At 38.4% G+C, this 72,089-nt stretch overlaps 1 protein-coding gene across 1 annotated transcript; it reads right to left on the bottom strand.

The window, feature by feature from the left end:
• Positions 1-14,862: 14,862 nt before the first annotated feature.
• Positions 14,863-59,288, bottom strand: LOC308686988 (periodic tryptophan protein 2 homolog). Its single transcript, XM_081359146.1, has 21 exons — positions 59,100-59,288; positions 58,769-58,881; positions 58,539-58,633; positions 55,318-55,417; positions 55,079-55,222; positions 54,669-54,804; positions 53,543-53,802; positions 51,150-51,293; positions 50,410-50,480; positions 50,184-50,320; positions 49,961-50,109; positions 47,666-47,813; positions 46,426-46,576; positions 46,138-46,318; positions 34,612-34,759; positions 20,417-20,525; positions 20,224-20,289; positions 19,833-20,051; positions 19,579-19,729; positions 19,103-19,177; positions 14,863-15,359 (listed from the first exon to the last, which is right to left on the bottom strand). The coding sequence occupies exons 1-21, from the start codon at positions 59,115-59,117 to the stop codon at positions 15,185-15,187; spliced, it is 2,790 nt and encodes a 929-aa protein (XP_081215272.1). The 5' UTR covers positions 59,118-59,288; the 3' UTR covers positions 14,863-15,184.
• Positions 59,289-72,089: the final 12,801 nt, after the last annotated feature.

Genomic DNA, 72,089 nt, shown 5'->3' with positions numbered 1-72,089 from the left:
GCCGAGGCAAGGCTGTTCTCGGCGGGGTTCATGAGCGCTGAGCTCCCGCGGTGATCGCTGGATCTCACAACTCCGAAACCGTCAGATAACATTTTTAAAAAGGCGCTATCTTTATAAATAAACCACAGATTTGAGCTTTAAACAACTACATTGTCGACTGAAAAACTCTTAAAACTACATTTCGTGACACAATAACAGTAGTATTTTTAAATTTCGCGGCCTTTCTCCTCTGAAAATAAAAATAGTAAATGAAATGCAACCAGAAACAAATTTTCAGTTTTGCTTGTGAAAGGTAATCCCTGAGACCTGTTTTGAATTGTGTGGCGATTTGTAAAGCCCCAAGCAGCACACGAAATAGGCATTTTTCTCAATTCTCGATATGAGAGGTATGGGAAAGTTGCCCTCCGCAGTATGGCGGCGCTGTTGACGTACGATCCAGCGGCCAATAGGGCGTCTATGTATATTATGTCTATGGGGGCACCCAATGAGCCGGTCGATTTGACACCTCACTCAGGGGTCTGTGACAAACGGTGCGGGGCGCATTACGCGCCAAACTTTTGTCCGGAATAATAAGAAGAATAATGCAAGAGAAGAGAACACTAATGATGCCTTGCTTTCAGCAAGCACCATTAATAATAAGTATGCAAGAGAACACTAATGATGCCTTGCTTTCAGCAAGCACCATTAATAAGTATGAGCAATAACAATAGTGATGCTTTCAAAAAAGCACCACTAATAAAAATAAGTATGCAAGAGAACACTAATGATGCCTTGCCTTTGGCAAGCACCATTAATAATAATAAGTATGAGCAATAACAATAGTGATGCCTTGCTTTCAGCAAGCACCACTAATAATAAGTATGAGCAATAACAATAGTGATGCCTTGCTTTCAGCAAGCACCACTAACAATAATAAGTATGCAAGAGAACACTAATGATGCCTTGCCTTTGGCAAGCACCATTAATAATAAGTTTAAATAGGATTTCAGTAAGTTGGCTCTCTCAAGCCAACTTAATAAGCTTAAATAGGATTTCAGTAAATTGGCTCTCTCAAGCCAACTTAATAAGTTTAAATAGGATTTCAGTAAGTTGGCTCTCTCAAGCCAACTTAATAAGTTTAAATAGGATTTCAGTAAGTTGGCTCTCTCAAGCCAACTTAACTAGAAAAAAAAAAAGTTTGTTGAGAAAAACTTTAACTTGGCTTGAGAAAGCCGGACCAGAGAGTTTGAAGAAGTTAAAAGTAGTTAGAAGTTTGAAGTAGTTTGAAGTTTAAAGTAGTTTAAATTTTGATTGATAAATGAATTAGAAAGAAAGAATAGTTAGAAAGAAAGAAAAAAGATTAGTTAGAAAGAAATAAAAAGAAAGAAAGATTAGTTAGAAAGAAAGAAAGAGAAAGAAAGAAAGATTAGGTAGAAAGAAAAAATTAAAGAAAAAGAGAGAAAGATTAGGTAGAAAGAAAGAAAGAAAGAAAGCAAGAAAGAAAGATTAGTTAGAAAGAAAGACAGATTAGTTAGAAAGAAATAAAGATTAGTTGGAAAGAAAGAAAAGTTAGAAAGAAAGAAAAAAAGAAAGAAAGAAAGATTAGGTAGAAAGAAAATGAAAGAAAAAAGAGAAAGATTAGGTAGCTAGAAAGAAAGAAAGAAGGAAAGAAAGAAAGAATTGTGGATTAGTTAATTAGAAAGAAAGAAAGATGGATTAGTTAGAAAAAGAAAGATGGATTAGTTAGAAAGAAAGAAAGATGGATTAGTTAAAAAGAAAGAAAGAAAAATAGATTAGTTAGAATGAAAGAAATAAAGACTGATTAGTTAGAAAGAAAGATAGATTAGTGAGAGAAAGAAAAAATTATTAAATTTTGAAAGAAAGAAAGAAAGAAAGAAAGAAAGAAAGAAAGAAAGAAAGAAAGAAAGGTGGATTAGATTAGTTAGAAAGAAAGAGAAAGAAAGATAGATTAGTTAGAAAGAAAGAAAGATAAGTTAAAAAGAAACATTAGTTTGATAGATTAGAAAGAAAGATTAGTTAGAAAGAAAGAAAGATAAGTTAAAAAGAAAGATTAGTTTGATAGATTAGAAAGAAAGATTAGTTAGAAAGCAAGCAAGAAAGAAAGATGGATTAGTTAGAAAGAAAGAAAGATTAGTTAGAAAAAAAGAAAGAAAGATGGATTAGTTAGAAAGAAAGATAAGATAAGTTAGTTAGAAAGATAAATAGATTAGTAAGAAAGACAGAAAGAAAGAAAGATAAGTTAGTTAGAAAGATAGATTAGTAAGAAAGAAAGAAAGATGGATTAGTTAAAAAGAAAGAAAAATAGATTAGTTAGAATGAAAGAAAGAAAGACTGACTAGTTAGAAAGAAAGATAGATTAGTAAGAGAGAAAGAAAGAAAAATGGATTAGTTAAAAAGAAAGATATATTAGTTAGAAAGAAAGAAAGAAAGAAAGAATGGTGGATTAGTTAGTTATAAAGAAAGGTGGATTAGTTAAAAAGAAAGAAAGATAGATTAGTTAGCAAGAAATATAGATGGATTAGTTAAAAAGAAAGAAAGAAAGAAAGAAAGAAAGAAAGAAAGAAAGAAAGAAAGAAAGAAAGAAAGAATGGTGGATTAGTTAGTTATAAAGAAAGGTGGATTTAGTTAAAAAGAAAGAAATATAGATTAGTTAGCAAGAAATATAGATGGATTAGTTAAAGAGAAAGAAAGAAAGAAAGAAAGAAAGAAAGAAAGAAAGAAAGAAAGAAAGAAAGAAAGAAAGAAAGAAAGAAAGAAAGAAAGAAAGAATGGTGGATTAGTTAGTTATAAAGAAAGGTGGATTAGTTAAAAAGAAAGAAAGATAGATTAGTTAGCAAGAAATATAGATGGATTAGTTAAAAAGAAAGAAAGAAAGAAAGAAAGAAAGAAAGAAAGAAAGAAAGAAAGAAAGAAAGAATGGTGGATTAGTTAGTTATAAAGAAAGGTGGATTAGTTAAAAAGAAAGAAAGATAGATTAGTTAGCAAGAAATATAGATGGATTAGTTAAAAAGAAAGAAAGAAAGAATGGTGGATTAGTTAGTTATAAAGAAATGTGGATTAGTTAAAAAGAAAGAAAGATAGATTAGTTAGCAAGAAATATAGATGGATTAGTTAAAAAGAAAGAAAGACTGATTAGTTAGAATGAAAGAAAGAAAGATAGATTAGTAAGAGAGAAAGAAAAAATATTGATTAGAAAGAAAGAAAGAGAAAGAAGGAAAGAAAGAAGGATTAGTTAGAAAGAGAAAGATAGATTAGTTAGCAAGAAATATAGATGGATTAGTTAAAAAGAAAGACTGATTAGTTAGAATGAAAGAAAGACTGATTAGTTAGAAAGAAAGATAGATTAGTGAGAGAGAAAGAAAAAGAGATTAGTGAGAGAGAAAGAAAGATGGATTAGTTAGAAAGAAAGAAAGAAAGAAAGAAAGATGGATTAGTTAGAAAGAAAGATAAGATAAGTTAGTTAGTTAGAAAGAAAGATAAGATAAATAGATTAGTAAGAAAGACAGATAGAAGGATAGATAGATAGATAGATAGATAGATAGATAGATAGATAGATAGATAGATAGATAGATAGATAGATAGATAGATAGATAGATAGATAGATAGATAGATAGATAGATAGATAGATTAGTAAGAAAGAAAGAAAAATAGATAAGTTAGTTAGAAAGATAGATAGATTAGTAAGTAAGAAAGAAAGAAAGATAGATAAGTTAGTTAGAAAGATAGATAGATTAGTAAGAAATAAAGAAAGATAGATAAGTTAGAAAGATAGATAGATTAGTAAGAAAGAAAGAAAGAAAGAAAGATAGATAAGTTAGTTAGAAAGATAGATAGATTAGTAAGAAATAAAGAAAGATTGATAGATTAGTAAGAAAGAAAGAAAGAAAGAAGGAAAGATAGATAAATTAGTTAGAAATATAGATAGATTAGTTAGAAAGAAAGAAAGAAGGAAAGAGACAAGTTAGTTAGAAAGATAGATAAGTAAGAAAAAAAAGAAAGATAAGTTAGTTAGAAAGATAAATAGATTAGTAAGAAAGAAAGATAGATAAGTTAGTTAGAAAGATAGATATATAGATTAGTAAGAAATAAAGAAAGATATATAAGTTAGAAAGATAGATAGATTAGTAAGAAAGAAAGATAGATAAGTTAGTTAGAAAGATAGAGTAGTAAGAAATAAAGAAAGATTGATAGATTAGTAAGAAAGAAAGAAAGAAAGAAAGAAAGAAAGAAAGAAAGAAAGAAAGAAAGAAGGAAAGATAGATAAATTAGTTAGAAAGATAGATAGATTAGTTAGAAAGAAAGAAAGAAAGATAGATAAGTTCGTTAGAAAGATAGATAAGTAAGAAAAAAAGAAAGAAAGACTGATTAGTTAGATAGATAGATAGATAGATAGATAGATAGATAGATAGATAGATAGATAGATAGATAGATAGATAGATAGATAGATAGATAGATAGATAGATAGATAGATAGATAGGAAAGAAAGATAAGTTAGTTAGAAAGATAGATAGATAGATTAGTAAGAAAGAAAGAAAGATAAGTTAGCTAGAACGATAGATAGATTAGTAAGAAATAAAGAAAGATAGATAAGTTAGTTAGAAAGATAGATTAGTAAGAAAGAAAGATAGATAAGTTAGTTAGAAAGATAGATAGATTAGTAAGAAAGAAAGAAAGATAAGTTAGTTAGAACGATAGATAGATTAGTAAGAAAGAAAGAAAGATTAGTAAGAAATAAAGAAAGATAGATAAGTTAGAAAGATAGATAGATTAGTAAGAAAGAAAGAGAGATAGATAGATTAGTAAGAAAGAAAGAAAGAAAGAAAGAAAGAAGGAAAGATAGATAAGTTAGTTAGAAAGATATATAGATTAGTTAGAAAGATAAGTTTGTAAGTTAGAAAAATAGATATCTTTCTTTCTTACTAATCTATTTTTCTAACTTACAAACTTATCTATCTTTCTAACTAATCTATCTTTCTTTCTAACTAACTTATCTATCTTTATTTCTTACTAATCTATCTTTCTAACTAACTTATCTTTCTTTCTTTCTTACTAATCTATCTATCTTTCTTACTAATCTATCTATCTTTCTAATTAACTTTTCTTTCTTTCTTTCTTTCTTTCTTTCTTTCTTTCTTTCTTTCTTTCTTTCTATCTTTCTTTCTTTCTTTCTTTCTTTCTTTCTTTCTAACTAACTTATCCATCTTTCTTTCTTTCTAACTTATCTATCTTTCTAACTAACTTATCTTTCTTTCTTAGATTAATAAGATAGATAGATAAGTTAGAAAGAAAGATAGATAAGTTAAAAAGAAAGAAAGATGGATAGATGGCCAGCAGCCATATCACCCTGTAGCTCAAGACTGGTTGCCCACTGAAGCTAAGCAGGGCTGAGCCTGGTCAGTACCTGGATGGGAGACCTCCTGAGAAAAACCAGGTTGCTGCTGGAAGAGGTGTTAGTGAGGCCAGCAGGGGGTGCTCACCCTGTGGTCTGTGTGGGTCCTAACGCCCCAGTATAGTGACGGGGACACTATACTGTCAAAAAGCACCGTCCTTCGGATGAGACGTTAAACCGAGGTCCTGACTCTCTGTGGTCATTAAAAATCCCATGGCATTTCTCGTAAAGAGTAGGGGTGTAACCCCGGTGTCCTGGCCACATTCCACACATTGGCCCTTACCAATCATGGCCTCCTAATAATCCCCTTACATTGAATTGGCTCTATCACTCTCTCTCCTCTCTCCACCTATAGCTGGTGTGTGGTGAGCGCACTGGCGCCGTTGTTCTGTGGCTGCCGTCGCATCATCCAAGTGGATGCTGCACACTGGTGGTGGTTGAGGAGAGACCCCTGATATGATTGTAAAGCGCTTTGGGTGTACAGTAGTACATATGAAAGCGCTATATAAATGCCTCATTTATTCATTCATTCATGGATAAGTTAGAAAGAAAGAAAGAAAGACGGATAAGTAAGAAAGAAAGAAAGAAAGAAAGAAAGAAAGAAAGAAAGAAAGAAAGATGGATAAGTTAGAAAGAAAGAAAGAAAGAAAGAAGGATAAGTTAGAAAGAAAGAAAGAAAGATGGATAAGTTAGAAAGAAAGAAAGAAAGAAAGAAAGAAAGATGGATAAGTTAGAAAAAAAGAAAGATGGATAAGTTAGAAAGAAGGATACGTTAGAAAGAAAGAAAGAAAGAAAGAAAGAAAGATGGATAAGTTAGAAAGAAAGAAAGAAGGATCAGTTAGAAAGAAAGAAGGATCAGTTAGAAAGAAAGAAAGATGGATCAGTTAGAAAGAAAGAAAGAAGGATAAGTTAGAAAGAAAGAAAGATGGATAAGTTAGAAAGAAAGAAAGATGGATAAGTTAGAAAGAAGCCTATCATGATACCATTCTTCTTGGTATTTTGTTATAATTTATTTATATCGGTTTTCATTAATCTTTTAACTATTCAGCCCGTACTGATTTGGAGGCTTCACTTAAGCAACGAGTCAAAAAGGTTTTAAAATGTGATGTCCGGTTGGAGAATCCGTTCTATCCACACACATTGGAACCAGCAGACTGCATCATTACATCTCTGTGCCTGGAAGCAGCGTGTAAAGACATTCAGACATACCGTCGCGCTTTACATGGGCTGACCAAGCTCCTGCGTCCTGGTGGACTTCTGGTCATGGTAGGTGTTCTGGGTGAGACCTTCTACAAGGTGGATGAACAGTCCTTTTCTTGTCTTAGACTGAGTCAGTATGATATTGAGGAAACGCTCAGATGTTTAGGCCTCTCTATCCACGAGTTTAATATACTGCCTGTAGAAGACCAGAAGAGCAACTCAGTGTCTGACTTTGAGGCTGTTTTTCATCTTGTGGCGAGAAAACCTTCCGACTGAATTGAGGAATTTATATAATAAAGCAAAATCGGTTGTATTTAAAACTTGAGCATGCAATCAATCCTGTTTTATAGCCTATGATTTTTCTTGTTTATTAATAAACAGCACAATATGAATATGAAATGCATAACTATACACACATATATGTTTGATCAACTAACGTTTTTTTTTTCACTTTATTATGGCTTTTATTTACTAATGAAATAAACATTGGCATACTGTGAAATCAATTTCATGACTTGCGTTCTTTACATAAACTTTAAAAGAGAGCTTTGCCTTGATGAACCATTTTAAAAACAGAAAGCCACAACATATGGGAAATAACCAACACACTTAAGCCTTGTATTATTTGAGGAGTCTTTTGGTGACAGACAGTGGGGAAGACAGTTGGTTACCTGGGTTGGTTGAAAATATGACCTACATAAAGCTTGGCCTTGGTGTATTCAGTCATCACTTAATTATTAACAAATATATTGCCATTTAATATTAATCATGTCTGCAAAGTTAATGTGTTACATTTTTACAAGGTGTAGTTGTACACATGTGGCATGCTTCTTATTAGAGTAGGCATGGAAGACTCTGAATAAAAGAAAATCTTAATGAAAACAAAACAAAGAAAGCAATAATCTTTGACTCTCAGAGACGTTTTAAAATATATTTTGTAGCTTGTTTGTCACCAAGATGCTTTGGGGGTAAGATGTCCCCTGCATATATTTTTAAATGACTGCGGTGACTCATACCAACTTACTAACTACAGTTTTTTTACGATAGCTATGACAATTTTTTCAATACTTTTAACAATTTTCCTAAACTCTTAACACAGTCAGCATAACATCCGTCTGTGTAGGTTATACAATAGGTTGTTTTCACATGACGTCACGCTGCTGCATGACGAGAGCGCGAAACTCAGATGGAGGGCAGGAAGTGAAATAGCTGAATCTGCCGCCTGAAAAAATGCCAATGTATTGTGTAGTTTGCGGCTGCTCCAGTCACTCTAATCGAGAAAAGGGAAAGGGTTTTTATAGAGTACCTAAGAGTGTCACTCATAAAGGTGAGAAAATGTAAAAAGCTCACAGAACAATGCCGTAAAAAGTGGATTTTTAACGCAAGTTACGTCTGCGGTCGGGAGGAGCAGAGTCTGTTAATGCCCAAGTCTGCAACGATCATTTCGTCGGAGGTATGTTAGCTAAACAACGTGTTTTTTGTGTCTGTGTTTATATAGCATTAGGTTGTCGTTAAATGCTCATTTACCTCGTTTACACTGTCAGTGAAACGTGATCCAATTCCGATTTTTTGCTCATGTGACACAGATCCAATGTGTTCCATGACAGTGTAAACAGGAAAAAAACGCATGCATTTGGATATTTCGAGATCGGTTTCAGGCCTCATTCATACGTGGAAATAAATTGGATATGTGCCACGTACGACTGTCATGTAAACAGGCAGATCGCATTTTCTGAGGCATTACATTAGGCAACGTCTCGGCGGTTAAAGCCAATATTTAAACACAATATGCTCCCACCAGTCCTGAGATCTCTCTCACACACAATAACTGAAGCATATGTGCAATGATGACACTTTTCATCCTCCTTCGCCTCATAATCATGGTGATGTTTGGCGAACTCCGCATATATCGCAGAGCATTAAGTATATTTCGAGTTCATCCATCTGTGCAAGAGAATTTAACCCTTTAAGCATGCGCGATGTTTCAGATAGTATGGCAAGTGTAAACACATGAATCGGATATGGGTCACAGTTTAAAGAATGTGTAAACGGACGGTCCAAAAAAATCGGATAAATGTACATTACGGACACTCCGCAACGGTTTCCTCCATAGACGTATTCTCCTTGTTTACTTCCTGCCCTCCATTTGAAATCGCCCCGCCTTCGTGCGTCATAATAATCACGTGACTGAAACCCAGCTATTAACACACTTATTGTTGCTTTGACACACAATGGTTAATACAAATTTAAAATGTATTAACACACAAGTACTTTTACACAAGCTCAACCAAGACCAAAACAAAGGATTTTTACTGCCAAATTTACAAATGCTTTCACACAATGTCAGAACAGATAACATCATGTTATAAACCTAACTTATAGGCTAAAGTAAAACTGAACAGCTGTTCATATTGTGAACTGAAACAAATATATCCCCTGTATTTTATTCCTTTGCAACTGAAAAACAGCTGATTGAAGTTATGCAAATATATATATTGAACACTTAGGTGTTGAAGTTCTTTCAATCACATGACCATATGTTATACAATAAAAGAGGACCTCTTTGGGCTGATTTTGTGTGGAAAAGGAACAATATAAAGGAACAATATAAAGCAACAAAGAAAGTAAGACAAGGGCAGGGGCAAGAGCAAGGGGGAGCAAGGGGGGAGGGCCGAGGGTCAAGGGCAAGGCAGGGGTAGGGGCAGGGGCAAGGGCAAGGGCAAGGGAGGGGCAAGGGCAAGGGAGGGGCAAGGGAGTGAAGAGGAATGCCTGGACGAGGACAAGGTAGAGGGAGAGGAGTTAGAATGCGTAATGGCGCTCAAAGAAGGGTCAGAGCTAGGGTAACTGATGAAATAAGAGCTACTCTCATAGACCATGTCATAAACCAAGGGCTACAGTATCATACAGAATGGCTGGTGAACAAGTACAGCCAAATCTCAGCCGGGACACAGTGGCATCCATTGTCATCCAACAGGTAAGATATTGTATAAGGGCATCTCCTACTGCAAAGTGTAAATCATTTTACCATGTATTACAGAGACAGTATGCCTCCGGTCTCTAATATGTAACTGTATTTTGTCTCTCTAAGGATTCAACGTCTACCTCCCTCAGGGGGCAGAGGAAAGCTCCTAAATGAAGAACAGGAACTTGCTATTGTCAACATGGTGATTTCTGACAATGAAATAAAACTGAAGGACATTCAGTCCAGAGTTGTAGAGGACAACCTTGTCTTTGGGAACATTGCAGCAATCAGCATAGTTTCCATTTCTCGGACTCTAGCTAAACACAGACTCCGAATGAAACAACTATATAAAAGTTCCTTTTGATAGGAATGGTGAGCACATCAAATAACTCCATCACAAATACGTCCAGGTAAGGTTATGTAATACAGTCATTATTGTACTATACATTAGTGTGTTTAAAGCAAACTACTATAAACCTGGAGTACAGTAGGACATACAGTAGGTATACAGCAAAGAATTTACACATGCATCTGATTACTTGCAGAGTCATGGAGTTAGATTATTAGATTACCTTTATTGTCATTATAAACATGTATAACGAAAAAATTGGAGGCCAATCAAGTCCCATATGAAATGATCTACATTAACAAGGCTGGCTTAAACTTGGCGAAAAGTTCAGTTCAGTTCAGTTTATTGAAGTTGCATCTTATATCATATGTACATACAATGCAAGAGCAAAAATCTTAGGTTTCCCCTCCTCCTGACCAACAGCAGCTTAAAGTGCCTATATCCATATTTTAAGAAGACACACACACACACACACACACACACACACACACACTCCAACAACTATAAGCACAATGATAAAAATGTATAATAAACACAATAATAGAGTCACAATAAAATACAGTATATTACATCTCCATAATAAATAATGGTCTATCTACTGTTAAGAAGCCTAATAGCTTGGTGAAAAAAAGAGTCTCTAAGTCTGCAGGTTTTTGCTCTCAGACTGCAGTAGCGCCTGCCAGAGGGAAGCTGCTGGAAAAGGTCGCTGTTAGGGTGACTGGGGTCCCTGACAATCTTTTGGGCCTTCTTCTTGCACCTCTCCTGATACAGGTCTGCTATAGGTGTAAGCTCACAGCCGCATATTTTCTGAGCAGTTTTAACCACTCTTTGTATTGCTCTGCGGCTGTTTGTAGTGCAGTTACCATACCAGGAGGTGATAGCCCCTGTGAGGACACTTTAAATTGTGCCCCGATAGAAGGCACAGAGAACATTGGTGCCCATGCCAAATTTCCTCAAACGCCTAAGGTGGAATAGGCGTTGCTGGGCCTTCCCCACTATTCCTGTAGTGTGTAGGTCCCAGGTGAGGTTATTGGTGATGTTGATCCCCAGGAACTTAAAACTGCTCACCCTTTCCACAGCATTCCCCTGAATCATCAAAGGAGTCAATTCAGCTCCCCTCCTCTTCCTGAAGTCCACCACCAGCTCTTTCGTTTTTGCCACATTTAGTGTCAAATTGTTATCCTGACACCATTGTACCAGATTCCCAACTTCCTCTTTGTACAATAACTCGTTGTCATCTCTAATCAGACCCACTACCGTGGTATCATCAGCATACTTTATGATGAGGTTTGATGAATGTAATGGTGTACAGTCATATGTGTACAGTGAGTAAAGAAGAGGACTAAGTACACAGCCTTGGGGCGCTCCGGTACTCACGGTTAGAGGAGCGGAGGTGATGGACCCCATCCTAACCACCTGACGGCGGTTACTTAGGAAGTCCAGGATGAGATTGCAGGTGTCAGGTGGAAAACCAAGGCTGCTAAGTTTTGTAACCAGTCTAGAGGGGATTATTGTATTAAATGCCGAGCTGTAGTCAATAAAAAGAATTCTGACATAAGAGTTTCCATTTTCCAGGTGCGTGAGTGTTTTGTGGAGTACTGTAGATATAGCATCCTCTGTGGATCTATTTTCTCGATAGGCAAACTGATGGTGATCCAGAGTTTTTGGGACAAGAGTGCTGATGTAATCTCTTATAAGCCGTTCAAAGCATTTGCTCACTATAGGAGTGAGAGCAACAGGCCGCCAATCATTTAGACACATGATTTTTCTCTTCTTGGGAATTGGAACTATTACAGAGGATTTAAAGCAAGAAGGAAATACAGAGAGAGACAGACAGCGGTTAAAAATGTCCGCAAACACACCTGCAAGTTGTGATGCGCAGGTTCTAATCACCCGGCCAGGAATCCCATCCGGCCCAGCAGCTTTTCGGATGTTCACCCGTTCAAACACACGTCGCACATCACCCTCTGTGATGTGGAATTTCCTTGGTGTGTTGTTGGGAGTGTTTGCACTGCTTAAGGGACTACTCTGAGGGGTCGTGTTGGTGTTTTCAAACCGGGCATAAAAAAGATTCAGCTCATCTGGCAGTGTAGGCAAGACATTAGTTGTATAACTAGGTCTTGCCTTAAAGTCCGATATAGAATGTATACCCTGCCATACCCTGCGTGTGTCGTTTTCACTCAGCTGTCTCTCAATTTTTTCCTTATATTGCCTCTTTGCCAGCTTAATTGCCTTGCGGAGGTTGTATTGAGCTATTTTCTTCTCCAAATTCCCAGAAGAATAGGCTTTGTCTCTAGCAGTGAGGGCTAATCTTACAGAGTGATCAAGCCATGCTTTTTGATTGGGAAAAACACGGACTGATTGCATAGGGACAATGTCTTCAAAGCACGTCAGTATAAAACATATCACTACGTCGGCATATTCATGAATATCAGCAGTCGCCTCCCAAAACACCTCCCAATCGACAGTCTCAAAACAGTCCTGGAGCTCAGCATCCGATTGGTCGGACCAGCGAGGGATTAACCTCATGGTGGGCGCTGTCTGCTTTAACTTATGCTTATAGGCTGGCAGCAGCAAAATAGAGGCGTGGTCTGACTTCCCGAACGGTGGCCGGAGGAGGGGCTTGTAAGCATTGCGGAAGGGAGAATAGCAAATGGCTTTGGCAAAAGGGCCAGTTACCATGCCTGGCAAGAGAGGAGCCAACATCTCCATGTGTGCCATCTCCAACAACGGTGCACTCAAGCATAAATGTGAGATTGGCCCCTTCAACACCGACCGGCTTCTCCTGGTTTTAGAAGACCTGCAAGAAAGACTGGTACCAGAGGTAGAAAGGGGACAGGTGGGAGACCACTTACCACTTATGGGACAATGTGGCATTCCACCATTCCCGTGCAGTCACAGCCTGGTTTGACGCCCATCAGAGGATGATACCTCTTTACTCCCCTTTCCTCAACCCCATTAGGGAGTTTTTATCACCCTGGAGATGGAAGGTGTTTGACCATCGTCCACAGGACCAAATGTCCCTCCTGTATGCAATGGATGCTGCATGCCAAGAAATCACAGCTGAACACTGCCACGTGTGGATAAGGAATGCCAAAAATTCTTCCCAAGATGCCTTGCCAAAGGAGATATCAGGTGTGATGTGGATGAGAACATGTGGCCAAATGCAGAAGACTGGGCAGATTAGAAGATGGCTTTTTCTGTTTGTATATTTTGTATTTTCACATAATAAATGGCTATATTGCATTATTTTTGTTATCTTGTAGAAATGTCCTGTTGCAAATAAAGCCTTTACTGCAGCAATTCTATCTTCTTTTTTCATAAACCGTACATTCTATAAAGCTACATTAATTTTTTTAAATTAAATTTCTGCAGCAAAAGAAACAAAATGCACGCATTTACCAAACCCAACAAAACAAAAATGGAGAGGCTTCAAAATTAACTGCAGACAAAAATAATGCAGTGTCTGTAATTCCATCTGATGTTAATGTTTTTTTTTATAAGAATAGTATTTTATAATAATAATATTTTTTAGGCCAGCACTCTAAAAAGTGTATTATCAAAATTGAGTGAAGCCTGCTCCTATCCTCATTAATGTTTTTTTTTATGACATTGTGCCATGATTGACTACATTTCCTGTTGGAAGAGAACATGTGTTAGTGTTTTGGAATAATTTTTTTGATTTTGAGACATGTTTGCAGTGTTTTGGTAGACCGTGTATTTTGTTAGTTTATAAATGTATTTTGAAAATTAATGTTGGAGTTTAGTTTGCAATGTGTGATTTTGAGCATGAAATTAACTGTTTCGCCAATTATGTGTTGTTGCGTTAAGAGTTTAGGAAAATTGTTAAAAGTATTGAAAAAAATTGTCATAGCGATCGTTTTTATGTTTCGTTTTTTTACTGTAACAAAAACTAGTTTGGGACTGCTATTTAGCCTTGCCCTATACTGTTTATTCATCGATATTAGTCATTCTTACAGTTTAAGTACAGTCCTAATTTACTTGACATAGATATAATTTGAATGTATGTGTATGTTAAGCAGGACTGTACCTGTGTCTCACCCATTTTTTTGAAATAATTTTGTTTTAAACATAACTAGGCTTTATATTTTGTTTTAGGAATTAGGTCATGGCTTAATGGCCATGGGAAAAATGTGGGTCCCATGGCCAAACCAGTTGAGAAACACTGGTTTATACAATTCTATGCCAAATATGTAATTCTATGAAAATATAATGGACAGCCTGCCACAAAGCCTGGCATTAGAACAGCAGAAAAAAAGAAAGAAATGAGACAAATAATTACAGGTATCCTTTGGGAGATGCCATGCTCAATGACAAAGCATTATTAGTCCATGTAGATAAGCTAAGTCTATTATTTTTATAAAATAAAATCCATTAGCTCACAAGTTCTTAAGCAGATCAATGTTGTTAAAGCGGGGCTCAGTAGTTTCGGGATTTCTTCGCTGTATTCTCGCTTTTTGCTCGCAGGTTTCTCTCTAGAGCTCCCCCCACAGCTTCGGAATAGATATTTGACAACACTGTTGTAAAAACTCGTAGGCGATTCTCGGACACCAGAGGCTAGTAGATCAACGACATCAAAGCAGATGGGACATTCTTTAAAATGTCTTCTTCATTCGGGTTCGAACAGCGTGAGGGAGCGCAATAATGACAGCATTTTAGCAGATTTCATTTGGCCGTAAAGCAATTGTTTACATCGCGAGACCTGATATCACGTGAGACTTCTTGATGCGGCGGCCGGCGGCCCGCCGGCTCAAAGTTGCAAGTGCGTATTTTCCGCTCACGGGCACCAGGGGGGTGCGAAACGACCACTATTCAACCCGAAATAAGTAATATAACAATTCCAATGACTCCGAAGCTGTTCAGTTAAGGTAAAAAAGTTACTTAGTTCACCTTTAAAGTGAAACTCTGAACACTTTCTATATTTAAATCATTTTATTTTTTACACAATACAACAAAACATCTTTCAGGATACAAGAATAATAATAATAATAATAATAATAAAATAAAAAAAAGTTATCAACAGGTTTATCAATAGTTGAGCACATTTTAGATTTTTATATATAAAAATCTAAAATGCATCATGTCCGTTCTAGCAGGTTTGTAGGTACAGAATGCCTGTTTACATTGACATAATAAACAGACCAGCACAAATAAAAAAACAGAACACATCTCCTCCTGTTCCTTGTCCTAGCCCTGACCTGCTTTCCATTTATTTGGGTGATGTGCTGGCTCTAATGTTTCATTTGAAAAGTTCATATGCATTTCAGTTTTCCACCATTATAGGCTCATTCATCATATTCCCCTCACCATCTGCAGAGTCCATTGTCTCTGATGACGACTCTTCTTCATCACTGAGGGACTCTGTTGCTGTTCTTTTCACCCCTCTCTGTTTGGACAGAGCAGCGGCATAGCGAATGTTGTAAATGTTCCAGTCACAACTGGAAAGAAAACGAAAATGTTTAATCCTGATGAATAACTGGTGTGTGTTTTAAATATACACTGAACAAAATTATAAACGCAACACTTTTGTTTTTGCCCCCTTTTCATACCTGCCAACCCTGCAAAACTTTTTTGCAAACCGATGCCGGGGGGGGAGGGGGGGGGTGGTTGGATGTATTGTATGGGTGGTTTGGACGACGACACACGCATTATATAATTGCATTGCATATTGCAAAAAATATAAAAAAATATAAAAACATAGGAACATTGTGTACAATTAAGATTTTATTTTCCAATATCAAAATATGATACTAAATACCACAGGGAAAGGGTCTTCTATTTGTGACGTGCTGTCTTTGCATTTGAACATTGCACATTTTAAACATGCATTAGCTGAATAAATGTTAGCCAATACAAACATATTTATAGAAAACAGTTGACAATGAATAGACAGGAGTCCAATAATAGCATAACGAATCACTAATTCTAAAAATAATATAAAGTATAAGTTACGAATCCGACATATGAGGGCTGTGTTAAAAGTAAAACGTCCGTCATTTAACAAATTTTAAAAGCTGGGATGGATAATACAAAATGCTTTTTGACAGAAAAAAAACAAGCAAGAACAAAATTTAAACTATAGCCCGTCAATTTTCATTTTACAATAATCTTCTCTCTGTGTGCGTGCGACGGTGTTTGTGAGAGAGCTCGTGCAGCACTGATACAACGGTACTTTTTAATCCATAAATAACTAACGCGCTAGTTTTCATACAAAATAAATAATATGTAACATAATTAGATAACGTTACTTTAATTATAATTAACACAATAACGTAACACATACGTTTCTCAACGCTGAGAATGAATGAATAAATAAATAAACGCCTGTTTCTCCAGACTCGCGCTTATCAGTAGGCTCATCCACAAATCACAGCACTTTCATAATCACTAAGCCATAGCGATTTCAAGATTTTTGGTTCAGCATTACTTGAGCATTTTATTATTTGCATGACTGAATGTCTTCCTCTTTTCTGAGTGACCATGAATAACTTAACGGAGTATTTTAAGATAACGTAATCCATGTGATGTGTGATCATCGAATCCATAAGATTAAGTTAACTCAACAATCAACTTTCCACATTCTCCCCAGGCCGTTTACCTTCAGGAGTCAGAAGTACCGTACTGTACTGTCCTCGCTTATGAAATCAGTCAGACGGCAGGAGTGGAAGGGGGATCGAGCGGGAATCTTTATTGGTGTCGATTTTCAGTCTCTTTTTAATGATAGGACTTACGCATCTGTCAATCATCCCGCTTGCTATTTGTGGAATGAACCCAGCGCTATGATTGGTCGAACTCTTCTTCTTTTGCTGTAGCTTGATTTGAGGACAGCGCGTGCACAGAGGCGTCACCAGGTTTTTGTGTAGTTTAGAGTGACAAATCGTACCAGCGTACTTTGAAGTCAAAATGCGTATCCACTACGCAAAATGCATACAGGTTGGCAGGTCTGCATTTTTCATGAGCTGAGCTCAAAGATCTAAGACTTTTTCTATGTACATAAAAGGCCTATTTCTCTCAAATATTGTTCACAAATCTGTCTAAATCTGTGTTAGTGAGCACTTCTCCTTTGCCGAGATAATCCATCCACCTCACAGGTGTGGCATTTCAAGATGCTGATTAGACAGCATGATTATTGCACAGGTGTGCCTTAGGCTGGCCACAATAAAAGGCCACTCTAAAATGTGCAGTTTTATCACACAGTACAATGCCACAGATGTCGCAATTGGCATGCTGACTGCAGGAATGAATTGAAAGTTCATTTCTCTACCATAAGCCATCTCCAAAAGGCGTTTCAGAGAATTTGGCAGTACATCCAACCGGCCTCACAACTGCAGACCACGTGTAACCACACCAGCCCAGGACCTCCACATAAAGCATCTTCACCTCCAAGATCGTCTTGAGACCAGCCACCCGGACAGCTGCTGCAACAATCGGTTTGCATAACCAAAGACAGGGCTCGAAATTAACTTTTTTACTTGGTAGCACTGGTGCTCCCAACTTCAAGTTAGGAGCACCAGCAAAAATTTAGGAGCACCCACCAAAAATTAAGGAGCACCGACCAAAAATTAAGGAGCACCACAACTACAAATTATATATTAACAGATTTTATTTCATCCTGTGGCCAAGATTTGAAATTTGGTCTTCTGGCTCTATATCATCTCACCCCGATGATATTGGCACATGATTTGTCATTTGACATAAATTTAGTGAAGGCAAGCTCTTCTTTGGCGATGGTGTATGCGGTGTTATATTCATAGACAGTATGGTTATATTTGACGTATCCTGCCGATTAAAAGCCTTAATAATTGAACCTGATTGTTTGCCACACACCTGTCCCTGCATTTTTTGCTTGGCACTCTATTGCTATTAATATGCTGTATTAATCTTTGTTAATCTTAGTTAATAAAAATACAGCTGTTCATTGTTCATTAATGTTACTTCACAGTGCATTAACTATGTTAACAAATAAAAAAAAATATTTCAATAATGTAGGCTATTAGTAGCCCAAATGTTGAAATTAACATTAACAATGGTTAACAAATTAGCAAAGTGCAGTTTATTAATAGTAAATGTTAACTGTGCTAACTAGAATTTAATAAGTGGAACATTATTGTAAAGTGTTACCGATCAGTTGTTTTAACCATTCATTAAAGTGAATCGGTTCAAATGAGTCATTAGTTCGCGAATCGGACGTGTCATTAGTGGACGTGTAGCATACGGCAAGCGTTGTGTGATTATCCTGGTAGTTTATTTTTTAGCACAATTCACACTCCACGGTAATTTAGGAGAAAAAAAATCTCAGAATGCTCCACGTGAAACTTCGGTCTTCCGCCCTTTTTCTATCATGTCAAATAATTTTGATTAATATGCGCGAGGGAGAGAGAGCAAGACAGCGCTCGTGTTGTTTGAAGACGTGAGAGTGCGCGCGCGCGGCCGGGGCTTTCTCTCGTCAAGCGCAGCAGTCACTCACGCACCGATAAAATAAGGCTTTGGCGGCCGCCAAAAAAAAAATCAATGCAGTAAAAACCCCCGGGAAGCTCATCTGCATGCTCGTCGTCCTCATCGGGGTCTCGACCTGACTGCAGTTCGTCGTCGTAACCAACTTGAGTGGGCAAATGCTCACATTCAATGCCGTTTGGCACTTTGGAGAGGTGTTCTCATCACGGATGAATCCCGGTTTTCACTGTAAGGGGCAGATGGCAGACAGCATGTATGGCGTTGTGTGGGTGAGCAGTTTGCTGATGTCAACGTTGTGGATCGAGTGGCCCATGGTGGTGGTGAAGTTATGGTATGGGCAGGCGTATGTTATGGACAAAGAACACAGGTGCATTTTATTGGCATTTTGAATGCACAGAGATACCGTGACGAGATCCTGACCCGACCCCCCCCCCCCCCTGCAAAGGAGAAGTGCTCACTAACACAGATTTAGAGAGATTTCTGAACAATATTTGAGAGAAATAGGCCTTTTGTGTACATAGAAAAAGTCTTAGATCTTTGAGTTCAGCTCATGAAAAATGGGGGCAAAAACAAAAGTGTTGCGTTTATAATTTTGTTCAGACTACATAGAGAATTGAACTATATTTAAACTTTATCCACAAAATTACTAAGAAAGGAAAACTAATAAATACATACATTTCTATTTTAGAATTTTTTAATGGGTAAATATTTGTGAAAAAAAGCTTACAGTTTGGACAGATCATCACTATGTCTTTGGATGCTCTTCAGCAGCTGCTGTACAGTAGGCAGTATGGCTCCAGATCTGAAAATGACACACGACAGTCTTACGGTGGTCACCAACAACAGAACAATATTGATACTCTGAATACAGCACTGCAAAATGGGACTAATCTATATATATTATCTAAAAAGATAATATATGTATATATATATGTATATATATATTTATATATATATAACTCTTTCCCCACCAGCATTTTTTTTAAATAAATTTGCCAGCCAAAACGTTCAACATTTAGAACATGCAGTATATCAAAATAAAGAACAGAGCATCTGTATACACACATTTACATGTTTTCAATTACTTGGGTAACAGCTGAATAGTTGAGATTGACAATTGTTTGGCACAACCCCCCCGGCACAAATAGTATAAGAATTCAATAGCCATTGTGAGCTTATTCTGAAAAGAGTTATGTTGCTGACCGATTCTTGAGCTTCTGTCCATGTAGGGTGAGCAGACACTGAGCCCAGCTGAGGTAGAACTGCAGGTGGTTGGACTTCTCTAATGTTGAGGCCACAAAGTTTAGAAGCTTATCCACATACACATCTGGAAGTGAGCTACATACCACTGTAACTAAAGCATCAAACAATAACATGTAAAGAATGACAAGAAAATTAAGCATTTTGAATATTACAAGAAATCACAACAGATGTGAGCGTTTTAAAAGGGAACGCACTTTGGTCATAAGGGACTGCCTCCAGAACTTCTCTTATGAGTGGAATTTCATTCAGACGAAAAGACAGCAAAATTGCAGATGCCCACTCTTTTTTCGTCACCTGTCGCCGTATGCTTTTTGGTGTGACATCCATGTCCAGATCATATGGGTCAAACACCAGTGAAGCGTCAAGAGAGTGAATCAGCAAACCTTCAGTGGAGGCTGCTGCCCAACTGCGTCCTGAACGGAGAAGAATGCCAAAACTTCATTCCGTTATGAATTTCATTATTTAATGAAAATGTTGGGAAGTCTTGGAATGTTGGTAATGTTTAGAAATATACTGAAAGGATTACTGATGTGCAATTTGTTATATCGCTCTTAATGTGTTGTACTGTATAGACAAAAACTATACCAGTAGGTGAGAAGCGGAGAGAGCTAACACGGATCTCTGGTTTAAAGCGTCTGGAGCTCATATCACCTGAGAGATATGGAGAGAAAGCCATTAGAGCAACATTATATTCAATTATACTTTCAATGCTCCTAAAAGCATAACCCTTAGTTAAAATTGATTGGCAGGTTTATTGATAAATGAGGAGTGGACTCACCTCTCTTGACTCCGGGAAGTCTGAGCTCTATTCCGTCTCCATCCCCTGTACCTTCATCCACTAAAGACAGATTACCAAACTCTGTCATCTTACGCCTGTCGAGGAACTCCTGAAAACACAAGAACATGACAGAATTGCTATATAAGCTAGTGTAAAATAATTCTGTAATGCTAATCTAATGATTATTGCATGAATACAATTGATTTAGAGGCATGTTAATAAAAAAAGGAAACTACTTTTTAAAGTGGTCATGAACGGCATTTTTTTATGATTCCTGAGGTGCACTTATAAATGTTAGTAGGGATTTTGCCCTTTGATTTAAACACTGTTTAAATAGGTGGGTCTCTTTTAAAGGGGACATTGGATGCAACATTAAATTTTACATGGTGTTTGCATATGAATGTGTCCTAGCAGTGTGTGGACACAACCACCCTACAATAACTCCAAAAATCTCCAAAAAACCTTAACCGTCTCAATTATCAAGCCGTTTTGATTTTCTGAGCAGTATGACCCCGCTGATGGACTGTCAGCGTATAGGCATTGTTTCCGCCCTCAGCCAGTTGTACACTGTCCACCATTTTCTCCGTTCTCGAGCAGCAACAATGTCTTGTTAGCAAAGTTGTTGGATGTAACAGTGAACATAACAGTCTTCATTTACTTCCGACATCAGAGACGCTGAAGACGCAGTGGATTACTTTAAGTTTATGGGGCCACATTCCCTTCAAAAATAAAATGTGTTTATGTCTGAGTGAATCATTTTACACCAAACTGCTTTGTGAACAAGGGTCAATACAAAGGGACAAAACACAGGTTTTGCTAAAAAGTTGTTACTCAATGATGGATCAGTACCAACTGTTCATGATCCAGCTTATAGTCCCAGGAGCGATACTAGTTACGGCAGTAATGAAAGTGAGAGTGTGCACTTTATTACAGTTCATAGGAGTTGTATTACGGATATAAATTTAAAAATAAATAATAAACAATGTTTTACTAGTTTATTAAGCACCCCCCGAAAATACACAAGCTCTGTATATATTTTTTTACTGTTAGTTGTAAGTGTTTTTGTGTAATTTGATGTGTATGTTGATGATAATGAAAGGGAGAGAGTTAGTTTATGGATAAGACTTTAATGCACACTTCTTATACCGTTTTATTCAGCTCTTACAGTGATTTTCTGGAGTGAAAACAGATGCTTCATGTTTTGTGTGATGTACAATGAACTTCATAAAACTCATCAGTAAAGTTTTGGCCATCATTCGGAAGGGGTCTGCTACAGCAGGCTTGTATTAATAGTGGATAAAAGTAAGATGACAACATAAGTTAGAACAGGCATAGTTTAGTTTAATTACAGTTACATCTCAATGCAGCATATATTCTCTGGCTCTGTAGGCATCATTGTCCGACTGACAGTTTCTAATATTTTCAGTGCGTGAGACTGTCCCATTTTGTTGCTGGTATGAGCTATTAAAGCTCTGCCCCCTCTTCTTGAAAAGGGGCCTGGATCACCAGCTCATTTGCATTTAAAGGGAGACACACAAAAATGACACGAAACATGCTACAAAAAAATTATCTTGCAAAAAGGGCATCCAATGACCCCTTTTAAGACTTCTATGTAAATGCCCACTGCTATTATTGGCAACATCTTTGAACCACACAGTATTGTTATTTCTGGTTACAAATATCCAAATTATCACAGAAGTGGAGATAAAAGTTTATAGTTTGGATATAAACACGGAAATCTACCTTAGCAGTCAAAAGAGCAAAATCACCTTTTAAAACTAACATGGCGTTTCAAATAACAGTTGTATCGATTACATCGTTACACCACTAGGTGACGTCAAGTGACTATTGAAGTATTTGACATTGAATGATTCATTCAAAAGATTTGTTCAAAAACACTGATTCATCCAGTAATGAAACAAGTGAAGTAGTTATGAGTGAGTCAATGAATCATACATTCAAAACCATTTTTTTAAAATCATTCAATTAAATTTAATATTTTTAAATAGACTGCAGCAATATTTTTTTGTCCTCTAGTAAATAATTGTTATTCCTAGGTAGTTTAGCTAAAGCTAGTTTAAACTTGTAAAGATTGCTCCATTTAGGAATAACTGGACCACACAATTTGCGCAGAGATGTGGAATAAAACATCATTCACTTATCTTGATTCCAGATGCGTTCTTTCTGACTGCTAACAGCAACACTACCGGTATTTGTTTGAATGTTGAGCCGCAGCTCATAATGATGTGATCGCTTCAAAATTATTTAAAGCAGGGTTCCCTTTCGAAAGGGAACTCTACACTACGTCAGAATGACGCTATGGGGGAACGCCTCAGGTGTGACAGGTGTCTGAAATAAATATCAACTCACGTCAATCATGTTGACCGGCGACAGCCCGTGCATCATCAGCTTGAATGATGAGCGCGCGACCTGGATGTATAAAGGGGAGCCTTGCACACATGACAACATCTTTTCGTCTTCAGGGACTGTTTGTCTGTTTTGTGAATATCGCTGAAGCGCGCGGGAGGCTCTCGAGAGAGCCTCTTGTGCAAACTGTGAGCGTTTTTTATTTAAAAATGCTCCGCTCTCGTCGGACCCTTTTCTCGAGGGAGGAGGGTTCAGCATCTGAGCCCCGTGGTGCACGCGATTTGTGAAACAATACTGTTTGGGTACAAGGCGTTCACAGCAGTTCCTGAGGGTGCTGACAGTGTTCATTAAGAAATATCTCGGCGCGCGTGAGAAAGAAAAAATCCGTGCGCTGTCGGATGTTTCAACCTTGCACCTGTTGACTTTCTTCTCGAGGGATGAAAGCCAAATATATTTTAACGACTCGTTCTCGCGCTTGCCAAGGCAGTGTGTAGATTACGAGAACGTATAATAAATATTATAACAGTATTGTCTGGTGATTATGGCTGCATTTAATTCTATGAATTAAAATTAGAGGTGGGCATAGATTAATTTTTTTAATCTAGATTAATCTAGATTAATTTTGAAATTAATCTAGATTAATCTAGATTAAAATGGCTCATTTGAATTCTGCCGAAGGCATTCAGAATATGTGTGCTACCCAAATAATGACTATAAAAGTAAGTCTTTGAGAACGGGTTTCTCAAGCCAGGTGGCGCATTAGACCAGGGGCTCATCTCCTGTTTCCAAAATGCATCACAAACTGCTTGAGAAAGCTGTTCTACTCATAGACTTTAAAAGGTTACTACTGTACTGTTACCGTACGTGGGCAACATTAGGTAGGCCTATGTTATTATCAACTACTTTAGGCTATCAATTAGGGATGGGCGATATGGCCTAAAATCCATATTGTGATATACATTGCAGCCTCTTGCGATAACGATATTATAATAAAACCATTTCAGAACAGGTTACACAGACCCTGTTAAATGTATTTTTTATTTTTTTATTTTTTTTGAAAGGGTGTATGTAGTTTTGAGAACATATATTGTGCAAAACTGTAAGTATACAACATAATTTTGCAGATAAATAAAATTTAAGTACACTAGCTGCAGAGACTTAAGTAGGTCTAATGTTTATTATGGCTTGGAGCTTATGAAACCCCAAATTTAAAATTAGAATATTGTCTAACTGATGTCTTTTCAGTTAAAAAGAAACACAACAACGATTCTTAAAATCGGGCGCTTTTAATAAAAAGAGATTATGTGCTACACCACTCACTAAGATATATTGGGAATAATACACGCGCGCTGGTATTCAGTGATGTGTTTCATTTTCAATTTGAGGTGGTAGAACGGATCACACTGGATCGTGTGTTAACTTACCGAACTGTTACACCACACAGTCTACGTCGGACGGCTTAAATCCGAACCAAGTCCAAATAATGGATGTTGCACCGATCTTTTACACCAGCTTTCACTTTCAGCCGTGTTTACTTAAGATGACGACGAATATGATGCGTTGCAGCCGGGTGTTCCTCGCGGCCGCGGGTAGATTGCGTCATCATAGCTTGTGTAGCTTGAGCCAGCTCCCAACCCAACTTGGAGAATAGATTAACGGCGATATTTTTTTTATCGCGCGATAAGAGTCTAACGGCCCACCACTAATTAAAATGATGGAATATTATCTGACTTTTAAGAAGTTAGATATTTAGTAATTCAGCCTATCATCCAGATCGCGTTATCCAGTGTTTTTGGCTGCATTTTAATTGAGGAATTAAAATGATGAGCAGCAAACAAAAAGAGCAGGTGTAATTCTGGTCTTTTTGTAAAATGTGAATTAACATATTTCTGTTTCTTTTCAGACCACGTCTCCTGTTTTAGAGTCTGGGGCAAAATGTTTTGGGTAAGAAAATCTTTAGATTTACTTTTTCGATGGTCAGGTAGTAGGTCTTAACAGGCCTCCTTGACCATACAGTCCCCATTTTGCAACCGGACAGCGCTTGGGCCTCCCTGAGGTGAGCTCCCAGGAATTGACTGTCAAGGAGTAATGTGGTTATCAGGTCATAGGCCTCACTAGGCCTTCCTGAAAATGAGCTCCCACATACTGTGGTTGAATATGAGCTCCCACATTCTGTGGTTATCAAGTTATAGGCCTCACCAGGCCTTCTTGAATATGGGCTCCCACATACTGTGGTTATCAGGTCATAGGCCTCACGAGGCCTTCCTGAGTATGAGCTCCCACATACTGTGGTTGAATATGAGCTCCCACACACTGTAGTCGCCAGGTTATAGGCCTCACCAGGCCTTCCTGGTTATGAGCCTCCATATGTCAGGTTACAGGCCTCACCGGCCTTCCTGAATGTGAGCTCCCACATACTGTGGTCATCAGGTTACAGGCCTCATCCGGCCTTCCTGGTTATGAGCTCCCACATACTGTGGTTGGATGAGCTCCCACATACTGTGGTTATCAAGTTATAGGCCTCACCAGGCCTTCTTGAATATGAGCTCCCACATACTGTGGTTATCAGGTCATAGGCCTCACTAGGCCTTCCTGAGTATGAGCTCCCACATACTGTGGTTGAATATGAGCTCCCACATACTGTAGTCGCCAGGTTATAGGCCTCACCAGGCCTTCCTGGTTATGAGCCTCCATATGTCAGGTTACAGGCCTCACCGGCCTTCCTGAATGTGAGCTCCCACATACTGTGGTCATCAGGTTACAGGCCTCATCCGGCCTTCCTGGTTATGAGCTCCCACATACTGTGGTTGGATGAGCTCCCACATACTGTGGTTATCAAGTTATAGGCCTCACCAGGCCTTCTTGAATATGAGCTCCCACATACTGTGGTTATCAGGTCATAGGCCTCACTAGGCCTTCCTGAGTATGAGCTCCCACATACTGTGGTTGAATATGAGCTCCCACATACTGTAGTCGCCAGGTTATAGGCCTCACCAGGCCTTCCTGGTTATGAGCTTCCACATGTCAGGTTACAGGCCTCACCGGCCTTCCTGAATGTGAGCTCCCACATACTGTGGTCGCCAGGTTACAGGCCTTACTAGGCCTTCCTGAATATGAGCTCCCACATACTGTGGTCACCAGGTCACAGGCCTTACCGGCCTTCCTGTGATGGGCTTCTACATGTCAGGTTACAGGCCCATCCGGCCTTCCTGAATGTGAGCTCCCACATACTGTGGTCATCAGGTTACAGGCCTCATCCGGCCTTCCTGGTTATGAGCTCCCACATACTGTGGTTGGATGAGCTCCCACATACTGTGGTTATCAAGTTATAGGCCTCACCAGGCCTTCTTGAATATGAGCTCCCACATACTGTGGTTATCAGGTCATAGGCCTCACTAGGCCTTCCTGAGTATGAGCTCCCACATACTGTGGTTGAATATGAGCTCCCACATACTGTAGTCGCCAGGTTATAGGCCTCACCAGGCCTTCCTGGTTATGAGCTTCCACATGTCAGGTTACAGGCCTCACCGGCCTTCCTGAGTATGAGCTCCCACATACTGTGGTCGCAGGTTACAGGCCTTACTAGGCCTTCCTGAATATGAGCTCCCACATACTGTGGTCACCAGGTTACAGGCCTCACCGGCCTTCCTGGTGATGGGCTTCTACATGTCAGGTTACAGGCCCATCCGGCCTTCCTGAATGTGAGCTCCCACATACTGTGGCCACCAGGTTACAGGCCTCACCCGGCCTTCCTGAGTATGAGCTCCCACACACCGTGGTCGCAGGTCTTCCTAGTTATGAGCTTCCTCATGTCAGGTTATAGGCCTCATCCGGCTTTCCTGAATGTGAGTTCCCACATACTGTGGTCACCAGGTTTCAGGCCTCATAGGCCTTCCTGAGTATGAGCTCCCACATGCTGTGGTCGCCAGGTTTCAGGCCTCTCTGCCTTCCTGAGTGTTAAGCTCCCACATTCAGTGGTCACCAGGCTTCAGGCCTCCTAGGCCTTCCTGGTTATGAGTTTTCACATGTCAGGTTACAGGCCTCACCAGGCCTTCCTGGATGTGAGCTCCCACGCACTGTGGTCGCTAGGGTATAGGCCTCACTGGTTGTGAGCGTCCACATGTCAGGATGCAGGCCTCATCAGGCCTTCCTGAATGTGAGCTCCCACGCATTGTGACTATCAGGTCTCAGGCCTCGTCTGGCCTCCTGATCATTGGTTCCCACATGCTGTGGTTCCCAGGTTACAGGCCTCACCGGCCTTCCTGGATACAAGCTCCCACATTCTGTGGTCGTCAGGTCACAGGCCTCAGCGGCCTTCCTGAGGATGAGCTCCCACTTACTGTGGTCATCAGGTTATAGGCCTTAATAGGCCTTCCTGAGTATGAGCTCCCACATGCTGTGGTCGCCAGGTTAGAGGCCTCACCAGGCCTTCCTGGATTCAGAATGGATAAGTACATGCACTTTCGTTTCATGCACTTTCTAAAATCCATATTTATGGTAAGGGTTATGCGCTGTACGCTTCGTTCCCTTTTTTATGTGTGGTTCAGACTCCGGTTCTTCACCTTGGGTCCCACTCTAGATGCGTCTTCTGTCGCAATGTTTTACGACAGGCGCTTCCCTTTCAGGCTATCTCCCACATTCTGTGGTTACAGGCCTCATTAGGCCTTTCTGAAGGTAGCCCCACATTGTGTGGCTGTCAGGTTACAGGCCTCTCAGGCCTTCCTGAATACGAGCTACCACTTACTGTGGTCACCAGGTCTCAGGCCTCACAGGCCTTCCTGAGTATGAGCTCCCACATACTGTGGTCGCCAGGTTAGAGGCCTTACCAGGCCTTCCTGGATTTGGACTGGCCAAGTACATGCACTTTCGTTTCGTGTACCTTCTAAAATCCATATTTATGGTAAGGGTTATGCGCTGTATGCTTCATTCCCTTTTTTACGTGGCTCAGACTCCGGTTCTTCACCTTGGGTCCCACTCTAGATGCGTCTTCTGTCGCAATGTTTTACGACAGGCGCTTCCCTTTCAGGCTATCTCCCACATTCTGTGGTTACAGGCCTCATTAGGCCTTTCTGAAGGTAGCCCCACATTCTGTGGTCGTCAGGTCACAGGCCTCAGCGGCCTTCCTGAGGATGAGCTCCCACTTACTGTGGTTGTCAGGTTATAGGCCTTACTAGGCCTTCCTGAGTATGAGCTCCCACATGCTGTGGTCGCCAGGTTAGAGGCCTCACCAGGCCTTCCTGGATTCAGAATGGCTAAGTACACGCACTTTCGTTTCGTGTACTTTCTAAAATCCATATTTATGGTAAGGGATATGCGCTGTCCGCTTCATTCCCTTTTTTACGTGGCTCAGACTCTGGTTCTTCACCTTGGGTCCCACTCTAGATGCGTCCTCTGTCGCAATGTTTTACGACAGGCGCTTCCCTTTCAGGCTATCTCCCACATTCTGTGGTTACAGGCCTCATTAGACCTTTCTGAAGGTAGCCCCACATTGTGTGGCTGTCAGGTTACAGGCCTCTCCGGCCTTCCTGAATACGAGCTCCCACTTACTGTGGTTGCCAGGTTTCAGGCCTCACAGGCCTTCCTGAGTATGAGCTCCCACATACTGTGGTCGCCAGGTTAGAGGCCTCACCGGCCTTCCTGATATGAGCCCTCATGTACTGGAGCTCCCCACATGAGGGGGTCATCAGGTTTTAGGTCTCAGTAGACCTTCCTGGTTTTGAACCCTCTCTTACTTCCCCAGTGTTCGGAGCGAGCACTGGGTAGACCCGTGGATTGAGTGGACGACTTCCGTCGTTTCTTGAGGTTAAGTCACACTCTCTGGGAGATCCCGTCTCTGTGATCCGGAACTGAATGGTTTCTGCCAGCTTTACAGGCCTTCAGTTTCTGGATGCCTTATCCAAGGCAACTTCCAGAGGCTCTGTCTTGGACAGACAGGCAATGGCCAGACTGTGAGTCTTAGTATAGATCACCAGGCCAGCCTGGTGGCATTTCAGGAGGCATGCTCCCCTGAATAGTGACTGGCTGGGAGTCCCTTGGGTCCCCTAGCCACACTCCCTGGAAGGGACCCCTTCTATTGGAAGTTGTGGTCCTAAGCCTTTGAGCTGGCCCAGATATACCCCCAATTAACTATGTTCTGGCGGTTTCTTGGTTCATTAGCTTGGGCTATGACCGGTAGGGAGTGCTGTCACTGACAGCCCGATGTGACCTAAGGGTGAGTGGTTCCAGTGTTTCTGAATTACTGGTTCGGACAGTTGTCACTGCCTTTGGGCATGCACTCCCCTCAGCATGGTGGCGTTGGTATATCGTTCCCCATAGCGTCATTCTGACGTAGTGTAGAGTTCCCTTTCGAAAGGGGACGTCTCAGGTTACGACTGTAACCTATGTTCCCTGAGAACAGGGAACGAGACACTACGTCTTCCTGCCATGCCTCGGGGCCTGCCTGCAACAGTCCCTTCAGACGATAGGATGTTGTCATGTGTGCAAGGCTCCCCTTTATACATCCAGGTCGCGCGCTCATCATTCAAGCTGATGATGCACGGGCTGTCGCCGGTCAACATGATTGACGTGAGTTGATATTTATTTCAGACACCTGTCACGCCTGAGGCGTTCCCCCATAGCGTCATTCTGACGTAGTGTCTCGTTCCCTGTTCTCAGGGAACATAGGTTACAGTCGTAACCTGAGACGTTTCTCAACCTTCTGCCTACGGCGACCCACTTTTTTTTTGTATGCCTTTCATACGACCCAAGGTGGAAAATAAATCAATAACTGAGATGCCTTTTTAGACCTAGGCTACACTGTATGCTTATAATTAATTTCATGAAAACACAAACATTTTCAATAATTAGGCAGACTATGAGGCAAACTGATTTTTACTTGCGTCAATGTGACACTTGAGACTGCTGCTCTGAAATGATGATATCCAGACGCGGTGGAATTTAGGAAAGGGTGACTCGTAGTGTCGCACACAAACTAGCTAGCTGCCGTCAGCCTTTTCCTAATTTTGTTTTTATTGACATGCGCACACTGCACACATATACAGAGTTTCCCACTGTTTGCTCATATTAACTATTCTCTTACATTGGTTCTTTATTTGTTTTAGCCAGCAGACTTAATATTTATCCATTTCTGGTCATAATTTGGAGCCAAAGAGCATATGAACCGTTGTGGCATGCTGCTTATTTTGATCACGCAGTAAAAATTGGAATCCAAAACAAGGACTGCTGGGACGTTGTCCTGCTCCACTTCAGACGCTGAGTGAAAGGAGAATTTTATAATGACGGGACACTCATTTATATGACACTTTATTTAACAGGAAGAACAGCTCGATCAGCGCGTCATACGTCATTACACTATTTCAACGCCATTGCACATGCGCAGTCTGATCAATTGTTTACATGTTCTCTCGATCGGATTAGAAAATCCACCCCTTTCAATCCGATCTAAATTTCATTTGAATCGAGCTATGCTGTTCGCAACGTTAACAGTTCGCAATTTAGCGACCCCTAGAGGTAATGTGCCCTATTTAAGTAGAGCATGTGCTGTTCAGCCATTTTGTTGTCAGGTATTTGAGAGAGCACACAGATGATTTCCATCTCCATTCATACTTCACTCTTGAAAAGGCATTTAAGTGTTTTCTAAAATCAATTTTATGCAAGTTATTTGGTGTTTGTCATATTGTGATGTTGTATTTGAAGATGTTAGATGCGTGTACAATTTGAACTATTGGAATGTTGTCTATGCTATTATGTATGCTATGCTATCTATATTTGAAAATGGATGTATCAGATGTAGGATTATCCTTGAACAGTCCATGTCATATGAAACCAACACCACATTCCACAGTTCGGAACGATTCCCTAGTGAACCATTAGTAAGTCATAAAACACAGTCATGGTGCCGAGATGGCTAAAGGAGATGTCACCCCCCCTTCCCCTTTTTGTGCGTGTCTAATCTCAAACCAGCGATGCCAGGACAGCAGGAAAAGATTCCTTTGTTCCCCAAACTTACGACCAAATGGCCAAGAAACCCTGTGGTGACCCCAATGCATAAATCCACAGCCTTATCAGGAAACGAAGGATGCTAAAGCATTCTTATGGCCCAGAATCACCAGAAACCCTCAACCAGGGGACACCCCCCTTTCTGCAGTTGTAAATTCCAGAGACTTTTTGTCTCCAAAACCAATAGACTGAAATTAACCCACTTGTGGTTTAATACAAACAACGGTCTCAAAATTGCTTCCAATAAGCTGAACTGATCACCAGTATTTACCTCACATATATCTTAAGTATCATGTATATTTTATGTAACCTGTGGAGTTCTTTCTGTGTGTTTAACTTTCATTACAGCCTATTTGTAAGGTTTTTTACCTCAGTTATAGGAACTAATCACCAGAAGTTGCCTCATACATGCGTATTCTCTGTAGTATGTATGCTTTATATTACTCAAGTTAATTTTGTGTGTTAAACACTTATCACAGCTAAATCCTTATTTACTCCCACCTCAACTATGGGAAGTATATGTATTTTGGTACCTACTTGATGGGTAAATGATTTCTAGAATTTTGATATAAAGTAGATGTGTGTAGGATGCACCATATTGGGTAAATGATTTCTAGAATTTTGATATAAAGTAGATGTGTGTAGGATGCACCATATTTAAACTATTAAGTTTACTTATTAAAGCGTTTAACTAAACTCTCAGGAGTTTGGGCACACGTGATCATGTGGACTTTACGCTAATTACATGCAAGAACCGGAGATCGGGGCGTAGGTCCCGCCCAAGACAATATCTGATTGGCTGTCGCACTAGGAAGGACGGGTCAGATGGACACGCTTATAACCCAATGACAAGCACCTATGCGTTGCTTTTGCCTTGCTTTTTGCCTGCCTTGTGCCTCGCTTTTGCAGTGACTTTTGCTCTCGCTGACCTTTCCATCGTCCAGCGTGTATGCTTACATACTCTTCAAACCACCAAGAGCTCACGCAAAACTCATCAACTCTTCCGTAAGATCCTTCGCTGAACTTCGTCAAAGGAACCCCTCTCAGAGTCGCTCCAGACCCAACTCCGTTGCATAGCAACCCGCAATCCAGGAAATCCCGCGAACGAAGCGTCACCCGGCAAAGCCAACCAACCACTCACCATCGAGTGCTGTCCCTCAGAACGCATCATCGACCGACTGCCAGCCAATCAGCGCCGAAGAGATTCCCTCTCCAGCAACTTCGTCACAGGGAACGCACGCGCTCAGGAGCATCTAAACGCAAGTACACAATTCTCCTAATTCTGGCTGAAGTGAACTGGTGCAAATCTTATTAAGAAAACGAACTAAGATTAAAGTGCTAGTAGTTTGATTCTCTCAGGTTGCGGTCAAGAAATAGTGTCTAACGCTAGACATTTGGGACTCCATTCACACTCCGTTAATAACATCACTCTCTGTCACTGTTTGAATGAATGTTTGTGTGTTTTCGTGTTAGTTTAGTTTGTGTGTATTAGAGTAGTTCAATAAAGTCTTGGTTGATTTTACATACAAGCGTCTTGTGCTGTGTGCTTACAAGTTACTGCCTTAAACTAAAAAGATTTTGCTACCTTGCTCATATTAATCAGTTATCATAACTTTATGATATTATTACCGTAGGCCACGGGATAATATTCTGTCCAGAATTGATAAATACCCTAATCTCAACTTATCGGTGGACGAATAGTTGATAAAGTGTTAAATATTAATTCTGAATAATTTGCATAATAATTCGGTTCTTCCCTGTAATTCAATCCCCTTTGAGTTATATTGATCTTAATTCCCTTATTAATCTTACACAGATGAGGATAAACGTCTTGTTCTTTGCAGTTTTACACCGCTTCCATTAAATGCACTTGAAGTCAGCTCTGTCTTGGGTACTTTTTGGAGGAGTGTTAAGCTTGCTGCATAGCTATGTATAAGTACACATGGTGAGGGCAGTAAAACAGACTCAATCGGATCGACCGGTGTAACACCGAGAACACAGAGAAAGTCTCGCGACCCCCTATAGAATGATCCGGGTCGCAACCCACTGGTTGCGAAACACTGAGTTAAAGTGCTATCAGCCTGTGCCATCAAGTTTCATGCCAGAACTAGGTAATAATGCGAGGCAAGCTCGTCACATGTATCTGACCTATTTTTAGCGGCATTCAGTATGGGATTTGACTGTTCATAGATTAAGTAATTATTTCAAATGGATCATATCGACTGTATTCAGGGGTGGGGTTAGACTAGCCGCAAAATTTTCATTTAAACGTAATTAAATTAGTTGTTGCACACATCCCTAATTAGGAATCCTTTGAATGCATCCTTTGTATTCATCTATTATGTAATAAAAACTAGAAGTGGAAAACAATCATTTTCAGAGCTTGGTTTCAATAAATGCCGTTTTTGGACTAACAAGGACCTAACCTTCCGAGTTCCAAAACTTACAGTATGTTTTTAATCACACAATTACCTATTATGTCAAAAGATGACTTTATGACCACTTTAATAAGTTAATTATTAGACTATACTGAGCTCATGTCATGTACCCATAAAAATTCTCCGGTACCAACAACCGATACTACGCAGCGTTTGTACACTTGTGTCCAGAAAAGGAAACCGTATAAAGGGGATAAAAAAAGAAAGAAGGCTGTCTATGAAGTAAGTTATTAGTGGAATATTACACAAAATATAGTAACACATAGCTGTGGTGCGCGAGCTAATAAAGAGAAAAACGCGCAGTGGATTGAGCAGGCAGCGGCACAGACGCGTGAGCTGGTCGAGCGCATCCTTTTTTCACTGACGTCAGTGGAAAGTTTGTAGTTCAGTCGGATGTCAATGGCAAAGAAAGTAAAACGAAGCTTGTAGCTTATTATTAACGTTAACTGACACTGACTGTTACCTGATTTAATTTATGTATAACGAGCGATTCCCTACATTATTAATTTACAGGACATGTGCAAGTCAAGAAGTTCGATTAACGCAAACATTCAAAGCGCGCCCCCCCCCCGAAAACCAGCGTCTCAGCGCAAATACTGAATTGAATTGTCTTTCACGTCTCTTGCTTGTTCTGGCGAATTCAAGTGAACATAGACAGTATATTCAAATAGGGTTCGTACGTTCGGTCTTAAAGGGGCAGCAGTCTTATAAACCTGATGCTGTAACAAATAAATTACTCACTGCTCTTGACTAAATAGGCTACCTTTTGAAACTTCACAAAAAAGTTAAGATTTACAAAAATTAAAAAATTGAAAATTACATTTATTCAGTAATGAATAGGCTATGCAGGCTTTTTTTCACATTTGATTGATTACTGTAGTTTTTGTTGTAGTATCAAAATTGGAATCACTGGTGTCTAAACATGTATACCACTGACCCAATCCTCAGCACTGAGCCCTTCTGGAGCTGCTCTAAATATGTGCTGTACTGCTAAATGAAAGATAAAATATGATAGAGCAATAAAATGAAGAAGCAGCTCATACAATACATTTTAGCAGGCTTAATTAAGCATGAAAATAACTGAAGGAAAAGGAAATATTTATTTGAACAAATTAAGCCAATATATTTTATGTGAATACTAATATGATTTATATTCTTTTGGTTTCTCTACCAATATTTAACAATTACAAATGCAGTGAAAATACAGGTATTGGTTATATGGTATCAGTATCGGCGAGTACCAAAAATGAAAGTACTGGTATTGGACTCGTTCTGGAAAAAGTAGTATTGGTGCATCCCTAATTAATAAACTAATTTACTCAAGAAATCCTCTTAATATGATCCAAATAGCAGTTTTGTTATGTCTAGATCTGAGTACAAACAAGCAAGTACCTCCATAGCGTCCAGAGAGAGATTACAGGAGATCTCAAACTTCTTCTTCAGGATTTGTTCCTTGATGTTATAAATGCACACAAACTTTGACTGTCCACCTGCAAGGATCGATTCACCATCCGCAGAGTAGCACAAGGAGGTGAAGGACCTACAAATCAGTTAGAGGAAATATGTGATTAATTTTTACATACACATAGGTTCAGAAGGGTAAAAAGTTTATTTGGGGTGGAAATATTTAGGCACCTCAGAATTCATGCTGTTGTTAATTCAGGGAGTCACAAAGCAATACGATCGACAAACTTTAAAGGGAGGGTTCGGAGTAAAATCACCCTAGGGTCCTTTGCACCATGACCAAGAGCCAAACAGTGGCAACTGAATATAGCGCAGCATTCTTTGAAATCAAGGGTTTAAAGTTTGTTGCTCAAGTGAAGCTGAACTCCCCTGTACACATTCAATTCACACAGACAGACTGTCACATGCAAAGTAACACGTTCATGCAGGCAACAAATGTGCACTTCAGAAGATCTGACAGCTGGATTTGAGCAAGTCTGCAAGATTTGTGAAATTAAATGTTCAGTAGATATTAAAAGATTTGTTTAAAAGACATGTATGTGTTAAAGTGCCCCTATTATGCTATTTCAAAGTTCCCTAATGTTGTTTTGGAGACTCCTATGACAGGTTTACATGCATCAAAGATCAAAAAACGGTTTAATTTTCTCATAATATACATTTGCACATCACCACATTTTCAATGATTCTCAAACGACTCGTCAGATGAATCAGTCTCTCTAAATCCCTCCTTTCTGCGAGCTACTCTGCTCTGATTGGCCAGACAGCGCAGTCTGTTGTGATTGGTTTACCTGCCATAACGTCAGCTCTGCGTGTCCTGAGGCTTCCTACACCGTAAACTAAACACGAGAGCGAACAATGACGTTGATTTTACCATATCAATGCGAGCGCGAGTCCAATGATGAAACATTGGAAGAATTCATTCAACCAGAACCTCCATCATAAGGACGACTCGAGCAGGACTCAGTGTTTCTCAGTGATACACTACTCAGTTTGAGGTACATTGAATGAGATGTTGCAACTGTAATTCCTCACCATCAGCATTAACAAGTGCATGTCCATCAACAAACCGATTATTATACTTATAGGCCTACTTATTTATTTACAGAGTATTTTTCTAATTTATTGTGGTGAACATGTGGAAATTATCAATAACAATGCATACATTAGCCGAGCTCTAGCGTGAATGACTGATGTAACAAACGTGGGTAAAACAAATCTTGCTCCATGTTTAATCTTTCCTCAAAGTAGTGAGAACAACAGACGATCTGCATTAATATACACAGTTTTAGGTAATAGTGGTCCACAACTGATCAGCAGAAGTATTTCAGTAAGACCGTAATAATGTGAGTTAGCAAGAAGCAGGAGACATACACAATATAAAACTCAAAACTAAGTATTTTGAACATCATCTTTCAAGAGCAAGCGGTTTGCGAATCCTGGATTGAACTCCCGAGATTTGAGAAGCAGTCGTCTGTCAGTAAAATAAAGGGAACACAGCAAAAGTTTAGGATTATACTGCTGTAGTATCGTGGTAAAGATGAGTTTTAACCACTGATTCTTCACATGTTTGTCCTTGGGCAGTGAAAAAAGCTGGCTTTACCTTCACATTGTAGAGTAGGGGTGTGACGGTTAGTATATAACCGTGAGACCGACGGTTATAGTTGAACACCGTCATTAGAACTCTATAACCGCCAAAACCGTGTTATTAAAATATTTTTTACAAAAAAAAATTTATCATAGAGAATGTTTAAATACTAATTAAAAACAATTGTTAACAGTCTGTGTTATTAGTGATCTACGTCGTTTCCAACTGTATTTGATTCTTTGCCAAGTAGGCTACCCCCTGACTGACCGCCAATCATTTGAGATAAAAGCTACGACTATGATATAGTGATGTGCCATCATTATGAGATTTATTAAACAAAGGAAAAACATTTGCAATAATAAACATTAGCAATAAACATTTGCAATAATAACAAATGTATCATTACCGTGATCGTGCAGTTTAGCCCTTGACTGGCCCCAAACATGTTTGATTAAACGAAACATATACAGTGTGTGTATATATGATGTGTATTACATTTTAGCTCAAAAAACAATTGTAATAAAAGATTGGATCATAAGATGCACAATATTTCAGGAGACATAGTTTTTACCACTTAATGAAGTTTTGTTTTGTAAATCATCAGACATGATTTTTACCACTTCATTAAGTTTTGCTTTGTAGAAAGCCTTTCTTTAAAACGAATTTCGTTTTGTACAAATTGTATCTTAATTTTAATAAATGTTTCATCAACCAATTTCATGTAGCCTATGTAATAAATAAAAAGAAAACATAGTAGACAATATAATAACCGCGACATGCAGGCGCGGGCGCGCCGCGTTCACTTGCATTGCATTTCATTGTGAACTAGAGCGCATCTCATCGTAAATGAATGAAACTCAGCGTAGGCCTATGCCTCATACATTAGCATTAAATATCTTTGCTGCATCCTTTCTAGAACAGACAAGGGCTTTCTTGCGGCTCGCATCAGCAGAGCATTGCGTCGTCCATAGACCGCAAAACAATCAGCGGATGGCGGGCGGGTGCGGCTTTTAAAAAAAAAAAAAAAAAAACACATTGGTGCGGATGAGATATTAATTTTATTTGTTTAATAGGCGACCAAGTAGCTAATCAGTGTCTGCTCGTTTATTCAAACTAAGTTGTCCTATAACAGACGACCTTAGCAACGCGCCCCCCCCCCGGCCGACGGTTATGTTATGAACCGTCACATTTGACTCACGTCATAACCGTCATCACCAATTCTGAAACCGGCACACCCCTATTGTAGAGCACAGCTTCTCCTCAACATGATGCTATCCAGTATTCACAGGAATCAGCTGACGGTTTGAGGGCGTCCAAGTTTTCCCTGCTGTTTGCGTGCGCAATATGCTAATGTTTCATCTTGACGTCACAACGAAACAGCTTATGACTCGTTTGAAAAACCATTCATTTAATTGACTCAAGAGTCGACTCTTACTTTTGAAAGACAATAACTTTATATACGGTGCACTTTCAGATTTAAAATTTTGCAGGATGTTTTCATTCACTTAGAGCTATGTTACACTAGCCTGGATGCCAGCCGAACTTAGTACCGCCCACAACATTTGAGGTCAGGAAGTTCAGTCTGGACTTGATCCGTTGTGGAGTAATTATGCTCGAACCAGAGCTGTTCGGACAAATCAAATTATCAGGGCGGGCTTTATACGATGATGGACAGATGATCAACAGTAGGGTGGTCCTTATTTTTAAAGAATCCAATTGTCATGCTATTAACCCTTCAAATTGTTCCTTTATATAAGGAAATACAGCATGCCAATTTTTATGGCAGTAACAATTACTGGTAGCTCAATAGCTTTAAACTTTCTGAGATTTTGATGATTTTCGTAAAAACAGATCATTTGATTTGGTATTGTACCTGGCTAGTAAAATTCCAAAAAAATCTCCATAAAAGCATCTAATGCACCATATATTCCTAAATATGTATTTTAGATACATATCTCAGTTTACTTATTGTAGAAACTAAATCCAAATTAATCCATCCATGACCCGGTTTAGCAGATTTACCTTTCCTGGTGGAATCAATACATATTTCTATTGATGATCACCTTGGTTATTGTTTGGGTTTAGAGCACATTTTTTGGTTTAAAAAATTACATTACGATCCTTGAAATTGACCCGGAACTTTGGCCAAATCAAGCATATTATCAGGAGGCACAGGCAACCATGCAATGAAAGTAGTCAATGATCACGCCGAGAGAGGAGTGGCTCTGATTCAAGAATACAGTGGCTATCTCACACACTCTGAAGAACAATTGCAGTTTCTCCATGCGGTGGAAGATCACTGACGGATCTATCCAGACTGCAAAAAGTCAACACTGGCTGCTGAGCATCAGAAATGAGGGATTGTTGAAAACTTTGTGCTTTTTTGAGATTGTTGTCATTGTTGTCATGTCAGTGTTGCTCTGATTTCAATAAAATGTACAGTAGTTCATTTGCAGCAACTTTTAATATTACTTGCATATCACAATAACACCGCACAGCTTAACCCTCTGAGGTCGACAAACGCGCCGGCGCGTTTTGTTGGATTTTCTTCACATAGTAGTACAATAAACTTAAATTTCTCAGTCATTTATGGTCATACAGAAAAAAGAAATATGAAAAAAGAATCTGTGATATTTCTACTTTTGTATGTGTCCACTTACAATCGAATCAAAACATTGTGCTTTTGTAAAATAAAGAAAATAAACAGGGTGTGCGTTCCGCCTCTCCGTCGCGGTGAACTTTTTTTTCTTGAGCACGTCTATAAACTGAAACAAAACTCAGCGAATACTTGTCCCACATTTATGAGCCATATACCTTTATACAGATTTAAGTGTGTACTTTTAAATGATCGGATTCAAACTGAAAACAAATATTCTCTGTTTAAGTAATTTGTATAAAACCAACAAGATGTCCAGCTTCTCACGCGCTTGCTAATTATTTTTAATTTGACCACGCCCACTCGCGCAAAAGATATTCACATGCAAATCTCCACATGAAACGCGAACGCGCTCGTTACCTCAAAAACAAAGCACCAAAAAACTTCACAAGTCTCTGCTTTTCGTCGAGTTTGAAAGACGTGCTGTGAGCTTACATTGGATTTACCTCAGAAGAAGAAGAACACGATTTGAAGACAAGAAAGATGTAAGGTAAGAAATTCGTACTTATTAGTTTATGTTATTGTTGCATAAACTTCACATTGCAGATGAACTGTTGCTAGATATATGGTGAATATTATAATATTTAGACCCGTGTTTACTGTTACTGTGTTTGTGGATATCTGCTCAAACGTAGATATGTATAATATGGTAACCATAATGTTTCATATTTTGTGAGCTCTGGTTTTGAATGTATCATATTTGGAGCGCGATCGCGTTTGAAAAGCAAAACGCACCAAACAAAGGCTTCATGTTTTTACTATTATCTCATTTCATATCATCATAACGAATGGAAACATTTGAAGTAACATATGATAATCAATATATTTTTCTCTAGCGTAGTTGTTACTGAAATCTTTTGGAAGATGTATATGCTGCTATAGGTTATTGTTATTATTATTTTATGCAGCACTGTGCATAGCCTACTATGCTTACCAGGCACAACAAACCTGGTGTTCATTATATTATATATTGTTGGAAACATTTGTGTGTGTGTGTATTCTGTGAATTTTAAAAAGCAATTTTAACCAGAAAAATCTCAAATTTATTCCCAATAAATTTTAGAACTATATTCCCAATAGTTTCTCTTGATATCAGTATGTTCACTTTTTATTTCTTTCAGGGACCAGATACCACTGAGTCCTGCTGACTTCAACATTCACATGAGTCTCTGTACATGAACATGGTAAAGTGAAAATCAAACACCTTGGAAATGAAAGGTATGTACAATGTTTTTAGGAATGGCACAAAGGTCTCTGTCTTTGGATCATTGTTTTCAATAGTGTGATTTTTTGTCATTTGTTGTGTATATTTGGATTATGTTGTGTTGTAAATTAATCCAAACAATCAAAAAGCCATTATTTTTTAAATCTCCTCATTCTTTGTGCAAGGTTGCTCAGAAGTCAAAAGTATAATAATCAGTATGGGTTTCATGACCTTATTTCAGTGACAATTTTTTTTGGTATTTTCACAAACCACGCATAAATGTCATTATCTCAAAACTACAAACTTTTACATACATGCTGCTGATATAATATTGTAGCAGAGTTTGTGCTGAATACAGTGTAATTAGACTTTAGCCATGAAAATGTCACAAGTAACAGAAATAAGCACAAATGTCAGAGCATGTCAGAACATCTCCAGGGCCCAGAAAACAGCTCAGACCCCAGAGGCAACATAGGCAATCTTTCACATGATTGAGCTACCTCTAAATATCTTTTTTTTTTGTCAACATTTTTGCATATTTCTAATTTTGAAGTTAAAAGGAACAGTTTAAAAGGTTAAGACACTAACATTTTGCAAAAAAAGAAAAATTGGACTTGATAAGGACCACCCTAATCAACAGTAACGTAATCATCCACGTCACCAAAGAGCGTTTGGGATGAATTTGTTTACAACAAAGATGACCACTGGAGAATTGAGATTTCACGAGTTCATGCTTACAAATAAGTCAGATAGAATAAATGCATATTTGGCGTGTTGTCCAAAGTACTCCCCCCCGCATTCTTGGCTGTGGAAGAACAAGCCAAGAGTGAGGAGTCGGGGTGGTGGAGGGATGCTGAAAACTGTCAAGGAATGTTAGGTGAGTTGACAGAGAATATATATATGCTTCCTCTCATGCTGATAGGGTAGACATGATAATTGTTTGATAACAAGTTGATTGGATTGATTATTTGAATGTGCTCCCCCCGAACTTTGTTTATGAAACATGTGTAGACTCCGCCATCGCGTCTGTTATAGAAGATATCGACAGCACATTCATTTTAAAAGAGGAACAGAGAACCGCGATCAAGGCACTTGTCGATCGGAAAGATGATTGAAGAACATACGTCATTTACTCCGTTGCTCTGATTGGTTGTAGGTCTATCCAATTGAGTGCAGAGGCATTTTCTTTCCTAGTTCGGTTGAAACACGCCCCTTAATCACAGCCCAATGGAGCAGTATCAGATTCATATTCGGACTAGAATCGGAGTATGACGACATCAGGCTAATGTTACACACTACATGAAAGGTAATTTAACCCTCTGGGGTCTGAGGGGTTTTTGGGGTCCTTGAGATGTTCTGACATGCCCTGACATTTGTGCTTTTTCCAGTTGCTTATAAACATATTAATGGCAAAGGTGTAAATTCACTCTATTTAGCACAAACAGGGCTACCATAATATATGAACAACTTGCATGTACATGTTTGTATTTTTGATAGAATAATGTTTATGCATGGTTTTTTCAAAAACAAAAAACTAAAGTTTCTGAAATAAGGCCATAAAACACATTCTAAATATATGTAAATAAGACTTTTGACAAATGGATGACGTTGCCTAGAATTTTTTCTTCAAAATTATGTGAAAATCATCCTGCCTAATCATTCACATAACACAATACATTGATTTAAATCTTGTAAAACACTTTTTGTTTGGAAAGGCCATATGCGGGTGGGCGTGATTCACACCTGTGGAGTCAATGGGGCCCGCATAATGAGGCTGCATACGTAATGAGCCTTTCATTCAGGTGTGTGAATGAGCCACAAAAATGCAAGGACAATATATAACTGGTTTGTTGTTTTTTTCCACAAATTTTGCTTGCAAATTGTACAATATCCAAGGTAAACATTTCTAGTAATTGTGCAGTTAATTGTTCTCATACTGTATTTTCAGATTTGGAATATATTCTCTTCCCAAATGTGTCACTAATAAAGCATAATAAAATTATTTAAAGAGAAGGCTTATAATGACCTTTTAAGATTTTGTTTACATCTATCCTTATATATATATATTTTTTTTTTATATACAATTAAGGTTATACAATTACAACAACATTTAAAATTGTAACAATATTTCCAGTGTAATCTTTCTTTGTATTCGCGATTCATATTAAAACAGTATTTTTGCCAGCTGTAGTAGCTCCACAACAGCGCGCATCTGTGCATTCGTTCGTTCATTCATTCATACACAGAAACGCAATTCATATTTAAACAGTATTTTTGCCAGCTGTAGTAGCTCCACAACAGCACGCATCTGTGCGTTCATTCATTCAAACGCGATTCATATTATTTAAACAGTATTTTTGCCAGCTGTAGTAGCTCCACAACAGCACGCATCTGTGCGTTCGTTCGTTCATTCATTCACAGAAACGCAATTCATATTTAAACAGTATTTTTGCCAGCTGTAGTAGCTCCACAACAGCACGCATCTTTGCGTTCATTCATTCAAACGCGATTCATATTATTTAAACAGTATTTTTGCCAGCTGTAGTAGCTCCACAACAGCGCGCATCTGTGCGTTCATTCATTCAAACGCGATTCATATTATTTAAACAGTATTTTTGCCAGCTGTAGTAGCTCCACAACAGCACGCATCTGTGCGTTCATTCATTCAGATTAGAACAAAGCAAACAGAACTGACCTAATTCCTCAGCGGGATCCGTTTGCTCCTCGAAATGATACTTCCAGAACTTCTGAGGTAAATTTTTGCAGGATTATTATCAAGATAGTATTATTCCTCACAGCATCGTAAAGTACATAAGTCTGAAAGTGAACTCGCGGTGTGTGTTATCCAGCTGATGTGGGCGTTTCACAGGTTTGTTTGGATCGCCTCACATTTGCGTTTGAATAGCGCGCGCTCTCCGTGGGCGGAGCACATTAAAACTTAATTAGCTGAGATGAGAACGACTGACATCTCTCTCTTTGCATACATATTACATAAACTGTGAATATTTGTTTTTCATAAAAATTACTTCATTTAAAAGAAGAAAATTCAAGCTTCATGCCTGTGTGACTGTATGCCTGTTTGACTGAGTATTCGCTGAGTTACAGTTCATTTTCGGACGCGTTTCAGAATTGACTTCACTGACGGAGAGTAGGCAGAACTCGCATCATGTTTATTTTTCTTTATTTGGCAAAAAGCACAACACTTTGTTTTTATTATGAGCATACACAAAAAAAATACACACTAAACAGGATCGATTGATGTATAACACAAGCATATAAGATAAAAATATATATTTTTTTTTTTTTTTTTTTGCACTCATACGGAAAAAAACGAGCCTATCACGCCGGCGCGACAGCCAACCTCAGGGGGTTAAAAAAAATCCATAATAGGGGCCCTTTATATATGCTAGGGCTGTCACTTTACGTTCAAAAATCGATTGCACAATCGATCGGACCAACCAACACAAATTTCGAAAAAGAAAATAGGGAATCGTTTTTAAAGGTCTTTTCTCGGAGCAAGTCCAGCTCGTCACGATACGCCCGCAGCGAACGCGCGTCACACAGCAACTCTGACAAACACACATAACAGCAAATTATACTTCTGCATAATGTTTCTCTTTTTACTACAAAAATGTGAATTCTGCCGGTATTCAGACAGTCTCGTCATGCATACAGATACAGATTCGGGCTACGGTCAACAATCGCCTACGTAGGCAGAATTTGTTTGACATTTCTAACTGTAAACACAGCCATATTGAAGCCTGCAGTAATGTTTTTCATTGATGTTATGGCAGTCCACTCTGCTTATTGTTTTTCAAGAATGTTGCACTCCTGTTTGTCATTGTGCACGAAACTTCACGCCAGTAAAGCAACAGGAATATTGCTGACTTGTGCGCATCTCAAGCGCCCTCTTTACGTTCGTCCTAATGCCTGTTCGTGGATTTGCCCATATTTAACAATCGATTCAATAAACACTTATGTCTCAAAAATCGAACAGGATTTTTTCACAAAAGTGACAGCCCTAATATATGCTTGTATTTTTTTAATTCAGTATCATTAAAATGATTGAATTTCATTATAGACTTCAATTTAATATTAAAGGTACAATATGCAAGAATTTTTTGGCCGCTAGAGGGCGCTACATTCCAAACAACAACAGCGGCGTAGCTTGATGACGATGTGAAGGAGCGTGGAATGATGGGAACTGTCGTTTTCAACTCCACCGTGGATGTAAATCAGTCAGACGGGAATCGAAAAATCATGTTCATGGATGAGGCCAAGTTATATTTTTATAATGACATGCTTTTTGTGGCGAGGGGGACGTGGTTCAGCGCGGTCTGTAATGAGAGAGAGAAGAGACGAGCGGGACGCAAGTAGGTCAAGTGCAAATGAGGAACACCTGTGTCTTATTGCTGTAATCCGCGTGGAGAAACCGCTTATGAACCGCGCGCTGGAACGAGAGAGAGACTGAAGAGAAAATTGGACGCAGAGAAAGAAAACCGGTGGATCCGAGCTCTCGTTTTGAACTGTTTTGTGCCGTCGCGGTTGCCTCGGTTAATGCGCGTTGAGCACGACTTTTGTTTGTTTTGCTTTATTTTAATAAAGTACGAGTCCCAGTCACGCCGACCCTGTCTTCTTTCTTCCTGACTCTTGAACCTCATCATACTTTTATTTCATTAAAATGAATTAACCGCAAGAAAAGTAAGGTTTAATACTAACTTGGTTATCATAGATGTTACTGTATGTCGAATTCATTGTTGTGATAACGCGGCGCAGTTTTACGTGTTCTAAACAATTGTTGTAAAAGTACATTCGAACATACCCACATAATTTGCCAAAATACTGATTAATCTTTAAGTATAACACATGCTATATTTATTTACATGGCCATAAACACCAGACGTGATAAACAATGTCAATGAACTAAACACAAATCTAAAGCAATAATACTTCCCTTACATAAACATAACTATTACCGAATGCTACATTTGGAAAATATAAAATTAAGCATACTTTGTCGACAGAACCAGCTGCAATCGGTAAAGAATAATTGTGTTCCATAACGACTGCAAGAAACAAGCTAACGTGTGTTGCTTGATAGACGCTACAACTACAACTTCCGCATTTGTCCAGGACTCCACGCAGTACGAGCGGAAACCGAGGGTAACGCGGATATGACGCAATTGACTGGCGACTCCCAGCTCCCCCCTGCTCTAACGCCCCGTTTCCTTGGTTAAAATCGCAATTTTCTCACGATTTAAAAATAGTTGGAAACATTTGGGATATTGCAAGTAATCAACTTAACAAAATATATAACACTGGCCTTGAGATTATGGGATATTTTAATGCAAAATTCTTACATATTGTACCTTTAATACAATTATTAAAAAATAAGCTAATTTAAAATAAGATTTTTTTTTTTAAAGCATTTTGCTTTTTGGCCAAGAGCATTCAGAATTCAGGTTTCAGCCCATAATTTTCATTTCGGTGCATCCCTACTCTCTATGCGTGTAGTATGGCTTTTATGCACAATTTTTATACAGAATTTGGGGGTGGCAAAAGTCGTGGTCACACTAGACTGAGCACGCAAAATTTCTATGGACACTGCAGCGGGCGTAATATGATGTCACACTCTGCTGCGTCTTTATAAAAAAAAAAACAGTTCAGAATATAATACATCCAAAATACCTCCACTTTGCGGTAATTCTGCAGATTTATAATTTGCGTTTTTAAGCAAAGAGGCCGAGCTGTGACATATCAACCTTCTATTGGTCACACGTCTTCACATGATAGAGATTTGCAGGTGAGAGTTCACCAAGCTTGAATTTTGGAATGCTGCGGAATTTTCGGTCTCCTGCATTCACATACGTATAAATGGAAGTTAATGGACCGAAAAGTGTAATATGACCGTCCCTTTAGATCACCAAAGATTTAAACCCCTAGAGTACTGAATAAAAGAATAGCAATTTGGAGATCATTTCCAAGCTCATCTGCTACTGTCTGACTTACTTTCCCTTGGCAGACTGTTTAGCAGTGATCTTGTCTGTCTCTTTACGTCCCATCTGCAGGTCATGGCGGCCAACAACACAGCCAGTCTGTCCTCCAGTCTGAGGGTTCCAGAATGTGATCTCACCATCCAGACAGGCCACTGCCAACTCTTGACCATCAGGACGATACGTTACAGCCAGTCCTGAATGAGCACAGGTGCAAGACATCTTAAAATAACTTTTCTTTCCAATCCATCTGCTTTATTTCTTTCTGAATAGTTTCACATCAACTGTCACTTTGTGAACTTACCATCAGAGTTGAGCCGCAGGGTCTCTTTGGTCTGCCAGCTGTCTAGCATGTCCCACAGCCGGACAGTTTTGTCCCATGACACACTGGCAAGCACAGACTGGACTGGGCTGAAGCACAAGTTGCTGACCGGACCCTCATGACCACTGAGCACCTGCACCAACAATAAAGAGTTACAAGGACTGAATTCTTGGCCTAGACGGAAAATTATGGACCCACTGGGCCAAAAAACGTAAGGCTTCAAGTGAGTACTTCAAGTGAACAAAAAATTTCAGTAACGTCATTTCCAACAAAACCAGTCCAAACCGAACTTTGTATGGACTATGGAGTTTGTTTTGGGAGTTCAAAACAGCTTGCCGTAAAAGTTCGCTATGACTGGTAAACACCTTTGTACTACCATTGGTCCGTGGCGATTACATAATAGGTAATAATTCATTCATTCAATAATTAATTTCTCCTGTTCAATCCTTGAATGATTGAAAACATGAACACACTGGAGAGCTGCTTTATAGAAGAAACTGAAGTTGTACTTCTGATGAAATGAGACACTGACACTGTTTTTCATGTTTAATATGGTAAAGATGCTTGATTTTAAAGGCACACTATGCAGTTTCCGTTTTTCTCAAACAGCGATCCCTAGAGTCGCAGTGGGAGTACTTGCATGTAACGTTACTGTCGTAAATACCACTCACGCAAAGCCGTCGTTTTCTTTTCTTTGACTCTTCCGACCGCGCTTTCTTCGTCGACTCTGCCGAAGCTGTTAAATTAAGGTACAAATCTTGCATAGTGTGCCTTCTATTGTAAGCAATCTATAGTACACAGCGATACATAAATAAACGTCATGTGAATTGCAGAGCTTTCCATGTTGTTATGATCTGATGCTATTCTTATGCTTTTTTTAAAATGCTTGCTGTTTTCTCAAATTTGTTGTGTTTATTTTGTTAAGAGAAGAAAGCGTGCAGCACATATTTACATATTCATCTATACACTGCTCTCACCAGTGTGGGAGGCGCCGGATGTTCGCTAACAGAATATCGCTGTTCACATATTTCAAACTTCTTTTTACCCTAGCGAAGAACGAAAAAGAACTTTGCAGCGAGTATATCAGGGCCTTATTTCAAACCTAATGTTTAGCTAACCAATAACTACAGTATCATTTCTATTTTTACACCATGTAAAGACAAAAAAGCTGTTTATTGATATAATCTGACAACTGTATGGAGAAAAAAAAAAGATATTACACCTCTAGCAGTCGTCCAGTCTGCATGGACCAAAGGAAGATCTCAAAGGAGTCCTGAGAACCTGCACACACCAACTCCCCACTACTGTCCACTGCCAGAGAGGAGAACTGGGCTGGTCGTGGTGATGTCATGGTACGGAAGTTCCGGTATCTGAGAGAACAGAGTTTAGCACACAGAGTTTATTTTTTAATCTGTACCCAGAAATATAGATCTATCCACAGATGAAACCCAAAAAATTAGAATATCGTGCAAAAGTTCGTGTATTTCAGTAATTCAAATTAAAAGGTGAAACTAATATATTTAGTATATATAACTATATACATATGCATGATTATACTTTTCAGAGGGCTGACATTTCTGTATTTAAAATCTTTTTTTTTTTTTTTTATTGATTTCATGTAATATTCTACATTTCTGAGATTTTGAATTTGGGGTTTTCATAAGCTGTAAGCCATAATCATCAAAATTATAACTTTTGCATGATATTCAGATTTTTTTGAGTTTCACCTGCATCTATCTGCAAGTTATTTTTGTTTTCACAAAGTCTGAGAGTATCTCAGACGCTTAAAGATTGGTCTACTTTTGACTCACAATGGATTCAACTCAATTTCGAACATGGGACTAATAACAAAGATGGACTTGTTTATCAGTGATGCACCATAATGATTTCTTTACAGAAAATTTTTCTTTAGCCAAAACCCAAAAATAAAGTTTGTTTAATAATCAATTAATTTTTTACAGAAGACCATTTATATATAAACTTTTCTACTCCAATTCACATGGACATCTTGGATGACATGGGGGTGAGTAAATTATCAGCAAAAGTTTTTTTAAAAGTGAACTAATCCTTTGAATGTTTAACCAGCAAGGCTTTAAAGCACATGCTAATATACTACGATATTTCTTCTAGACTTGTGCCGGTATTCGGTAATGCGATAAATCGCGGTAATGAATATGCACGATATTGTTATCGCGGGCACTTCAAAATACCGTGAAAAATAATAGATCCGAATTTAGATTTTTAGAACGCGCATTATAGCTTATTTCCATCAACCGCTTAAACAGACACTGCGTATATGCTGCGCGAAACACGTGCGCACTCTGATGTAAACAATCGCCACGTGTATTAGCATGCGGCCAGTGCGCACTTCTAGTCTAATGTAAACAGTCCTCACATGGAGAAGCAGCATGAGGGAAGGAGGAACGCCGCCGCCTACAGTCTATGGCCGCCGCCGATCTATCCGGATCAATCCCGCTTCTAAAAGCAGAGCTGCCAACTCGACGCATTCAGCACGAGACTCTTCACACACTCACGCCACATATCCGTTTTCTCACGCAGAGAAAAATCGCGGAGCAAAGAGGACACGAAGACCGTCAAACAAGACAGAGCAGGGTACTTATGATATGAAACAGGAGAACAATTGTGTCACAGAACGTTACATTTAAACCATTTAATGACCAGCAGCATGTTAGATGATTAAAACAAATAGATAAAGAGGAGTATTTTGCTAAATATGTGCACTGCACTTTTTTTTACATATTTATTATATTTTTACTTGTGTCATTACATAATTGTTATTATAATGAAAATCACATTATATTTGATTTAATTAGTTATATGTAACCTTTAATAATATCAGCTGATAGGGCTCTATATGCTTACATAGCATTATGTGAGATTTTTTTTTCATGAGAAAAAAATAACGTGGGCTATCTACTGAAGCCTTCCTAATATTTATCCAAAATTAGTCAATATTGAATCAAGATTTAAATCAAATCCCAAGTATTGAATTGAAATCGTTAAATTTGTGTTAAGCAATACAAACAGTATACCAGTCATTGTACCATGTAATCATTGTAACATGTTGTCACTAAACGTAATAAAATTCAGTTTATTTACCAAATGTTTTGACAATCACAATTACACCTTGTGATGCAAGTTTTATTTTATTTTTTACATCCCCCCCCCAATCCATCTATTTCTCATGTGCAATTAAAATATCGTGATAATACCGTACACCGTGATAAAAGATCACTCAATTAATCGCAGCATGAAAATGTGACACCGGCACATGCCTAATTTCTTCAAAAGCAGATCGGAGACATTTTAATCGTCCACGTTCAAAAATCGTGATATCACACACCCCTATGAGCTATGGTCATTTAATGGCTTTCCTGAGGTAAATGTAGCGTTATGTGACATCGTTTATAAGCTGTTTATTGACTTCTTTCTGCAGTTGAAACACTGAGTGATTACAAGAGACATGATTCATTTCACAAAATGAACAACATGATACCTGTGCAGGTCAAATGCTCTGACAGTGCCATCTAGTGAGGCGCTGACCACCACAAAGCCACTGGAAGTGAAGGCAACATTGGTGACACTGCTGGAGTGTTCAGTGAACGTCACAAAACAGAGGCTACTGTTGGTGTTCCACACTTTTACCTGGAAAGTAGCAGTTTAACTTAATCTCTCACTTATTTATTCTCTCAATAAAAACATATCTTTAGAAGACTCACCTTCCCATCATCCCCTCCAGTAACAAGATACTGACCATCAGGTGAATAAGCCAAAGAGTTCATGTTGTTGAAGTGTCCTTGCTGTTTGAAAACATAGGACTCACTCTGCCATTCCCAAACCAGCAGCTGGCCCAGACCTTTAACATAGAACAGACGCAAGAAATTATAGCAAAGGATAGCACACTGTTGTGCTCTTAAGAAAAAGACCTGGTTGTAAGAATAATACCTGAACAACCAAAGCCAATCCAGTCACCAGTGGGGTTCATAGCAATGGTAGAAATCCTCTGATCTGAAATACTAGATGTGAATTCAATAAACAATTCAATAAACAGCATGGAATAAATTCACAGCAATGTAGTCACAAACAATAGTGGTTGAGACTGAAGATAGATAAATCGAAATCCAAGACACACTGGAGGTTGAAGCTGGGTAAAAATGCAGAGACCTTCATTTAGGCAATTTTTATATAAAGATTCTTAAAACCTCAAGATCTTTTACTTTAAACAAAATGCAGCTTTCTATTAAGATGTCCTTGTAAGGCTCCACACAATAACATTGTGTGGTTTTAAAGAACCACCCACACACAAAAAAACCTCAGAGACTTTCTTAACTCTTCAAAAAAAGCTGCGACACATAATATGTAAGATTTACTTCAATCGTAATTCACACAGAAGTTTTTTTGTTTGTGCTGATTATTTTGTTGTTAAATAAACAGCAAATTAACTGCACAGTTTGGGCTCTGTTGTTCATTTTTAAAATGTATATTCTTGTAACATACCAAGTTAGAAGGTTCCCTGAATAATTTACAACATTAGCTGAAATATCATTGTTTTTCTAAATATAAGTAAAAAGGGCATCATAACTGAAATATGCCCAAAATACAATTCAAATCGAGAGCTCAACCGCAATTGCATCATCCCAACTGGAAATATAATTTGACAAATATTCACTTGAAATATGGCAAACCTGAGTGAGTGAATGAGGTCAAATTCTGGCATCTCATGCAGGTGGAAAGCTCCAGATGCAAAGCCGGTCACAAGAATGTGTGTTTTCTTGTGGAAGGCAGCCGCTGTCAAATTGTTGAAATCCCCTTCCTTGTTAAAATAGTGTCTGTTTAAATGCAATATTAGAAACGCATCTTTGCATGTTATTATACACACGAGAGCTTTTTCCATGCTCTACAATCAGTTTAAAGGCCTGTTCAGACCAACACAAATGTTCAACATGAAAATTCAGCCCAGTTTTCGCATGTAATTTGTCTGTTCAGAATAAACACTCTTTGACAGTAGTGGTGCTTACAGAAGCACAGAAACAGTGGTACACAAGGAAAGCGGTTTGTTATGCTCATCAAGATGCTAAAATACATCAGTTTTAAAGGAGTCATAACCTGCAATTTTCACTTTTCCACGAGAATCAATGTATGTTATGATTGCCTAACGATTATACACTGGCCGGGAAGCCGATATTTAAAAGTGAAGCCTTTGTTTACCTCAGGGTAAATAAACCAGCGCGCGTGCACGCGCACTCAAATACGAGATTTTGATTTCAGCCCCGTCTTGACGTCATGACGGGGCAGGATATACCATATATGGACACCGCAAACCTATGCCGTGGGAAGCCCGCCCCTCTCCCCCTCATATTCAGTTCAGTCGAGAAAGATGGAGAAACGAGTACACACCTGAGTTGCTCTGTAGTTGACTGCCACAAACAACATGTAAATGTGTTTTCTCTACCAAAAACGGACCAAACTATCGGGGACCAGTGAATGAAATTCATTTTTAATGACGCTGTCCCAACAACCCTTTCAATTGGCTTATCGTTAGGAGTCTGCGCTAAACAGTTCACACAGGAATCATACACAAATTTGGGGCAATATCAGGCAAAGTTGGCCTCGAAGCTCTGTTTGGAAAAAGGTGCAATTCCAACCATCAGAGACTTGCCTGAAATTGAAACGGTAAGACTGAGTTTTTATTGCTCTACTGTGTGTAACAAACAGCAGCTAACTGCTAATGCGGCTATTGTATGCTAGCGGGAGTATTAGCTTCGAGGTAAACATGGGGAATGGCTGCTAACGTTACTTTGCAAACAACAAATGACTGAGATCATCATGAATACGGCTATTGTATATTGATTGCCTAACGCTTATACACTGGCCGGGAAGCCGATCGCGGCCAGGTCGGGTTCATTCATAACTTGCGCCATGATGTCATTTTGGAATGATATGCTAAAGCGTTACCTGCGGTGTCAACCCCCCTCCTGCCACCAATCAACGCGCCCCTCATTTGCATTATTAAAATGACCGTCCACGACAGCCAAAATATCGCATCAGATCTCGCGAGACAATAATGCCTTCAGAAATAAGGGTCTGAGGAGCTCTGTGTTTATTTTTTTTAGACGGGCCTGAAAGACTATAATACAGCAGTAGGTATCCAAGGTAATACTAGGTTATGACTCCTTTAATTTCCCCCCGCCTTTTTATAAATTTTCTTATGTTTGGTCATAATTGCCTTTATGTGTTCATTGTTCAAAATATTGCAGAATACAAATACGAATCACATATACTAATTAAAGCCAAACTCGGCAACTCTAGCGAACTCTAGTCACTTCTTCGCTGATTTTCCCTTTAGTTGTCGCATGTTTTCCCCACGAGCTCCCCCTACAGCTGTGGGGCGTATATTTCACAACACGGTCGTAAAAAACTCACTTGCGGCGGCCTCCTCCCCCTCTCTACCGCTGCTCATGTGCGTTTGTTTTGATCGGAGCAAGCCGACTGTATCGCGTGGAGCTATGTCTACCGAGGTGGGTAATCTGGTAATACATCATATATGCGTGTGTGTTTATGTCGAATTGCCGTAAACCAATTTGTGTTTCGCGCTCGTTCTCGTTCTCGCTTTCGCTTCTCACGAGACTTCCAATTTCTATCTTGCCGGGACGGTAGTGAACAAGTTGCAAGGTTGGTTTTCCGCCTGGGAACGCTGGGGGGAGCGGGGAAAGTCACCAATATCACCAGAACAGGTTGTTTAACCATCCAAATGATTTCTAGACAGTTTTATTAAGTTAAAAAAGCTACCAAGTTCTCCTTTAACATATAACGTCATCTAGCAACATTAAGCAACTTTTTGAGCAGGCTTATTGCAAGTAGTTGGCAATTGAGATTAAAACACCTCTTTGTAAAATTCCATCATGCAAATCGTTTGTTTTAGTATTAAAAGGTGCATTAACTGCCGTTCATTCAAATTAAAATGATTTTCGCACCTTATTTTTGCATAACATTCGTCTTGGTATGAACAGGCCTTAAGAATTGACCAAAAGATTGAAGAGATAAGGATAGTTTGGGAGAGATAAACTGACAAACTCACTTGCTCCTCAGTGAATAGTGAACATTTTTGATGCCTTCCACCTCTTTGGGTGTTTCTGCACTTCCTTTAATCACATCATCCTCGCCTACAATTTCCACAATATCATCATCATCATCTTTTTCCTCCCCAACCTCATCTCTGCTTTTTTTCTCCTCCTGCATCTTCTTTTTCTCAGAGTATTTTGGTCCCTTCCGTAAGCCCTCGAGCTCAGTGTCACTTTCCCATACGCACAAAGTGCCCTCCTGGCTCACTGTGTACATCTGTAAAAACAAGTGAAAAGCAGCTTAAAGGTGCCACATTTAAGCACAGGTATGTCATTAGAGCACAGCTAAAACAAAGTAATTTCAGTGTTCCTTTCAAACTCAGTCCCTCATAACACTACACGAAAGCTTTTAAAGACTAGGTTTGTTATAAACTAAAGTTTTGAATATTATAGATAATGAAAGAGAAATCCTCCCACATGCAATTCTCCATATTGAGAATGATCAAGTCCTATTAAAAGAGCTAGCAAATGAGCGGATTAACTGAACAAGATATACTACACTGAAAAATGTGGTGCAGAAAATATTTTCACTTAATTGTTAGTTAAATTTCACAAATAATTACAAAGAAACACCAAGTAACATCTAATTAAATGTGAATCTTTGTATAGTATAGTAATAGTATTTTCTTGTAAAACACGCTCCAATAATCTGTTTTATTTACAACTTTCCAAAAAATATTTTTTTACAGTGTACACCAGGGTTTCTTGTGTGGGTCAGGTCAATTGAGGATGGTTATGATGTGTAGCTTATAAAATTAAAAAGTATTACTTTGAAAGACACTGACATTACATGACATTTTCTGAAAAGAGAAATGTTTAAAACAAAAATTTGGTTAAAATGGAACCACTTCCCAAACCAACTGGTAGGTTCTGTTTGGGAAGAGTCTAGTTTTGTAGTATTGCAATGTTGCAGAACTGCAAGAAAAAATGCAATGAATTAACAATCTATTACGACTTCTTCATGTTTAATATACAACAATACGTTGCAAAATACTCTTGACCCGATTAAATAGTAAAGAAAGGGCTGCTAGTTGATTTACCCATGTGCTACACAAATGCAGCAGATACTTTTTACAAACTTACATCCAAGCTGTCCTTCTCAAAGAAACAGCCCACTATGATGTCCTTATGACCCCCAAGCGAGTAGTAGATGAGATTCGCCCATCTTTCTGCTCCAAAGATCCAAGTGGTCATGTCCTTGCTACCAACAGCAAAGCACCTAGTTATCAGAGAAGGAGAGTAGAGTGTAACTGGTTACATAGTGGTAAAATACAGTCCAAGAATTGTTTGCAGTGTGTTATATATCAAACACATTACTAAATACCGTGGGAAACCAGTATGTGAAAACGGACAAACACAAAACATGTGATTTATATTTGTTATCGCACTGAAATAAAAGAAAGAAAGTATAAATCGCACTGTAACAAAATGACTGCTGTGAGGCGGCATTCATACATCAAAGGAAAGAATATAGAAAAAAATATTTCACGCACTTGGAATCATCCGTCCAGTCGATACAAGTCGTCTCATCAAATGGTCCATAATAACTCTTTTCTAATGCAAATGCATTAAACTCTCTGTTTTTTCCAGGCGCATCATACATTAGAGCCACATTTTTCTTTGTTATTACAAATTTCCTATAAAAAATTAAAGGAACATGAAATAAGAGCTACTCATGCATAAAGTCATATTGTGTAGATAAAAAGCGGTGTGCAGGTGTGTAATAGCTGACCTTCCATCAGGGGAGAAGGACACACTGTGAACAGGATTATGGAAGTGATGATGGTAAAGTACTGCCCGAGTGACCAAGCTGACCAGTATGGCTGCTCCATCTGAAACACATTCATCAAACGGTGTTAAACTCAAAACTTTCTTGGCATAACAAATAACCAACAAGCTGTAATGCCACATTTTTCCAACTTGGACATTGGAGTCCAAAATTACGCTTGTTCTATGGTTCCATTTTCTCATTCATTACATTGTTTTTCCCTTACAAATGATATTATTAGCATCATAATTTGAATGAAAAGCTAAATATTAGAAATCATTTCATTATTTCTTAGTATTTGGTACACCTCCCTTTTTCTTGAAAGGGTTAGTTCAGCCTAAAATGAAAATTATGTCAGTAATTACTCACCCTCATGACGTTTCAAACCCGTAAGACCTTGGTTCGTCTCCGGAAAAAAATAATGAAGATTAGATGAAATCTGAGAGCTTTCTGTCCCTCCATTGACAGCAACGTCATTGCAACTTTCAAGGTCCAGAAAGATGGTAAAGATATAGTTAAAATAGTCCATGTGACTACAGTAGATCAACTTTTTGTGCGCAAAAAAAAAACTAAAAAAAAAAACTAAAATAACGACTTTATTCAACAATTTCTTCTCTTCCATGTCATTCTCCTACATGGTTGGCGTAGTGTAAACAGTGCAGCGTTTCTGGGTTCTATGTCAGAACGTCGGCTCATTACTAGCCAGCTCCTCCGTCAGCATCACACGCATCACACACATGACCAGCGTCGGCCAATAGTGAGCTGACGTTCTAATGTAGAACCCAGAAGCGCTGCACTGTTTACACTACGTCAACAATGTAGGAGAATGATGTGGAAGAGAAGAGATTGCTTCATAATATTAAGGTTGAACCACTGTAGTTACGTGGACTATTTTAACGATGTTTTAACTACCTTTCTGGGCCTTGAATAGCTGCTCTGTCAAGTCTTCGTCGTTGGTTAGGAACCTGGGTGTGCTCTCTGATACCAATCTTTCATTTGAAAGCCACGTTTCTAGCATCTGTAAAATCGCATTCTTCCATCTTAAAAATATATCTAAATGACGACATATGCTTTCAATGAAAAATGCGGAACAGTTCATGGCCTCATGGCTAGATTATTGTAATGCTCTACTGGGTGGTTGCCCTGCATGCATAATAAACAAAGTCAAGTTGGTCCAAAATAAAGCAGCTAGAGTCCTCACTAGAACCAGAAAGTATAACCATATCAGCCCCGTTCTGTCAACACTGCATTGGCTGCCTATTAAACATCGTATAAATTTTAAAATATTGCTGATTACTTACAAAGCACTAAATGGTTTAGCACCCCAGTACTTGAGCGAGCTCTTAATGCATTATAGTCCTACACGTCTACTGCGATCTCAAAATTCCGGCCAGTTGATAATACCTAGAATATCGAAATCAGCTGCAGGCGGCAGATCCTTCTCCTATTTAGCACCTAAACTTTGGAACAGGCTTCCTAACATTGTCCGGGAGGCAGACACACTCTGTCAGTTTAAATCTAGACTAAAAACACATCTCTTTTACCTGGCATTCATATAGAACATTATACATTTCTATTATGCAAATCAGTTAAATGATTATTAGGCTGCATAGATTAGGTCAGCCAGAACCAGGGACACTTCCTGTACTCGTTACATCATAAGAAGAATGGCATCTATGCTAATGTTCGTCTTTCTGTTTATTCCGAGGTTTACTTAAACCTATGCGCGTGAACTCGGCAATTGACTACTTTGGACTTCAACCGAAAAACAGGATGTAAACAGGTATTTGCGCTGGCTTAAATAACATAATTTTTATACTTATCTTTCACATCTACTGCAGTCAGACTCACTCGTGTTCACTCAGAAGGAATCACTCACATTTTCTGTGCACTTGTAATGACACATCAAGGATGTTAAGAGCCTAAAAGCAGGTTTAGTACTTGCCCCATTGAAGTCAACAGGGTGCAAATTTTAAAAATAGAATAACTCGGTGTAGGCAACACTGATTTTTGTCGTTGTTCTCTGTATTGACAGCACTCCAAATGTACAAAAAAATGAGCTCAATGTTAAAATTGACCGGAGTTCTCCTTTAAGTCAGCCAGATCCGGGCCGTATCCAGATCAGAAGGTGGACCTGCGCCTGGGCCCATCCACAACGCATCCCTGATGTACCAGCCTCATCAGCCCTGTGAAGGCCTCATCGACACGACAGCCATCTGCACTGATCCTCAACAAACTCGTCTCCACACCGGCGTGATGACTCCGATCTTCAACCAGATGGAACTGGATAATATTCTAAATGTTCCGATCCAAACTGACTTCTGACCTGTAATGCTGCCTGGATCATAATCATACACTGTTCGCTCGTTGGCCAGAGGAGAACTGGCCCCCTGACAGAGCCTGGGTTCTCCCAAGGTTTTTTCTCCATTCTGTCACCTTGATGGAGTTTTGGTTCCTTGCAACTGTTGCCTTGGCTTTTGGCTTGCTTAGTTGGGGACATTTAATATTCAACAATATTATTGATCTACCTTACTTAAGGTGGATGATGACGCAATTTTCTTCTAACATCAAAGACACAACTTTCTTCTAAAAAACAAACTTTGATACAATCAGTATTCTAAAAAGCGCTATATAAATAAAGATGACTTGACTTGAAAGTTGCAATGACGTTGCTGTCAAAGCTCTCAAATTATATCAAAAATATCTTCATTTGTGTTCCGAAGATGAACGAAGATTTTACGGGTTTGGAACGACATGAGGGTGAGTAATTAATGACAGAATTTTCATTTTTGGATGAACTAACCCTTTAAGTAGCATATTGAGCCGGCAAGAACGCCACAAGTTTGTGTTAAAACCTGATGATCCATGTTATTCAGCATGATCTGAAAATGTTACGAAAACCTTGTAATTCTTTGGAAGCAAGGAAATCTGAGAGATAACATGGTCGATGTCAAAATTTTGCTAACTTGATTACTGACACAGAAAAGGTGCAGAATCATCAAGATTACATTTTATTAGCATTTTATGTTAAACAATTTCTTTGTTTCATAACCTTTACTCTTATTTCTCAGGATCAAATATGATTTTGGATTATTTTCAAAAAGGACTTTTTTGAACAAGTTTTGAACACAATCATGTTCATGACAGAAAAAAATACGCATGGAGAATGGTGGACTTTCCAATACCTTCATCTATAAGTATGGCAAGATTCCCATCTGGAGAAACTCCAAAACAGGTGATGTTCTTTGTGGTGGACACTGGTAAGGTTTCTGATCGATTACTGAAGAAATACGAAAAATAACATTCCTCAGCTGAAATCAGCATAACTTTCGCTTGTAAATGAGAGTGTTTTCAACTCACTTAGACTGGGCTATGAAATCAGTTTGTTTCAACGTTATGAAATAGAAATACTCACTTTTTCATATCAAAGACGGAGATGCGGTTCCCGACAGGACTGATGACAGAATTCCCATCTTTAGAGAAAGACAGGTTCCCGTGGCGATAAAATGTCCCTAATAAGTTGGAAAACTAGAAGGAAATGCAAACAAGTTCAGTCCAAACGTTCTCTTTCAGGCATGCACATAATAAAAACAATTAATTGTCGCTTTTATTTATTTAGTATATATTATGAAATATTTATCAACAATCGTAAACCGGCAGGCAAGATCTCACTAAAAAATATATAAGGAACAGCAATACAATTATTCACAGGAAGAACATCACGAATAAAATAGCGTCTGTCATACCTTGTATGCAAACTTCATGTTTTTTGAGATATAACGTTATGGATGAACCATTAAGCATCAAAAACCCATCATTCTACACGTGAGAACCTCTAAATACATGAACGCACATGTGTTCAAGATCACTTCTTCTTCTTCTTCTTGCTATTTTACGGCGGTTGGCATCCAGCTTATTGGTGCATTTCCGCCACCTTCTGCTCCGGAGTGTGAATCAGAAAATAGGTTTACAGACTAAATCCCCCTCCCCCACTCACACACACACACCTCATCCCAGTCATTCTGCACAATAATAATAATAATTAAAGCTGCAAGCAGCATTTATCGGGGTTCAAGCAGTTAAGGCCTTTAAGCACAAAAGCATCAAAAGACATCAAGTTTTATTTAGCAAGCATGTAACCACTGACATCATAGATGGAAAAGACCATGTTCTAGCATGATTTACCATGATATAACACATTCTAGCATGATTAACCATAGTTTGTCATGATTTATCATGGTTTACCATGATTTACCCTGTTCTAGCATAGTTTACCATGATTTACTATGTTCTAGCATGATTTACCATGATTCTAGCATGATTAACCTTGATACACCACACTCAAGTATTATTTACTATGATTTATCATGTTTCTAGCGTGATTTACCATGATTTACCACATTACTAGCAATTATGTGAAGTGTCAGTGCAAATGAACACTGGAAAAAAGGCCACTCCAATAAGCAAAAAAATCTGCCAATGGAACAAGTGAAAATTCTCTTGGTAAGATTTCTTGAAATAAGACATTATATTTAAGCCTTAAAAGATATGAGTGATATTGAAATTAGCTGGGAAAACTCATTTTTAGCTATATTTTACTAGTATTGTGATGTTTTGTGTCTCATAATAAGCTTGTCATGCTCAAAAATAGTATTTTCCCCTCAAAAGTAGCATTTTTTTATAGTCATCCTGTTTGTTTCAAGTGTATTTAACTATTTTTTAGTTCTATAATTGTTACACTGTTCTAGATTTAAGTCACCACCAACTTGAAATAAGATTGGAAACTGGCATTTTGAGACAAAATGTCTTGAAGTTAGCATTCCTGACTCGTATTAGGCAGTGCTCTTTTGCCATAATAAGCCATAATTTACCATCCTGTCATCATCTCAAGTGTATTTATTTACCTTATTGTAAGCTCAACAAAAGTAATACTGTTCTAGATTCAAGACATTTTACCTACTAGATTCAAGACATTAACTACTGTTTACTAGACAGAAAAAGTGAAAAATAGACTTGCATTTAACCATTTTTTAAAATTATTTAAACAGCAAAAAGTCCCAGAGTACTGCATAAAAGGGAAACAGCTTCATTTTTCTCAACATTTTGGCTCACAGTATTTATGGAACTGCAATATGAAAACATAGTAGAACATTTTATAGATTATAAATGTAAGATCCCTTAACCCTACTCCCACACCTAAACATACCCATTTTATAGACAATATTAAAAGGATAAAAAGTAATGGACATGTGTGTAGGGAAATGGCAGTTTTATTAACAATATAACGTTAGCATTAAAAGGTAGTTTGAGCCACTAATCCTACCCCTAAACCTAACAATTTCTTAAAACTAACGTTACGTAACTACAATTATAAAGAAAAACAACAGACGTTAATCACAATAATTTATTTAGTGAGAAAATGTCAAAACCGGTACCAAAAGTCGTTCACATGACGATGTGTCGCAGTCCCCTCTGGCAGTATATAATAGTTGTGTATGAGGTAACGTTACAGAGCAGAATTTAAGTTATTAATCCATGAAAATGTTAATCCGGTTTCGGTTCGCTGTTCGCTCTGTGAAGGCGCGCGCGCTTCTCCATTTCAAATGTAGCACACCAACTTAAAGTCGGCATGTCGCAATCTGTGACGAAGCATGCGAGAGCCAATGGCCCTGTCCCAAATGGCACACTCCGGACTTGTGGACTTTGGTGACGTCATGTAGTGCAGACCTATAGGGCCCTTGGCGCGAGTCCACGAGGGTGCATTGAGAGGTATTTTTGGGACAGACTCGATCGGCACGCCGGAAATAACGGCCTGGTTGTTGTTGGACAGGAGAAATCACATATTTGCGCTCCGACGTCTTATCTGCATGTCAACTACACATCCTAATTTTACAGTTCTATATTTTTATATTGTGCATATCACCTGGGCATTAAACAATAGATATCATGCTTATTTAAATGATGTATACAGCTGTACATAATAATAGGCTACATAATGTTCCATTTGAACTAAGATTACAATTTTTGACGTTTACGGTCTCTGCTGAGAAATGGAGATGAAGATCACTGGATAAAGGGCTGAATTTGGATTTGTTTCTTGCAAACAACACATGGATTCTAAAGATTTTGATTACACCAAGCTAATAAAATTGATGTCTTTTGTGAATTTATGTTGTGTTTTAGTGTATTATGGGTCTGTAGGAGAAAACGCCTTTTGTGTCTCACGGTAAATAAACCATTACAAAATGGTTAAAGCCCATGTTGCAGGTTATTATTTTTTTTTTATTAATATAACCTTGTAGGCCTATGAAAATACCATATGAAAAGTAAATGCAGGATTAAAAATTGTTTTGCAAGACATAAGGGCACAAATTGAATAGAAAACGTGACCGTTTCCTTGACCGTGTTGAAAAAACGCTTTTTTTCACCATCGCGTCATATGACGTCACATGAGGTAGTCGTTTGGCTCTGCGTTCGCGCTCAGTGCAGAGATAGGTTGGTATTCAGTTGGAGCGGTCATGATTCAGTGTGTTTTCTGTGCTTATTGTATTTCAATTAATCATCGTCGTGGTAAATGATTGTGAATTATGGCCTGTCAGGACATCGAGTCCACAGGTTTCCGAATAAGGAAAAGGACGGTGCGATCTTCCGTGCCTGTGTGCGTTTTGTGCCGGGTAAGAGACGGGACTTCACTTCTGCTTCTGCTTTGAAAAACGCGGTAGTGTGTAGCGTTCACTATCCACCTTATTCGAGAAGCACCTGGCTGCAGCCTGCAGATTTGGGCGGGGGTGCACCTGGGGCGGGGCTGCACGTGCAGCCCCGCCCACAATGCTTCTCATTGGTTAGTGGCAAGTGATGACGTCGATCGAGGCGGGGCCGCACCTGGGGCGGGGCTGCACGTCTCTTCCCGCCAACATCTCTTCTCATTGGTTAGTGGCGTGATGTCATGACGTCGATTCTAGCATGTTTTCATTTCCGATGTTCATCGCTGCATGGTGAGTAATTTTACCAATTTTAATTCTGAAGTGACGTTTAGTGTGATGTTAAAAAGTGGTGTAAAGATGAGATTGTGTAACTTTACTCATCATATCACACAAATAACTAGGACAGCGTAGGTCTAAGTGTGTGTGTGTGTGTGTGTGTGTGTGTGTGTGTAGTGTGGGTTGGTGTGTGTGGTTTTGGTGGGATTAGGATATAGTGTTAAAACCATAGGTTAAATGTATTTTGATATTATTGTTATTAATATATATATGGTTATGAAAACCTTCAAGCTTTTAAAACTATTTCAAACTTTTAGGATAGGCTTTCTTAAGCCAAATTAAAGTTAGTTAAAACTTTTTTAACTAGTTTGTTGTTCATAAACAAAGTCTCTAAGGTACTTTACAGACAAAGCCAATAACACTCAAGCATATCTTGTCTAACATTTTCCTATAATATGTTTAAAATTTATTAACAAGAAATTCCTTGTATGACTTGTATGTACTATGTTAATGCCTCTCTTTAAAATTATTCAATATTGTTTGTTCTGTATTTTATCTAAATTAGGTGTTGTGAAGTGGAGTGCATTTTCCAGACAATATAGGCAAGAGTTCTGGGTGCCCTACTCGCTGACTATGTGCTTGCACTGCACTGAAGTATACAAGGACTGCCCACCTGGGTCTGTGGGTGATGGCCGAAGGGGAGTCCTGCGGGGACTTTATTCTGAGAAGGAGGCTGAGGGCTGTTGCTCGGTTGACTTTTTTTTCTTTCAGGCGGAGTAGATTGTGTGTGAGTGTACGTACGTGTGTGTCAGTGAGTGTGAGTGTTTGTACGTGTGTGAGTGTACGTACGTGTGTGTGAGTGTACGTACGTGTGTGTGAGTGTACGTACGTGTGTGTGAGTATACGTACGTGTGTGTGAGTGTACGTACGTGTGTGAGTGTACGTACGTGTGTGTGAGTGTACGTACGTACGTACGTACGTACGTACGTGTGTGTGAGTATACGTACGTGAGTGTGTGTGAGTGTACGTACGTGTGTGAGTGTATGTACGTGTGTGAGTGTACGTACGTGTGTGAGTGTACGTACGTATGTGTGTGTGAGTGTACGTACGTGTTTGTTTGTGTACGTACGTATAAGTGTACGTACGTGTGAGTGTACGTACGTGTTTGTGAGTGTACGTACGTGTAAGTGTACGTACGTGTGAGTGTACGTACGTGTCTGTGAGTGTACGTACGTGTGTGTGAGTGTACGTACGTGTGAGTGTACGTACGTGTGTGAGTGTACGTACGTGTAAGTGTACGTACGTGTGAGTGTACGTACGTGTCTGTGAGTGTACGTACGTGTGTGTGAGTGTACGTACGTGTGAGTGTACGTACGTGTGTGAGTGTACGTACGTGTAAGTGTACGTACGTGTGAGTGTACGTACGTGTGTGTGAGTGTACGTACGTACGTACGTGTGTGTGAGTGTACGTACGTGTGTGTGAGTGTACGTACGTGTGTGTGAGTGTACGTGAGTGTGTGAGTGTACGTACGTGTGTGAGTGTACGTATGTGTGTGAGTGTACGTACGTATGTACGTGTGTGTGTACGTACGTGTGTGTGTACACGTGTGTGAGTGTACGTGTGTGTGAGTGTACACGTGTGTGTGTGAGTGTATGTGTGTGTGTGTGTGTGTGTGTGTGTACATACGTACATGCGTGTGTGTACGCACGTGTGTGTGTACGTACACGTCTGTGTGTGTGTGTACGTGCACGCGTGTGTGTACGGTTGATGTACGTGATTATCTGTATGTGTGCATATCTCTTTTTACACAATTTTTGTTTTGAAATAAAAGTTATCACTGGTATGAGTTTGGTTTTTTGAGTTGGCATGCATAATATGGGATACAGAGATTGACAATGTACTGTATGTAGTTAGTTTAACTTCAAACTACTTTATTGGCATAAATTAGGTTTTCTAATAACCTAATGCACAAAAATAAACAAGAACTATTACAGAGGAATGATTAAAATAAGAAATATATAAGGTCCCATTAATGTTTACAGTAATTTTGTACAAGTTTTGTCAAAAAAGCTTGTTTCATCTGAGATATGACTCAAAACAAGATACTACTACTCAACTACTGCTTTCGTGTTTGTTTGTTTTGGGCATGAGCATAAAAATGTACAGAGCCTTTGGGATGTTGTCAACACAAAATTAACGAATCACTCTCTGAGACAACGGTAGTCCCGAGTCATATTAAAGATTCGTTCAAAATTAACGAATCGTTCATGAACGACACATCAATGACATGGGTCAATATAATTGAGGGAGTTTTCATGTCCATGAGATTTATCTCGCAAACATGCTTATTAAAATAAAATTTTAAAAGTCTTCAGTGTTCTTCATGATCTTGTCTTTACAAATTCCATAGTTAATTATTATGGAAATAATCATTTATTTATAAAAATTTACTAGATATCCCTAAAATGTCAACTAAATAACCGTCCGAAATGAATTACAACCACAATCTCATTACCTAAAAAAACATTTTAAAAACTTATTCAAAAACAGTTTTAATTATATTATTTACATTAAGTTGAGGTAATTGTGAACAATGTGTCTTTTTGGGCAATATGTCACATTTTCAATAGAAATTGACAAATTGAATATGTGTCTGAGAAGTCGCTGTCATCTAACTTACCCATAGCAAATACACCCCTCAAGGAAGAGTGTAGGCTTGTTCGACTTCATGCAGCTCTGCGCAGACCGATCGGCGGCTGACTTGAAGCAGTGCATGCCGGTTAGAAATTTTGTCCGACTTGATACAGCGCCGACGCCACGTGACTGTGACGTATGCCATCAAAGTACCGCGAGAGCGATTTGAGAGTAGCCGGAGAACTCAGCCAGCGCAGCTTCTCAAGAGCGGCTGCACTGGGCTGCAGGAGGCCTGATGACGACACAGCTGTTTCACGATTGGCCGGATTCACTGCATGACAACGATCACTTGTGTTTCGTGTTTATTCGAAAACCTTTAGTTCCTCTAAAAGCTCTCAAATCAGTTTATTATAACAGTGAACACTCTTTTCATGTCGTTGTCATGTTATATTGTGTCATGTTTATCAAATTAAAACTGATTAAAAAACGTAGACTCCACTTCATTGATAGTAGCTTATGTTGAACTTTATTCTTGTTCAAACAGACGCTGGATGAAGCAGTAGGCTACATAAAGTATTGAATGAAAATGTCTCTGAAACATCTGGTCATTATTTGGCAAATATTGCATTTATTTCACTGCAGCTGTGGTAAAGTATGCAAACACCACGTGAGCGGTCTCTACGGGAACCAGAAAGTGTCCGACTTCACGTCTCGGTTTGCAGCTCCTCCCCGCCTGCACGCGGCTACTCTCGCCGATCGGTTGCATCCAGCCGCAGCCGATGTCGAACACACCTTGTGTTTTCCAAATCACATGACCTGCTCCACATGATGTAATTTCCTCCTGAAGAGAAAACTAGCAAGACTCCAAGGTATGTTCTCCCTCCACATTTTCAGTTATTTCACCTAAAGTAGTGCTTGGGGCAAATGTGTACTTATCATATTATGTCAACAATGTTACTACAATGAATTCATAAATAACTTTGAATTTCAATTTTACTCAGTTGTACATATAATATTTAGAAGAACCTCTCCGTAAAATGCCATGTGGTGTCTGGTGCTAGGCAACCATTTTGATTTTATCCCTAAAAACAGCAAAAATGTCAACTAAGTTACCAGTCACCTATGACTTAGGTAAAGTTGGTTTTATATTCGCACATTCGCACTTTCACGTCTCAATAACAAGCGCAATAAAGCACATTTTTGCTAAATAAAAGCAGCTACATGATCTTTAGGACAAAGATGGTGAACTACAACACTCTCCACAATCAATCAAAACGGGCAAATATTGTTTTAATGGCATACAAAGTTGCGACTGTTCACTGAACATTCAATGTGTGTGGTAAAGAAGATTAGGGACCGTCTAAAAAGGTCTATTTTTTTTTTCCATTGTGTGCAAACAGACAACTACATTTTTGCAAAGTACAGATGTACCAGCAAATCTCTCTCACATTATGTGTTCTAATGCTATTGATTGTACTTTAGCAACAATAAAAAATGCATTATAATGATTGTATTTAGGAAACCTGCCTCACTTTACATAATGTACATAAATATTTTTTGAATAAAATTACATTAATTCACCAAAGGGATTTTTTACTATCCGAAGGTTGTAGCATGTTCCTAGTGACCACACTGACTTACTACAGGTGAAATTTTGACAAAAAGTCCCTTACTGTACATACAGTTGACAAATATGTTTTTTTTTAATTACTGTAATTCACCCTAAGTATTTTTTCGTGTTCCAAAGGCTGTAGTGTTTTCCTACAGACCAGACTGACCTACTACAGGTGAAATTTGGACAAAAAGTCCCTTACTGTACGTACAGTTGACAAATTATGTTTTTTTTTTTTTAAATTACGGTAATTCACCCTAAGTATTTTTTCGTGTTCCAAAGGGTGTAGTGCTTTCCTAGTGACCACACCGACTTACTACAGGTGAAATTTTGACAACAGTGTACAATTATCAAATATGTTTATGTAATGAGCATATTATTACATTATGTTTATTACATGTTTATGAAATAAACTGTAAATCACCTATAGTGTTTTTTTATATATATCCTAAAGGTTGTAGTACTTTCCTACAGACCAGACTGACTTACTACAGGTGAAATTTTGACTATAACTCCCTTACTGTACGTACAATTATCAAATAAGTTTATGAAAAAATTACTGTAATTCACCTAAAGTATTTGTTCATGTTCCAAAGGCTGTAGTGCTTTCCTAATGACCAGACTGACTTTCTACAGGTGAAATTTTGACAATACCTCCTTTACTGTACGTACAATAAACAAATAAGTTTAAGAAAAAATTACAGTAATTCACCTAAAGTATTTTTTCCTGTTCCAAAGGCTGTAGTGCTTTCCTAGTGACCACACTGACTTACTACAGGTGGAATTTTGACAATATCTCCTTTACTGTACGTACAATAAACAAATAAGTTTAAGAAAAACTTACAGTAATTCCCCTAAAGTATTTTTTCCTGTTCCAAAGGCTGTAGTGCTTTCCTAGTGATCAGACTGACTTACTACAGGTGGAATTTTGACAATACCTCCTTTACTGTACGTACAATAAACAAATACGTTAAAGAAAAAATTACAGTAATTCCCCTAAAGTATTTTTTCCTGTTCCAAAGGCTGTAGTGCTTTCCTAGTGACCTGACTGACTTACTCCAGGTGAAATTTGGACAATAACTCCCTTACTGTACGTTCAATAAACTAATACGTTTCCAAAAAAATTACTGTAATTCCCCTAAACTGTTTTTTCCTGTTTCAAAGTCTGTAGTGCTTTCCTAGTGACCTGACTGACTTACTCCAGGTGAAATTTGGACAATAACTCCCTTACTGTACGTACAATAAACAAATAAGTCCAAGAAAAAATTACTGTAATTCCCCTAAACTATTTTTTCCTGTTTCAAAGGCTGTAGTGCTTTCCTAGTGACCTGACTGACTTACTCCAGGTGAAATTTGGACAATAACTCCCTTACTGTACGTACAATAAACAAATAAGTCCAAGAAAAAAAATACTGTAATTCCCCTAAACTATTTTTTCCTGTTTCAAAGGCTGTAGTGCTTTCCTAGTGACCACACTGACTTACTCCAGGTGAAATTTGGACAATAACTCCCTTACTGTACGTACAATAAACGAATACGTTTCCAAAAAAATTACAGTAATTCCCCTAAAGTATTTTTTCATGTTCCAAAGGCCGTAGTGCTTTCCTTGTGACCAGACTGACTTACTCCAGGTGGAATTTTGACAAAACCTCCTTTACTGTACGTACAATAAACAAATAAGTTTAAGAAAAAATTACAGTAATTCCCCTAAAGGATTTTTTCCTGTTCCAAAGGCTGTAGTGCTTCCCTAGTGATCAGACTGACTTACTACAGGTGGAATTTTGACAATACCTCCTTTACTGTACGTACAATAAACAAATACATATAAGAAAAAATTACAGTAATTCCCCTAAAGTATTTTTTCCTGTTCCAAAGGCTGTAGTGCTTTCCTAGTGACCACACTGACTTACTACAGGTGGAATTTTGACAATACCTCCTTTACTGTACGTACAATAAACAAATAAGTTCAAGAAAAAATTAAGGTAATTCAAGTAAAGTATTTTTTCCTATTCCAAAGGCTGTAGTGCTTTCCTAGTGACCACACTGACTTGCTATAGGTGAAATTTTGACAATACCTCTCTTACTGTACGTTCAGTATACAAATATTAATTAAAAATAAATTACAGTAATTCACCTATAGTGTTTTTTAGATATTCCAAAGGTTGTAGTGCTTTCATAGTGATCAGACTGACTTACTACATGTTAAATACTGCCAATACCTTACTGTAAGTATAGTACAAACATATTATTATTCAAAAGTTACTGTAATTTCTCCTTTTTTCATGTTCCAAAGGTTATAGTATGTTCCCAGTGATCGCTCTACTCAATTAACTTTGATAAATGTATTAGGTAAAAGTATGTATTAGAACTGCTGTTCCTTGTACAACACAATTCTTTCATTGATTAAAAATAGCACATATTTTAGGTTAATAATATTTTCAATGTTATAAATAAGCAACGCCCTTATTGTAATTATTCAAGTTACGTTTTTGTTATGAAGTCCTGAAGAAGTGGATTCTGGAACACACTGCTGCTTCAATGAATATCTAATGAGTGATTATAATCAAGGTATCAATAGTTTTCCTTCTATATATCAAATGAGTTGAATGACTTCTCTAGGCTTATGAGATTTTACTTTGTTATATAAATTATCAGTGTGATTATCGAAAATGTTATTTCATGTATCATTTAAATATAAGTCTGTATTTGATATCTGAGGTGTAACGTAAGGGTCTGGCCCATGCCCGGAATGCAGTAACACAACAGTGCTTGCTCATTTAGCCTGGCTTCCAGAGATGAAATATGGACTTCTTTAACAGGTGTCACTACATCCATCTGCTTTTCTAGGCTACCCTGATAGCAATGGTCTCAGGAGTCATTGAAACCTATAGTTGAGAGACCATTTCTTAGTTAAAGTCTTTACTTTACAGTTAGATTTAAAGTATCCTCTCCTTAAGATAAATAACATGTTATATTAATGTTTTGAGAAGACTCTCCTCCTCACCAAATCCAATCTTGAAGAAACTGTGTCTGTGTGTGTTAGTATTCTTGGTTACATGTTAAGGAACAAGTGGAAATATAGCTGCAAGCAGCGATACGGGGCCAAGCCCCTGAAGCAGCAGTAAGAGCAGTAATAGTAAAAACAGCAGAAACTGAAGAAAAAAGAGCTGGTTTAGAAGTATAGGTGAAAATGAACTCATAATGAACAGAAGTTCAGATGAGAATGAACATATAATGAAGAAGATATATATATATATATATATATTAATCCAAAAGGAAGAAAGATTAGTACAACGTTGAATAATAAAGGAATCGACATGACACAACATTACACGCAATTTTTTTTTTAAATCATCCCACGCGGGGCTCGAACCCATTATCTCTGGGTCAGATACCTGTCACTCATATCATTGCGCCACTGGGAAGTTGCGTTTTTGGCAAGATGAAGAAGGTCCAGTAGTTCAAGTGAGAAGCAATTCAAAATGAATAATTTTTATATAAATTCACTGCATGTTGTATTTATTGAGTTCGCTCACATATAGACACCACGTCTGGAACAGAAGCAACTTTTACACCACTTAAGGCCACAATACCTCTTGCGGTCTGGGAATGAGCCACACAGGATTCAAACCCACAACCGGAATGGTTCAGGGCTTGTGGCACGTGGTTTAGCAGCTTGCACCACTCAGATGACGCTGTCTTACCAAGCTGCCAAGGAGAGGCTTAAGTGTAAGAATGAGCACACAAAGGCATGTTAACCAGATTAGTTAAGTTAGCAAGTTAAGTTAGCTTAATGCTAATGTAGTTTATGGTTATCCTGATAGCTGAAGAGCCACATTAGAAAGAATGGCATCAGGTTAGCATGCTAACCAATTAGTATGCTAAGCTAACTACCATAAGGCAACAAATACAGGTCAAATTTGGAGAAATGTATATCAGGAACGATAGCAAAAATAAAAAATCTGTTCAGTCACTTCTGTGTGGCTTGTCACTTCTTGTGAATTTTTTGTAAAAATTGAACAAAATTTGAATGAGGAGTAGCACAAAAAATTTAACACTGTACTTTTCAAAATGGCCACTACTGTAATGGGCAGAGTCTTAATGTAAGATATTGATTGTGATCACCATAATGAGTGGAATCAGGTGTACTAAGTTTCATTTTACATCTATTTACATTCACATCTAGATCAAAGAGTTCAAAAGCTATAATCCTTTTAATGTTGATTTTTTTAACTGGTGGTGGCGCTATAGAGTTGGTCCTAGACTGGAGACTCAAAAATTGGTCCAATTACTATTCATTACAATCAATACAAGTGTGGAAGGTCACAACGTGCCTAAATTCAGGGTCCGAATGTCAGCCGCATAATTGATGGAGATATGCTTCAGTCTATCTATGTGTAGAAAATGTGTGATTATTTATTAGCCAATCAGAATCATTCAACCTGAAGCAATGACAAAGCTTAGACCTTGGTGAAGGGTATAATTGCTGTGATTTTTGTAAATGTAAGGGGAAGCGGCCTACTTTTGATCACTGGTTCTGATTCTTGACTTCTGCCTGATGAAACTGCAAACATTCTTCAGTAAAATTTCCTTTAATTTATTATAATTCTGACTCTTGTCTTAAATTGAGTGCACTTCTAACTCCTGGTCTTAATAAATCATATCTGGTCCTTGGGTCTTTAACTGTAAGTCCCAAAATACAGATATACAGGTAATCCATATTGAAACAAGGACAATAAAGCAGAAGTTTCAGCAGATATTCTTTTGATGTTCCACTGTTTAAGGTACACAGTGAGCACAACCATTGGGCATCTTTTTTCAGGTAGCTTGTCTGGTGATAGTCCAATGCAGCATACATTGGGTACCATCTTTGGCACTGTTCACGTTGGTAAACATGACAAGGATTAATTATGTAACAAACCACTAACAGTTATAGTTATGTGTGTTAACCAATTACATAATGCAATGAATAAATATTGAATAAAATGTTCAATTGCTTAAATATTTTTGTTTACCCAAAGTAGTCCTGACTGGAAACATTTGAAAAAATTGTATTCAAACACACACATTTGTTTTACTTAAACTTTTACGTCACTTCACTAAAAGAAAATATAGTAAAGTAAAAAGTACTTGACAAAACAATCAGTTAAAGGGTTTATGATAATATAAGAACAACTTAAACCAAGAGAGGATCAACAACAGCAAAATTTTAAAGAGGTGATATTGAAATTTTACTCTAACCACAAGGAATTTATTACAACTTTTATGTATAATCTCAGTCGAACAATTAGAAAGATAATAGAAATAAAACAGTGCACTGTACAGTATCTTGAATGCCTCCATGATCTTGCTGTTCGTTATCTGTCAGATTTGCTGCACCAATGCATGCATACAGGTTCAGTCACTACTGTTAATATTAATGTAGCCCCTATTAATGTACTACAACCTTAAACAAACAAAAACCCCTTTAGTGAATTACAGTTATTATATATATTATTATGTAAAACAG

This window comes from Scardinius erythrophthalmus, assembly GCF_964197995.2.
Source record: "Scardinius erythrophthalmus genome assembly, chromosome: 1".
Taxonomy (NCBI): domain Eukaryota; kingdom Metazoa; phylum Chordata; class Actinopteri; order Cypriniformes; family Leuciscidae; genus Scardinius; species Scardinius erythrophthalmus.
The sequence above is the reverse complement of the archived record's forward strand: the minus strand, read 5'-3'. Positions and strand labels throughout refer to the sequence as shown.

Excerpts from the sequence above, each read along its gene's own strand:
- LOC308686988 (XM_081359146.1), bottom strand. Across the intron at positions 58,634-58,768 it reads TCCGTCTTTGATATGAAAAA|TAATCGATCAGAAACCTTAC; the intron begins GTGAGTATTTCT and ends GTATTTCTTCAG. Across the intron at positions 20,052-20,223 it reads TCTCCGCTTCTCACCTACTG|GACGCAGTTGGGCAGCAGCC; the intron begins GTATAGTTTTTG and ends TTCTCCGTTCAG.